General features: G+C 39.3%; 3 protein-coding genes across 3 annotated transcripts; 1 reads left to right on the forward strand and 2 right to left on the reverse strand.

Moving 5' to 3' along the window:
• Positions 1-32,383: 32,383 nt before the first annotated feature.
• LOC148019434 (uncharacterized) lies at positions 32,384-32,848 on the reverse strand. The gene has a single exon (XM_087701346.1). It carries the CDS (start codon positions 32,846-32,848, stop codon positions 32,384-32,386), a length of 465 nt encoding a protein of 154 aa, XP_087557472.1.
• An 85-nt stretch (positions 32,849-32,933) lies between these two features.
• On the reverse strand, positions 32,934-34,211 carry LOC148019435 (uncharacterized). Its single transcript, XM_087701348.1, has one exon. It carries the CDS (start codon positions 34,209-34,211, stop codon positions 32,934-32,936), a length of 1,278 nt encoding a protein of 425 aa, XP_087557474.1.
• A 2,792-nt stretch (positions 34,212-37,003) lies between these two features.
• On the forward strand, positions 37,004-39,571 carry LOC148019436 (uncharacterized). Its single transcript, XM_087661067.1, has one exon. The coding sequence runs from the start codon at positions 37,585-37,587 to the stop codon at positions 38,944-38,946; it is 1,362 nt and encodes a 453-aa protein (XP_087517193.1). The 5' UTR covers positions 37,004-37,584; the 3' UTR covers positions 38,947-39,571.
• Positions 39,572-72,089: the final 32,518 nt, after the last annotated feature.

Consider the following 72,089-nt stretch of genomic DNA (forward strand, 5'->3'; position numbering starts at 1 on the left):
ATGACTGAAAATACACAATGAGTTGTGGGCTGTGGCCCTTAGGTTCATTTGCAGCAAAAAGACAAGTTTAGTTGGTATGTCTTATTATATTTTCCATTGATATCTCAAAAACACCCAATTTTCCCATATTTTGCATATTTACGGGTTTTTCACTACTAATTTCATCCACAACACTTATGATTTTCTGATTTTTTGAGCATAAACAGTTGAGAGACATTGAAAACAACATTATAATGCATAATCATCTCATAGGAACAAGAATTCATGAAGCAAATTGCATAAAAACACCATTTTCCTTTGTAAAAATGAGATTACCGTTCTTTGCGGGTTGCGGGTTTTTATTTGCCATATCTCAGGACTGATTTCCAGCCACCATTACTGCTCACGATAGTCCACAATCAGCAATCTTCAATCTTCTTACACCATGGAGCAATCCGGTCTTCATTGGACAAGCATCCATCATCCATTCTTCTTCTTCCTCTTCACCACATGAATCTGCCTTTAGGGGAGAGAGAGGGAGGAGAGAGAAAGACTAGATTTCTATCTCAGCATTCAGGCCACCATTTGACGAGCGAGAGGTGGCGATATGACCAGCAGGGAGAAGGAAGACAAGGCCAATGATCAGTTGGGTGGGTTGTGTGTAGCAAGCAAGTTGCCTCTCATCCTCCCATGGCGCATTTTTCGAGCGCAGTCTGTCTCTCCCTTCATCATGTTTTTTTGGTCTCCTCTTTCATGCCACGATTTTTTGTGGCATAAAATGCCTCCCAAGACCCCAAGGGTCACTTACCATTTGGCCCAACTCATGTCCACCTTTTCAAATCTTGACCAATTCTTGGCCATTTCCCTGTCCTGACTCGGAATTGAGCTCTGAAAAATCCTGGGCGTCCAGCTCGGCATCCCGTATTGGCCAGTAACTCTTGTCAACCCGCAAGACTGTCTGAAAATTTATGAAAAATCAACAAATGTCGCTCGGGCGCCTTTAAAGCACTTTGGCGCTTAAAATCGTCCTAGATCGAGCTGCCGCCTTCGACGTCGAATATTTTTCCCTTGATATTCATAATTTTTAGCTATTTTTAAGCACTTCTCGGTACCAAAATTCCGCTCTCAAAAAGGGACATATAATGTTGTCCCTTCTGATTCCTGAAAAGCATAAGGTAAAAAACACGGACATTAACTTGGAGCATTTGATTGAAGAGTTAGAAATGTTATGGGAAGGTATTGAGGTGCAAGATACAAGCGCATCTGCATCCTCTAGAGATTTCACATTGAAGGCCAAATTGTTGTGGACCATGCATGACTTTCCAAGATATGAAGAGTGTTCAGGTACATGTATATAACTCTATATTTGAAATTCAAGACTTGAATCAATCGCATGTTATTAATTCACTTGTTTGTTCAGATTTAACCACATCAGGATATCATGCATGTCCTATTTGCGATCCCTCTCTAGTTTCCTCTAAGCCGGCACGTTTAAAGAAGGTTATCTATGACAACCATTATCGATTTCTTCCTATTGAGGGTCCCAAATATGTTCTCCCTACTAATGGAATGACTCCACAATATCTAACCATTCGAGATTGGAAGGAGAGATGGATTAATGCCTACAGCCACCCTCCACTCGGCATGAGTCGGTAAGAAGTATATTTCTCTCAATTGACTTTAAAGTATTTAGCATGAGATGAGCCTGGCCCCATATTGGACCTAGAGGAAAGATTGAGCTACCCCATGCACCTTGGATGCTGTCAAAGAACGAGGAAAAAATAGTGAAGGAACAGATAGGTAGCTTTCGAACACCCACAGGATGTATGAGATGTCTCAAGGGAGTCTTCATAAAGAAAAAGAAAAGAGGTATGGAGCAACTATCTGGTTTGAAGTCCCACGATTGGCACAAAATGATTCAAGTAAGGGTATCTCTAACCATGAATATAGTAATTAGTGAAAGGAACTGCAGCCTTTAGAAATAATCCAATCTTCTGGCTTTCCATACCTTGCTGATCGTTAGGATCTAGTTGAGCAAATTTGCTTTCAAATTTGCGATGAAGAGCAGTGGCAGTTAGACCCTTATTGGGCCTTTCGACCCATTCAGTGAAAACTTTCTTTGTCATAAGGCCAGAATGTTCAAGAAAAAATTCTTCTCGAAGAGCCTTCTTGAACGCAGACCATCCCTCGTCTTTTTGGAAAAGCCCATGAATTGGAGACCATGCACGGCCAAACGGGCAAAATATCGGCTCCAGGCATGATGAGGAACTCCGAAGAAGACCATCTTGTCAATAAGGCGGATAAAAGAGGATACATTTTGCCCATTAAATTGCTTGAGCTCTTGCCCAACTGCTTCCAAAGCTTTAATGGTGGCGGCATCATTCCGCTCTTCTTCTTGTCTCCGTTGTTGTTGCAATTGCAACTGCTGCTGAAATTGCAATTGTTGTTGTTGGCTTTCTTGCATCAGACGAACCAACGATTGTCAAGGCATCTCCTCCCGAACTTGATGATCCTCCCATTGTACTTCCTCTTCCACAGCGGACTTTCACGTCAGGTTCACCACTGTCGTCGTGTTAGGGGTTGAAGGTCTACCACCGGGGCTTAGAGCAGAAGAAGATTATGGGATTCAAGGTTTGGAGAAGGAAAAAAGAATGGAGTTCGACAAAATTCGGGTTTTAGAAATGACTTAGTTGAAGAAGAAGATATCAAGCTTTTTCTGTGTATTTAGCATACATGAATGGAATGAATGTCACTATCTTGATTACAACAAATGCATTTGGAAAAATAAGCCATTACATAAAAGGATATTCTTAGATTTTTAATCCAAATGCAAGCTCAAATGGCTTTTAATTCATGTACATAGATGTATTACAACTCCAAGAAACTAGTATTTTGATGGTAGACTCAAGTACATTCAAGACATGGACCAATAGTACATGAAATGCATTGATGGAGCATAATTTTAACTTCAGCCCTGTTTTAAAATAGAAAATTCCAGCCCATAATCAAGATCAAAAAGTGTACATAAACTCATGAATAAGCTCCTCTAATCATTAATAGGTAAAGCGCTGGTGTTAAGAGGTCAATTTCTTCTATTTCAATTACATGAATCACTTGTTTGATCATCAAAATGGACAAGAACAGTGGGCTGCCCTGTTTATGACTGGTTTTTTCAGCCCACACCTTCAAAATCCTCCCCCTTTGCTTGTCCCAAAGTCACTCAAGTACTTGGGTACAAGTCGGGCTTCATTGGACCATGAATGAGGTAAGTAAAATGAGAGAAGACATACATAAGAGCAGGCTTAATACTTTCTCTCAAATTTTCCCCTTTTATAGACTGTCATACCATGCATTTTCGTCAGACCAAATGGACGGGTAAGAGGAGCTCTCACCTTTCTTGTTTGTATCTTCATCTTCAACTCTAGTTTATCTTCAGTTTGCATGCTCCAAAGCATGCACCATAGCTCCAGTCTTCTCTAGATGTTACAGGTATGCAGGCCCGCATTTTGCGCCAAAAAATGCGGGCTGCATCCTGCTCAGCTCCACTTTATTTTTTGACCTACTTAGGTCATTTACTGGTCACTTTAGTCCATTACTTCAGGTCCCCCATGAACCTAGTGGACTTTTGGCATTTTTCTTGAGTTCTAACCATACTTTCCACTTGAATCAATGTGATTTATCCTACTGACTGTCAATTACTTCTAGCTGACCAAGTTGTAGGTTCCCATAGACTTATTTTTTTTAATCAATATACATGGTACAACTGAAAATTGTATGCTAAATACAAAAGAACTTATATAACTAAGTTGGTTGTTGGGTAACAATGACTGAATTATGTATGCAAATTCCTCATATAGATCCTAATAAAGTTCTTCTACGTTCATAAGAATCCCATGATTTATATTATGAACAATATACTCTTTGACAGGGTGTAAAAGAGCGTGTAAGTAGACGCGAATTTTTTGTCTATATATCCGTGCAGATAGACACGAATATAGATGCGTTTTCAGACGCATAATTATTTAACCACCTGAAATTAGACTTAATATAATAAAAAAACCAGAGTTAATCATTATTTTTTCATTGGTCTCTAATGAATGGCAATTCCTCCAGTTGACAAGCCTAATATAAGTAATTAGCGGCAAGCGACACAAATCTTATTATACAATTAGTAGCAAGCATTGCATGTATCTCGTAATTTCTCTACTTGAAGATGATAAAAAATACTTCCTTTTTATTATGAAAATTTCAATTTAGCTTTAAACTTGACTATTGATTCTCGAGTATGCACATATGCATATGATATTTTCCATAGAATTAAGAATACACATTGAATCATTAAGCGAATTAAGTATGTTACAGTGAATAATCAATCTCATCTTCAATGAGATCAGCCCTTGCTAAACTATCTACTTCTAGGTCTATGTTACCAAGAGGTAACGAAACAAATAAGTCTATCCCACTATCAGATGTGCTGCTATATTGCTCAATAACTTCATCATCATCAACCACATTATTGTCATCTTCTACGTTTCCTTGAACATCCTCGCGAGGTTCATCTTGTACTATATCACGCATATCATCCATTATGGTGTCATCATGTACATCATCATTAATTGTTGGATTGTCATCTGCTATCTCTATGTTGGTAATATTACCATATACTAGTTTTGAACGATTAGATATAGGATGACATACCACTATCGGTTATTGTTTACCATTAGATGATATACAACTTGTATTTGAAAAACAAAAGCAAGAAACTTAAATACTTATTATATTATGTATATATATCACATGTATACATATTAAAAATTAGCTTTTACATATATCATTAGGAGAAATATGGACTCTCTTTTTTGCCCCTTAAGGGGTTTCTCTCACCTCTCTCTCTCTAAAAAGAGATTCCAAAATAATATTATAAAAAGAGATCTTCTACAATCAAGCAAATCTCGTTTTTGTGTTTTCAATAGATTTCACCTATTATTTTATTCCCAAACTGCAGGATAAGGTCACTTTTTCTCAAAATCCTCATAACTAAAAAAATACAATTCTATTTTTTCTAAAAACGCAGCCAATCATTCTTTAATGCCCTCATGACTTTTCAATCATTCTCATTCTCGCTTCTTAAAAGGGCGGAAGTTAAAAAACGATATAAAATAACGTACACATCATATTTTAAGATTATTTTTTACCCAGAGACACCTTTTTGACTCGAGAGTTTCCTTGTAAATTTTCATCTTTTTTGGACAAGTATATACCTATTTCTGGGCATTTTTTCATTCCCTCAGAAAGCTCTAGTTTTGTCCCAAATTTTGTGCATTCTTCTCTTTCCCTCCAGAATATGGTTTCTTGCATACGAGTTCTTCTGAAGCAGCATTAAGGAGTAGTTTTGATACCATTTGTTGAAATCAAATAATCTCTATCTACAACACACTCTACCCTGCTACAAGCCATCTTCCTCTTCAGAAATATGCAGTAAGAAATCTCCGTCTTCAACAGTCTATACTACAAGCAATCCAGTGATAATGGAGGTATCTTTATTTTTTTAATCTTTGTGATGTTATTATTCTTCACAGTTGTTGTTCAGTCCTTAAGCATCAATTCATAGAGAGAGAGAGAGGGGGGAGAGAGAGAGAGAGAGGAGGGGAGAAGGGGGGGACAGAGAGGACTGTGTGAGATGAACAAAGAAAATAAGTGATAGAGTGACAGATAGTAAATTAGGGCAGAAGATAAGATGATGTTATTGTTTTCCACTAGCCAAGCTTCAGTATGAATGTGTTTAGGGTTTCCTTGATGAATTTTTGTTGAGAGAGAGAGAGAGAGAGAGAGAGTATTTTGGATAGAACAGAAGATAAGATTTGATGCTAATTAGAGGTAGATTAAAAGCCAAGATTACAGGCTGATTAGGGGTTGATTAGGGTCTATCAAGAGTGAAAGCAAGAGAAAGAGACAAGAACCAACTGGGTTTTTAAAAAAACACAGATATAGTGAATCAAAGGGGTGTAGTTCTGCGATTTGAATGTTAATCCAAGTTAACATTTACATACTTTTTTTTTTGCAGAATGCAGGTGCAGGATGTACCAAGAGAAAGAGAGATATTCACTTTCAATTGGAGGATGAATATGCACCAATGTTCAAAAGAACTGTGGAAAGAGATGATGCAATAAGATGCAGGATGCAACAAGAAAGAAATGCAGGGAAAAAAAATGTGGACCTTTGGGTTGATGGGTGCATTTATCCACCCGATCCACTCACTCGAAAGCCACCACAATTTGAAGGGCTTACATCATTTGTAAAGTTTGCTTGTGAAGGCAATGAAGGATTGTATGGATACACATGCAGACTTGTCACACAAGGATTAGCAGGGGCTCATCAAACCTTGACAAATATGCAGACAAGATTACAAGGGAATATGCAGTCTTTGATGGAAAATGATAGATTATTGGCTGAGAAGGATAGAGAGAACCAGAACCTACAACAAGCAATGTCTGTCATTGAAGATGCTATTCATGCTACACACGTGCAGAATATGGAGTTACAGTCTAAAGTCAATGACTTGGAGAAGGAGAATCGAAACATAGAGAGGAAGCTCACAAAAACTTTGGAGATTGGGCCCACTTTAAAAACCAAAGAGGCACGTCGGCGCATCCGATCCGTTAAACCAATTGGCCAATTAGCCAAAGGAAGTGGACAATATCATAGACAACAATCTACTACAATGAGAAATATGTTTCCTCATGCAGAGAATGATACTATTGCCAAAGTCCTTAGCAAAGATATGGTCAAAAATGCATTGGAAAATCGTAAATTCAGGGACATTGTGGATGGTGTTGCTAGTGAACGTCTTAGGGATGTGAGCAACTTGTTTACTGCTACAGATGCTCAGGGATTATGTGACAAGGTGGGAATGAGTTCTGAGTCATATAGTATGCTCTATCAACAATTGGATACAGGTTTTAAGCAAGTCTTCAATACTAAGCAAGTAATGCCTCTGCCAAAACCATTTCACGTGAAGAAGGCTCGAAAACAACTAAATGAGAAAGTTTTAGAACTAATTGGTGAGCCTACGCATCTGGAACACACACATATATTGAAGTATGGTTCCAAAGAAGTTGCCTTTGTATTGAATGCATCCAACAACTTTGTATTGGATATATGTAGGGTTCAGATTGCTATGGTCAAGTTCTCCAATATGTCTATGGAAGAATGTAGAGGCAAGCTTAAGTTTGTCCTCAAACTTGATGAGAGTGAGATTATCAAGGGGCAAAAACTTGAGCGTGTGAGTATAACACTTATGAATCGAGCATTGGATCCCAACATCGATGAAAAACATCCTTTATACTTCAGTGTACAATCGGAGAATGAAATATGGTGGCTTGCAGCATTTGAAGTACCAAAGGAGGACCATGAAGTACTTAAAGTTTTTTTTAACCTCACTAATATACCCAGTGTTATTCAACAGCAAAATAATGGAGTAGTTTTACACATTGAGGGGTTTGGGGACTATCAAGTTGAATGGCATCTTGTAGGTGATTTAAAAACATTGAAGTGTATGTTTGGTTTATCAAATGCAGCAAATGCAAAATTTCCGTGCATATACTGCATGCAAACTAGGAAGAAAGGGAAAGATGGAAAGAAAGAATGGCTTGCCAAGGCAGGACAATAGGGTGCTCCGACACGTGATCAGAAAGTCATGAGAAATGGAATGCTAATTCCAGTGGATCCAAACTGGCGCCCTATTTTGGAAATACCACTAACAAGGGTTCACTTTTGCACATTGCATTGTTTGGTTAGAATAATTGAGAAGCTAGTATATGAATATATATGCTTTGCATACAAGATGCAGCCCGTGTCAGAATCTGATGCTACATGCAAGAAGGTAGAACAAGTCCTCTCTGAAGTTGGATTGCACGAAGGCCAAGTAGAAATAAAAAAGGACAAGAAAAAATCGGGGAAGAGTGGAAATGTTCCTTGTAAACCATGCTTTGGCGGACCCAAGGCTAGGAAGTTTTTATCTCCACCTCGAGATGAGGAAGGCAATATACTAGTAAAACAACCAGAGAAGTACGAAGCATGGAAAAAGTTGCACCTTGTTGTTTCAGATTGGAGCAATGGAGGACGAACGAGGATTGCGAAGGCAGAAGTGTGGATACACCTAGATAGATTAGCAGCTCTCTTACAGAAGTTGAGGTTTATGGATGGTGATGCCAATGCATTTAAAGAGACAGCTGCTAAATTTCATAAGTCCATGGTGGAGGCATGGACTACAAATAGCATAACACACTACATGGTCAGTATTATCACCATTGCAAAAAAAAATCATCATTTCGAATTGCTTTGTGTTTCTAATCTATTTTCTTGTGCAGCATATACTTGAAGCACATGGTCCATACTTTGCAGATCAAGGAAGTTTGGCAATATGGTCAACTCAAGGCATGGAAAGATCTCACTGGCAAGCTCGCTGTGCTTTTCAAAAGGCAACTGATCATGGAGGTGGCATCAATGATTCCAATTCTAAGAGGCAATTATTCCAATGGTGGTATAGGAGACTAGAGATACGATACGAGGAAAAAGAAAAGAAGTCCAAAACATCTCAAGCAGAATCTATAAGTAGGGCAATATATGAAGTGAGAAAAGCAAGATATGAAAACAGCACAGCTAGACAACGGCACGCAGAATGGTTGGCAACCCAAGAGAGAGATGGCAAAAAATGGAGACCTAGATAAAGATAATAATTTTGATGCATTTAGAGTCCACAAGAGAGCACAAGTCCCAAGGATATGACACATCAATACTCATATCTCTAACATGAGATGTCTTATAAATTTTCTTTAAAATTTCAAAGGTTTGTCACTATGTTTTTCAAAGTCGATTTCGAACTTTGTTTTTTAATTATGAAAAGTAGATTTTGAAATCCTAAGACAAAGATATGAAAATTCCAAACATTGGAACATTCACTGGCCTAGAGAGAGGGGGGGCATGAGGGGGTGTCAGGAGATAGAGAGAGGTAGGGATGGGGTGGAGAAATGAAATGAAATGATAAATTTAAAATTCATTTACACCACAGTAAGTTTGGCATGTTCCAAGCTTCCTATCAAAAAGGCGCCTGCGAGAGCAAGAGCTCAACACTCTTCCGAATCTAGTGAGCGTACTGTGAGTGACAAAGATCCCCTGGTGACCGATAACGGTGGCCCTACTGCAGCCAATAATGGTGGCGCTACTGTGGCCAACAATGGTGGTCCTAGTGTGGTCGATAATGATGGTTCGCCATTGTCCAAAAATGGTGGTCCACACACTCCAGCTGCTCCACCTCCCACTACTGCTCCAGCTCGTAATACACGCCCTCCAACACATAAAAAGCAAAGATGGAGACCAGGCACAGCTGCGCTACGCGAGATAAGGAAATTCCAGAAGAGTGTCGACCTGATTATTCCTAAGGCACCATTCTCCATGTTGGTGCGAGAAATACTGCAAGATGTAGAGTCAGGGCATCATCACAAGTTCTTTTCGAGGAACCAGGCAAGGAATATGGGGCGATGGTCAAGCCAAGCCTTGCTTGCTCTCCAAGAAGCAGCTGAAAGCTACTTGATTGATCTAATGAGTGATGGTCAACTTTTAGCCATTCATGCCCGACGTATCACTATTAAGCCCATAGATCTGGTTCTTGTTCGCAGGATCCGCAATAACAAGGATGCATTTAATCTTAATGTCAACAATATGCTTTGATAAGCTACCTTGTAATTGGATCTATGTTTTTAGCTCAGGTTTGGTTGTAGATTGTAAGGAGCTTAGTTTTGGGTTATCTTTCTAGTAGACCTTCAAGTATTTGATAGTAGTGGCCTGCAAAATGGAGCTAAATTTTCCCTAGCTCTAGTTGTACTTGGTGCGATGCACTATCTACCGTGTATTTCATAGTTTCGCAATGCTAAATCCAATATGTGATATTCTAATTTGACCATGTTTTGCATTGTGTGAATTTTCAAGTTTCCAATTTTATAAGTAGTTTTGTTGAGGATAAATTCAATGTGCAACCACGTACACGTCGGTGATTGGTTGTACATGGGCCGATGCACTATATCCTTACTATATTTAGTGGTTTGGCAACAGTATATCCGATATGCGATATTCCATTTTACCCATGATTTATTTTTTGTCAAATTTTAAGTTTCCAATGTTTCGCATTGCGAGGTTGACAATACATTTAATCTACAGTTGCGCACACCGCGTCTGGGGCCCTGAATCTGGGGATTCAGGGCCCTAGACATGAGCCTCCGGACAGGTGATCCAGAGGCTTCTGTTGGGGCCAAAAAAATTTTGGGTGGTTGATGTGTCCTTGAGGAGCCTATAGGTAAAATTTCATGTGAATCGGAGCACTGGTGATATTTTTCCAAAGCGTGGATTCATTAATTAAAATTTTAGGATTTTTGAAAAGTTTGGCTATAAGTTTAAAGTTTCACCTCATTTTACACATTTCACTTTTGAGTTCTGAGTTCTCTCTCCTAGAAGACATGGTACGCACCAAGCAAGCGGCCCGGAGATACCCCTGGAAATTCCATACGGCAGCCACTTCCTCCAGCTCCACCACCACCACCACCACGCCAGCATCGCAAGCATCGATAGAAGCCAGGCACAGTGGCTCTTCGCGAGATCCGCCACTACCAGAAGACCACTCACCTCCTGATACCAAAGGCTCCATTCCAGAAGTTGGTGCGGGAGATCATGGAGGGCATACTAATCAAGAACAACATGACCCAGTTTCCAGATACATCACGCGCGAAACAACCGGATCGCTGGACTGCCCAGGCCCTCCTCACACTACAAGAAGCTGCTGAAGCCTACCTCATCGACTTATTTGGAGACTCAGTCTATGCAGCGGTTCATGCAAGGAGGGTCACCGTCACCGACAGGGATCTGCGGATAGTCAGGTTCTTTCGGCGATGGAAAGATAGTCCTCGCGGAGATCAGCAAGGATAGAGGTGTACAACTCAAAAGCACATGGAATGTAGCTTCTGAAGACATTTTGTAAAGCCTTGGTTGTAATGGACCCCATGTAAAATTGTTATTAATACAAATACAAAGTTTTTGGCGCGTCTTATTTTTGTTTAGTCGCTTGATATTTATTTTATTTACGTCGTTGAGTTATCGTTACATGCGTTCGAACAAATACATGTTGTGCATGAATTTGATAAAGCACTGTGTATTAAATTTAGGGTACGAATCGTGTTACGTATAAATTCGACAAATAAACGTAACATTCAAGTAAAAAACAATAGTAAATGACACGTATCACAAACTACATTGCACGTGAATCCAACAAACATCGGTTTTCATTACTTGAAGAGAAGATTACAAAGTGCAGTACATCAGTGATGCAATATCAGTATAGGCAATAAGTACATATATTCTCTCCTAGGCTTCTTCGAGCTAGGCTCCCCATGGTCAGAGCTATTCTTGATCATAGGCAACAATACATTTTGCCCCAATAGTTCCTGTCTAATGACAGTGGGGTCTTCAACACCGGCAACCATGCCACGGGCCACCATGGAGAAAAGTGGGCCAGACCTAGTACTCGTGAATAAGTAGAGTAGCTTCGAACGTCGAAGCAACACTACTTTTTCCAGGCTGGAGTTGGTCGGGATGGTCTTGAAGGGCCCAGCCTTTGTTAGTGCCCTCAACTTCAAGAAGTTCTCGGCAAAAGCAGGGGAGAATGTCTTATGAAATACAATAATGTCGTTGACAAGCTGCCCAACGTACTCCTTCAATGCTGAGTCTTGCACCCTTCCTTGGCTACCAGATCGGCCACCCTGCCTAGATGAAAACTCATCTATATAGACAATCTCCTGCAACACACAAGTTCAGTATCAGACTCACTATGCATGGAGTGTGCTGAAGATATATAAATCATATTCATATGAAACTTAACCAGTAGGGCCTCTAGGGCATCGGGAGCGCACACATGTGTTTTTGTCGGGATCGGGCCCCCAGATGTGCCCTGGCCGGAGGCTCGCGTTTGGGGGCCTGAATCTTTTGTCGGGATCGGGCCCCCAGATGTGCCCTGGCCGGAGGCTCGCGTTTGGGGGCCTGAATCTGCAGATTCAGGCCCCCAAACGCGAGCCTCCGGGCAGGGCACATCTGGGGGCCCGATCCCGACAAAAACACGTGTGCGCTCCCGATGCCCTAGAGGCCCTACTGGTTAAGTTTCATATGAAATCGAGAACATTACCTTCTCTGCATCATCTATCTGCCGCTGTAATGGAGCATCCAGGTCTGCTCCTGCCACTGGGCCGCCCTCGTCTCTCTCCTGGGTAGGCACTGCATAGTCGGGTTGAGGACCAAAAAGGCTTTCCTGCAACTGCTCGAACTCCTCATCAGAGATTTGATACTATGGCGCCGCATCCTCAATCTGCTCCTGGATGCTCACAATGGCAGAGATGTCATCGATGCTTGTGCCATCATAACGAGCCATCTCATCAACATGTGGTGGGGCATCCTGTAAATCAAAATCTATAAAATCACTAGGTGCATCACGCACCATGATACAGTATAGTTCTTCTTCCCGAAGCTCCAACAACTCTAGCACATCCTGCATGAGTAGATATTCCACCCCCTCGATGGTGATAGCATGGAGAGAAGAGAGGGGTGGCTCTTCGCTCGTGGGCATCTCATCAGGGCAGGGAGGTGGGTGCACAATGGCCAAGCTCTGTGTTGCCTCAACACTCAGATCGAGAGTGATCTCCTCAGGCTCCCTCTCAAAGTACTCTAGTAGTGGCCGAGAGGGTGCATCGATGTCCTCGTCACTGTCCTCTTGCACCTCAGTGCACATAACATATATGGCAAAGGCGGCATCCCTCTCAATGAGATCCATCATGACGTGGTCCTGTGACAAGGTGGGCACTGCTCTAGCACGGAGATGTTTCCCCACATGCACCACGGCTCGACTTATCACATTTGCATGGCTAGATCCGACACACAAACTATACAAAAAATCCATGGGAACCCACCTGAGAGTGGAGTCGGGAATAGAGCAAGTGAGAGGGTTCACTGCATCACAAAACGATGCTAGTATACTAGAGTCAGGGTCTATAGTGGAAAGCGAGCTCTCTAGACTCAAGGTCACGCAAAACCTAGGGTATATCTGGTCCCCTATGTGCGGTAGCATGTGGAGCTGATCCATGCGGCGAAGGCGGGAGTGGTAGCCATGGCACACAAAGAGAGAAGGAAGGAGAGCACAAGTGTAGGGAAGTGGAGAATGAAAGTGAAAATGAGTTTGGAGTTATAGCTTTTATGTGTCTAGGGTTTTAAATAAAGATTCTTTATAAAGTTATTAACTCTAAAGTTTCAAATTAAAACTCTTGCCTTAGTTTCTTTATTTCAGTACTTTAAAGTCGCTGTTAAAATTACTCATACAGACAAACGCTTCATGGCCTTTGCAAGGCGATGAGCAACTGCTTATAAATTTTCCTTTCTTTCTTTTTCTATTTTTATGGGGGTCTGAACCCCTTTTTACACACCTTTGTATATATTTATTGTCTTTCAGGATATTCAGGTTTCATTCTTTCTATCATCATTTTCATTTTGCTTCTGGCAAGCTTCTCTAACTGCCTCACGACTAACAAGAACTCCTAGAACGGTTCAAAGGAACCCTAACCTAGGCAGAGGACCCAACAAAGAGCCTGTTAAGCATATCTTTCCTAATCTACTTGAAAACAAGCAGGAATAAAAAGACTGAGAGAATGAAGATGAAGATATATCAAAAGAAGACCCTCCTTAAACCTGTAATCTTGTGGAATGGCACATGCCAGAGGATATGCAGGTTAGGAGGGGATGAATGTCAAAGAGTTTCTTGTTCATAATATAAATCATGGGATTCTTATGAACACAGAAGAACTTTGCTAGGATTTATATGAGGAATTTGCATACATAATTCGGTCATTGTTACCCAACAACCAACTTAGTTACATAAGTTCTTTTGTATTTAGCACACAATTTTCAGTTGTACCATGTATATTGATAAAAAAATTAAGTCTATGGGAACCTACAACTTGGTCAGCTGGAAGTAATTGACACTCTACAGGATAAATCACATTGATTCAAGTGGAAAATATGGTTGGAACTCAAGAAAAATGCCAAAATTTTACTAGGTTCATGGGGGACCTGAAGTAATGGACTAATGGTGCACAGATCGGATGCTATGTGCTCGTGTAGTGAGTGCCGGAAGGTCCCCAAGAACAAAAGAACTCTACTTTTTGCACAAAACTCAAGGTAGAAAGCATGCACGATATGAACAAGAGACTAATTGGGTGCAATCTCCCCCCATGCCTTGTGTAAGCACTCCATAAAGCATGTATTTTATGTATTAATCATCTTCAAGCTCAAATAATAGCCCAAATTACAAAATAGCACGCTTTTGGCTTTTGATTTTGCTTTAGCACAAAATAGAAATAAAGCTAATGAGCGGGCGCCCAAAGAGTTAGGCATACCCAATACAATGTCCAAATACAAATATCATAATCGTACTCCCATACGCATACAAAATAATAAATAAATATCCAACGCCTTAATAAATAGGTACGACAAAATATAGGCGCCATGCCTAAGGTATGCGCCCATCACAATATACGTGATAACTCGAATACGCGCTATCCTCCAATGCTTTCCTTCGCCACTGCTACTATCTCTACACATCAACTGAAGCATTCACAATCGTTAGTAAAATAATACAATTAAACCGACAAAAGTAAATACCTAGCAGTCTTCAGCTACATAAATAAATCAACTAGTTAGAAATCAATCCTAACCTTAATTTATCACGAGTGCGCACTCTAAACTCATAAAAGTTTATTAATTTAATATGTATTTTGTGGAATCACCCGCTATGGAATCACCCATGTACACACTAAATTAATGAAACGCCCGAAAAGGATAGGTATCCCCATCAACTTCTCACACAAAGAATCCACTTTGTGTATGAGCCCCGGTCAACAAAGTTTACAAAATCCACCGTAAAACCTCACGGAATCCACCGTAAAATATGTCTCCTGGCATCATACCCCCGGGGTGGGATAGCAATTGTCCTCAATTGCTATTAGCTCAATGTGGAGCTAACAGAGTGGGGAAAGCATTTAAGTCTCTAGCGTGCATCCATTGGGCCTCTTCAACAGGATAGTTTTTAAACTTGACCAAATATCTAGAATATCTACGTCTAGTTCTAGTAGTCATAAAGTCAGTATCTATGATAGCTTCAGGCTCAAGGATTTCAATCTCTTCATCTAACAAAGGTGGGTTTTCATAAACAGAGAGTACAGGTAATTGGCCTCTAAAGGGTCGTAATAAACTAATGTGAAAGGTGTTGTGAATTTTCCAACGTGGTGGTAGTTCTAACTTAAATGCATTGTCATTGATTTTGTGAATGATCTTAAATTGTCCATAGAATCTAGGTGCTAATTTCACAACTGGGTGTTTATCCACACTTTGTAATCTACGTTTTTCTATTCTTTACCAAACATAGTCATCAACTTTGAAATTCATATCATGTCTTTTCTTATTGGCTTGTTTTGTATATGATTGTTGGGCTTTGGCAATCGTATCTTTAACCTCATCAAGAATAGTAGCATGCATGTTAGCAATATCATCAGCACTCTGAATTCTATTTAATAAAGATGAAATAGGTGTAAACAATCTATAACCATAAATCACTTCAAATGGTGCTTTCTTTGTAGCTGTGTGTGGTGTATTGTTATATGCAAACTAGAGTAAATGTAAATGTGTATCCCATGTCTGTGGTTTAGAAATAGTGTAAGCACGTAAAATATCTAAAATAGTACTATTAGTGGATTCTGTTTGTCCATTAGTTTCAGGATGAAATGCAGATGAAAAATCAATCTTTGTTCCTAGATTAGCAAACAAAGTAATCCAAAAGTTATTACAAAATCTACAATCACGGTCAGAAATAATAACTTTTGGTAATCCATGATTAGTGAAAACAGTTTTTAAAAATAATTGTGCTGCCTGAGATGCTGTTAAAGTTTTCTTGTATTGAATAAAATATTCTTGTTTACTAAATCTGTCTACAACAGTCCAAATCATATCATGGTTAGCTTTAGTATTAGGTAAACCAATAATAAAATCCATAGAAATCTATTCCATGGTATTGATGGAATAGATAAAGGCATTAGTAAACCATACTGTTTATCATGATGTCTCTTAACTCTTTGACAAACCAAACATTCAGAAACAAAGTTAGATACATCAGTGTCCATATGTGGCCAATAAAAATCTTCAGTCAATGTACGTAAAGTAGATATGATACCTCTATGACCTTGATATGGAGGACAATGAATCTCATTCAAAACAAAAGATCTAAATGGGACTCTAACATATAATCTCTTTTCATAAAACATGAATCCATCATTGTAAGACAGTGAATCAATAGGAATCCAATTATTTCCAACTAATTTATTCCGATCAACATGAAAAGTAATGTCCTGATGATAAGTATCTTTCATAGGAGTTAGAGAATCAAATGATATGACAGAGATATTATGAATAGTCGGTCTTCTACTTAAATCATCGGCTATTACATTTTATTTTCCTGGTTGATATTAAATAAGGGGATGAAAACTCTGAATAAAGGCTGCCCATTTGATATGTCGGTCAAATATTTGGGGTTGACTAAGGAGATGTCTAATGCTTTGTTGGTCAGTCTTAATCATAAACTCAGAACCCATTAAGTAATGTTTCCATTGTCTTAAAGCTTGTACAACAGCTAACAATTCTTTATCATATGTGGAATATTTAAGTTCGGATGGTTTCAATTTACAGCTAGAATAAGCTATGGGATGATTATCTTGCATAAGTACAGCTCCTATTCCAGATCCGCTAGCATCAGTAAGTACTAAAAAGAATGGTCTATTGAAATCAGGTAGTTGTAATACAGGAGCATGGGTTAATGCATGCTTCAATAAATCAAAAGATTTCTATTGATTATCAAACCAATGATAAATAATACCTTTTTTAAAAAGTTTAGTCAAAGGCAAAGCAAGTAATGAAAATTTTCGCACAAACTTCCTGTAAAAACTAGCAAGACCTAGAAAAGAACGTAACTCATGCACATTTTTGGATATAGGCTAGTTTAATATTGCTTCTATCTTCTTAGGGTCAACCTTAGTACCTTCTGATGACACAATATGACCTAAATATTCAATTTCTGTTTGAAAGAACTCACTCTTTTCCGGATTAGCATACAATTGATTATCTTTCAACAACTTGAAAACCAAAGACAGATGTTCATAATGCTCTTTCTCATTTTTACTGAATACCAAGATATCATCAAAGAATACTATAACACAATGCTGATATTTTAAAAATATACGATTCGTCATTCTACTAAATGTAGCAGGTGCATTAGTCAATCCAAAAGGCATCACTAAAAATTCATAATGACCAAATTGTGTTCTAAATGCAGTCTTAAATATATCATATTTATCTAATCTCACTTGATAATAACCAAATTTAAGATCTATTTTACTAAATATGACAGAACCTTGTAGTTTATCCATAAGATTATCTACCCTAGGAATTGGATATCTATTCTTTACAGTAATCTTATTTAGGGCACGATAATCTATGCACATGCGATAAGTATTATTCTTCTTCTTTACCAACAAAACAGGTGCGCCAAATGGAGAACTACTAGGTCTAATTAATCCTCTGTTTAATAATTCATTACCTTGATTTTGAATTTCTTTCTGTTCAATCTGGTTTCTATATGGTGCTTTACAAGGTGGTTGTATATCAAGAATTAAATCTATTTTGTGGTCTTCAGAACGTGAAGGAGGTAGTCCAGGTGGTAAATCTTTAGCAAAACAATCTCTAAATTGTGCAAGGAAGTCTTTATGCCTAGGGTGCATATGTTTTTCTTTAGCTTGGAGTTCATTCACCCAAATTAGATAAGATTTACTACTTTTGCGTAATGCACGTTTAGCTTGAGTATGAGTAAGTAGTGGAAAATTATTAGATGCGTGCATACCATACAATGTAATGTGTTTTTCTTGAAAATGAATTTTAATTGAATGCGCGGAATAATCTATGTCAGGATTATGCTGATGACGCCAAGGCATACCTAGGATAATATCACTGGAGTATAATGGTACAACTAGGAAATTCCTTTTTTTAGTGTATTCACCAATTTAAATTTCTAAATCATGTACCTCTTGTGTTCCATTATACCTTGTGCCTAAGAATGCTGCTTTAATGCGATAATGCGTAGGAACAGTTTGTAGTTTCAATTCTTTCACTAACTTTGCAGAAATAAAATCATGTGTACTACCATCATCATGCAAAATAATCTTTTCTTTTTCATACACTAAACATTTCATTGTCAACAAAGAATGTGGAGTTGGCATACCTGGTAAAGTATCCGAAGGAATAGTAATGACATCCTCATCTTCCGTAAAGTCAGGCATTTCCTCATGTTCTTCATCTTCCATTGCTCCAAGATAGTTGATATGGACAGGTGGCTTCTTCGATTGGCAATTGACTGCTAGATGTCCAAGTTGATGGCATTTGTAACACACTATAGGTTTGGCTTTAGATACATTGTTTGCAATGGCAGGAAGTCTAGGAATATTAGGATTTGGCTGTGAAGATGGCTTAGGGTTTTGATTGGTATTTGATGGCAAAGAATGTGGTTTTGTCCAAGACTTACGGAAATATGGTGAAGGGAAACGACTTTGATTGAATCTTCTAAAATTTGAATTGAATTCCTTAGAACCATAGTTACCATTTGCTTGAAATTGTTGTGGACGCTTGTCTCTTCCTCGAATCTTGTCTTCAGTGTCATGAGCTAAAGAAATTGCATCTTCAAGAGTTGCAAACTTGAACATATTGACTTCAACGTAGTAATGCCCAAGTAATCCAGACATAAACTTGCACTTGTGAGTTGCTTCAGGTACGTCTTCAAGCATACGTAGTTGGAGTAAGGCATTCCAAAAGCGTTCGGTGTACTGAGAAATAGGCTCACGATCTCTTTGTTGAAGAAGGTCCCATTGCTTTATGGCTTTTTCATGCAATTGTGGAGGAAGGAAATTCTGCATAAACTTCTTTCTGAAACTCTCCCAGATAGTGGGACAATCTATGCTCTTACGAACCACGGTCCACCAAAGAGATGCTCTATCCACTTCTCGAGTTCCATTGAAAGTAAGGAATTTGAAATTTATTTTACTTATCTTTGTTTCTTTACGGATGGATTGAGCTTCGAGAGTCGCATCAATGGTTCGTCGAATAAGATCTTCTGGTTGTGGCCCATCTTTGTCGGTAGTCGATCTTGTTCCATCGTAGGTTCAGAAAGATCGCCTTCAGCCATTAAATCATCCATATTTTGTTCCGTCATCCTGTAAAAATTCAAAAGACCTCATACTCTCAAAATCCAAAGTGGGATGAGCGTAGCTCAAAGTCGGATGTACAAGGCTTATAGAATTTTGTTTGGCTTTCACAATCTTTGACCTTTGCGGTTGCGGGATTTGAAGTCTTCGTAAAATCTGCATATGACCTTCTACGTGTGCTGAAACTGGTTCAGCAAGTCTGCGTATGTGAACAGAGTCTTCCAGGGAACAACTTTGCAGTTCAGTGCTTCTGCGCAGTAACAGTCCTTATGGGAGTTTTTGGCATAAGTCAGTTTTGACCTCTGCTAACTTGCAGAACTTGCAGAGTTGCAAAACTTAAGGAACTTGTCCAACTTGAAGATTTTTGTGACTTGAGAGTTGGTTGATTAAGCTTAGAGCTTAGTCTGTAAGAAAACGTCGAATTTTAGGGGGAGGGGGCTGTTTTTCCAGCGCCGAAAATCACGGCATGAAGATACTGATGCTGCCAATTTTCAAAATTATGAGGCTAAGCTAATTAAAAGCTTAGTTTTAAGCTTTTAAGCTTTATGAAGAAGATAAATCTTATCTGTTGTGTCTGAGAAAAACGACTTGAGTAGGGAGATATTGACGTGGTCCTTCGCTTCCCAAGGTCGGTCCTTCGCGATCAGAGGCTGTAGACAGAAGTTCTTGACCGCCAGGAATCCACCCGTATCGACCGTTCGCGATGAGACTGACTGTAGAGCTTGATCGTTCTAGGAGCTCCGCCTTCACGCAAGATGGGTAGCAATTGGAAGCTCTCGATCTCAGCTTCGCTCTGATACCACTGGTGCATAGATTGGATATTGTATCGCATATTGAGCGCGGGAAGGTCTCCAAGAACAAAAAAACTCTACTTTTTGCACAAAACTCAAGGTAGAAAGCATGTACGACATGAACAAGAGACCAATTGGGTGCAATCTCCCCCCATGCCTTGTGTGAGCGCTCCACAAAGCATGTATTTTATGTATTAATCATCTTCAAGCTCAAATAATAGCCCAAATTACAAATAGCACGCTTTTGGCTTTTGAGTTTGCTTTAGCACAAAATAGAAATAAAGCTAATGGGCGGGCGTCCAAAGACTCAGGCATGCCCAATACAATGTCCAAATACAAATATCATAATCGTACACCCATGCGCATACAAAATAATAAATAAATATCCAACGCCTTAATAAATAGGCATGACAAAATATAGGTGCAATGCCTAAGGTATGCACCCATCAAAATATAAGTGATAACTCAAATATACACTATCCTCCAATGCTTTCCTCTGCCACTGCTGCTATCTCTACACATCAATTGAAGCATTCACAATCGTTAGTAAAATAATACAATTAAACCGACAAAAGTGAATACCTAGCCGTCTTCAGCTACATAAATAAATCAACTAGTTAAAAATCAATCCCACTACAACAAAAAGGCCTCATAGACGCACTTTTAGACGCGATTTTTGAATATAAAGAAAATCTTACGAGCGCTCTATCCGCCCGCCTATTTGCGCGTCTACCATTTCGCGTCTATAATCACATGTATCAACGAATTTACAAGCAAAAATAGATGGGTAATAGAGTACATATACACGCGCATATAGACACGCTGGTAGACGCGAACGAAAAACAAAAAATCTCATTTTTAAAAAAAGATATTTAATTTTTTTTTAAATTTGAATTATGAAGCGCGTGTAATCTGCACTGTAGACGCGCGTATAAACGCAGATTTTCTACAATTTAGACGCACGGATAGACGTGCAAAACAGAATTGGAAAAAAACCCCTCCCATACATCAGATTGTGCATTTGGAAAAAAGACAATGTATCTTACGGGCAAGAGAATTGAAAATAAAAGTCCATGTATTCATTATAGATCAAAAGCATTTACATGGGAAGTTTAAGTGCTTGCGACTTAAAGCGTGGCCGCAAGCAGTAGGCTCAAAGATGGATCATACATATACAAGAAAACAAGGCCTCATGGGTCCTCAGTGATGAGACCCTCCTCATAGAAGTGAAGCCATGTGGCTGCGCGGTTATGGCCTTGATGGTAACCTACCTCTCTAGGAGTAGGTATCTTACCAACGATAGTAGTCTGCAAAAAAATTATGATATATACAAACAATTATGAATCACAATATATTAGAATAAATTATATAAAGAATTGAAAGAAATATAAATTTTAAAAAACTAAAAATCAAAATATACTTACAAACTCTGCCTCCCACGACTCTCTGCCGCCCAATCCGTAATGCGACGATCCCATGGTTTCCATTTGGATCTGTCACGCCTCTGCGTGCTGGCGACTCTTCACTTTCTCTGCTGCTTTCTTCTTGGCTTTCTTCCACTCTATGCGGTGGCACATAGGTGGTTGCCTATAGGCTCCACGCCTCTCCTCTTGCCTCCGCAGTGAGTCCCTGGCCCGTGTCATGAGATGGGATCTTTTGTTGTGAAGCATATCCCTCACTTTTGTGTATCCCCAATCATCCGAGAATCGCTGACCCTCAGGATTTGGGTACCTCCTATGGACTCCCTCAACACCTCCTGCCACAAGCCGCTTTTCTGATTTTTGAAGGCAATGAAACAATCTTTATACGTCGCATGCACGACGCTCCTCATATACGCCATTACACCCCTTCCTTCATCATCATGAAAGATGCCATCAGCATCTGTAACTCTATAGTATTGGCGTACAACCTCCTCTACGTGATCTACTGGTGAGGGTGATCGCTCGCCACCTCCTAGGCAACCCCCACACAAGCCTCGTCCTCCCCCTCGACTCTCCCTCCCCCCTCTCTGTCGACTACCCTCTGCCTCGTTGAACGTACGTGCTTCTGCAGATGCTTGTGCTTCAGCCGATGCACGTACAGGTGCTGCACGTGGAGTACCTGCATACGGAGTACCTGCATGTGGAGTTTGAGAAGTAAAGCCAGGCAAAGACGTCAGAGGCGTTCCAGACATGACACTGAACACCTCATCCGCTATGGGAGAGCAGCCAAGGTGTCTGGTCATCTCTCCCATAAAGTCTTCCCTACTAGGAAAACCTCCAAAAAATGCATTGACCCTCCTGCCAAACGAGGCCAATGTATCATTCATGCGATCCAAATCCGGGTCATTGCTAGATGAACTAGGATACAACATCTGTAAAAAAAACATAGAAAAAACAAAAATTTATTTACATACAAAAAATCATATATTACCTACATTTTCAAAGAGCTTTCTTTAGACATTGAGCATAAAACTTAAGTGCTAATGCTTCTCATAAACAAGAAAACTGATAAACACAAACATGGGATTGATCACATTCATCATTGCAAAAATATATTGTTTACTATCAGAGCTGGGAGACTTGGTGCGTGTATCCCCGCGTCTAAATTGCAGGTTAGACGCGCCCTCAGACGCGCTTCCAAAGTCAACCTTCTGGCCAGTGCGTCTATATTCACATCTAAGATGCAGCACAGACGCGCTGTCAGACACAAATTCCAGGTCAATCTGTGCGCGCGTGTATCCTCACGTGTAGATTGACCTGCACACGCGCCAGCACATGCGCTCTAAGACGCGCCCTCAGATGCTATCAGAGGAAACATTTTTCGCATCTATATCTGCATCTACACTGAACTGTAGACGTGCTATCAGATGCGCTCGGTCAGCTGATTTTAGACCGACGACTGCCATTGATGATTTACAAAATACAATACATAATGGAATCAGAAATCCTAAATACACAGACAGAGCAGAGAGAGAAAGAGAGAAAAAAAGACAAAAAGAGAGAGAGAGAGAGAGAGAGAGAGAGAGACTCACCTTGGGTGTTTGGTGTGGCAGGTGGTGGCGCTTCTTCCTTCTCCTTCTTCATCTCCTTGGTAAGTTACCCTCCCTTGATGCTTGCTTGCTTGTTGCTTCTTCTTGTTCTCCTCTCTCTTGTTCTCTCTTTCTTCCTCTCCTTAGCTTTCCTTTTTCCCTTCTTGTGTGTTTGAAATGAAAGAAGAGATGAGTCATGAGGAGGTGAGGCATGAAGAGACTAGGTAAGGCATGAAGAGATTGCATGTCGGCTAAACTCAAGCTTCAGAACCGCAAAAAACGCAGGAAAGAAAAGGCATTGTTTGAAAAGAAATGATTTAAGTATGATTTGAATTTTGACGTGTGCGTATATTTTTGCGTGTATATGCGTGTCTATTGTTCAGATAGACGCGAGGATAGACGCGAATATAGATGCGGAAATAGACGCTAATATAGACGCATATGTAAACGCGGATATAGACGCACATTTAGACTTTATCATAATTTTTTGTTTTTAAGTTAAGTTTTAATAGTGAATTCTTATCATAAGTTTTAATGTATTTATGATGATTTTTGTGTATTTAAAATTGAGATCTTATGTAAACGTATGAATGAAAAATATTTTAATTTGATGTTGTCATGAATTAGGTTTAATCATGTCGTCGTCATCACCTAGTGCGGTGCATGCTGATGAATCAATGAGCACATCAAGTGAGGATGAAACATTGCGTCTTCATAATCGAGATACATGGCTATGACGAAAAATTAAATGCATGTGTGATCGTTGTCGAGGGTGTATTTTTCGAGCACATCGAATTGCAATGTCACACCTCAGCTTGTATGGAGAATGGGACCGAGAAAAATCACCGGTATTCATTGTTTTTTTTACCACTAAGATTGCTAGTCTATGTTACGGGAATTATATATCAACGTACATGAAACTCCCTTTTGTGGTTGAGCAAGATGCGGTGCCACATCCTCAGATGCTCCCTTACGAGCGTCGAGAGGTTGTAAAACGTCGACGCGAGGAGGCAGAGTCTTTAAGAAGAGTAGAGACTGACGACCATGATAGTAGCCCTCATGAAATGCCCCATCAAGTCATAGAGGATGAGATTTTGGACAACATGGTACACCATCTATTTTCGCAACTGGTTCAAGGAGAAGGTCACTCTACGAAGCCAGATGATCCACTATATATAGCATCATCTACTCCGTTGTATAAAGGTTGTACGTGCTCCATTCTTCATGCGTCCCTCGAGATACTTAACTTGCAAACAATTTATGGTGATGTCAGTTTGGATGCGTTATTGAAGTAGGTATCAATTCAGTTTGGCTTATGAATCATAATATTAATTGTTCTATTTTGAAATCAAACAGAAATATATGACATTGATGGTATTTTAATTCACTTTTAAAAATATATGTAGGTTATTATCACAAATGCTTCCAAAAGGAAACAAATTGCCAACTAAGAGAGAGCAAGCAAGACATTACTTGACATCTGTGGGAGGCCTCGATTATGTCAAGATCCATGCATGTGTCAATGATTGTGTCTTATTTCGTGGGATTCATGAGTTCGCACGAGAGTGTCATGTTTGTGGCGAATCAAGATACGAAGTGGAGATGAAGTCAATGGATGTGCCTCGTAAGGTTTTGCGATCTTTTTCGATTGTTCTATGTATAAAACTTATGTTCAAGTGTAAGTCTATTAAAAAGCTCATGTCATGGCATGCTAGTCATCATTCAAGTGATAAAAAATGAAGGATCCCTGCAGACACACCGGTATGGCAACATATGGATAATTTGTGGCCTGTTTTCAAAGAAGAGACAAGAAATTTGAGATTTGGTTTAGGTATGGATGGAATCAATCCATTTGGTATCAAAAGCACATCATATAGTGTATGGCCAGTGGTATTGGTGAACTATAATATTCTTCCATCCATGGCAATTAAAAAGGGACATGTAATGTTGTCCCTTCTGATTCTTGAAAAGCACAAGGTAAAAAACATGGACATTTACTTAGAGCCTTTGATTGAAGAGTTAGAAATATTATGGGAAGGTATTGAGGTGCAAGATACAAGTGCATCTGCATCCTCTAGAGATTTCACATTAAAGGCCATGTTGTTGTGGACCATGCATGACTTTCTAGGATACGGAGAGTGTTCAGGTACATGTATATAACTCTATATTTAAAATTCAAGACTTGAATCAATTACATTTTATTAATTCACTTATTTTTTCAGGTTTAACCACGTCAAGATATCATGCATGTCCTATTTGCGGTCCCTCTCTAGTTTCCTCTAGGCCGGCACGTTTAAAGAAGGTTATCTACGACAATCATCATCGATTTCTTCCTATTGACCATCCCAAATATGTTCTCCCTACTAATGGAATGACTCCACAATCTCTAACCATTCGAGATTGGAAGGAGAGATGGATTAATGCCGACAGCCACCCTCCGCTCGGCATGAGTCGGTAAGAAGTGCATTTCTCTCGATTGACTTTAAAGTATTTAGCATGATGAATTGTTTGCATAATACATTGTTTGTTTATTAGGTTCTCTATATTTTTTCGTCTTCCGTATTGGACTGAACTCAAGACCAATCACCTGTTGGACCCCATGCACATATTCAAAAATATTGTATCTACATTATGGGATCACTTGATAAGGGCTCGTGATTCAGTTAATGTAAGGGAAGATTTACGTAACATTGGTCGCATGAGACGAGTCTGGCCACGCATTGGACCCAGAGGAAAGATTGAGCTACCCCATGCACCTTGGATGTTGTCAAATAACGAGGAAAAAATAGTGAAGGAACAAATATATAGCTTTCGAACACCCACAGGATGTATGAGATGTCTCAAGGGAGCCTTCATAAAGAAAAAGAAAAGAGGTGTGGAGCAACTATCTGGTTTGAAGTCCCACAATTGGCACAAAATGATTCAAGTAAGGGTATCTCTAACCATGAATATAGTAATTAGTGGAGTAACTATGTGTAAACTTTGGGGTATGATGACTTTTTCCTCAACTAATTATTTGATCTATGAATATTGTTTACATTCAGTCCGTACTTCGTGCTAGCATATCCCATTCTTTATCCAAAGATGTATGTGATATCATTTACAAGATTGGAGAGCTTGTGAGGTGTGTATACATTGTATTTTTTCATTATATGTCTTTGAATTTCTACACAAAAATAAACAATTCTCAAATCATCTTGACAGATACGCGAGCTCGAAGGAAATTGATCCAAACACATTGCAAGATGCTCGAGTATTATCTGTTGAGGTGATTTGTTTGGTGGAGGAAATTTTTCCTCGATCCATTTTGACTACTCAATTACATTTACTCGTACATTTGATCGATGAGATCGCACTTTGTGGGGAAGTTCATGTAAGGTGGATGTTTTTTCTTGAGCGCTTCATGAAAACCTTGAAAGATTTTGTGAGGCAAAAAGCACGGCCTGAGGGAAGCATGGCTAAGTGTTAGTTAGTGCAATCATCCCTTGTATATATCACTGAATATCTTGCTGAAGTGGATCCCTCTTAACCACGACTATGGAAAGATGATGAAGACTTGAGGATGACCTCTATAGTACCTCAAGGAAAAGGAATGAGTAAAGTGCTAACAAAAGAAGAACTTCGTAAGTTAAATAGTTTTTGTGTGCTCAATAGTGATGTAATGAGCAAATGGGTGACACTATATAATGAAGCAAGGGCAAGAAGAAAAAGCAAAAGACAAGAATTTCGCACTAGATATGGACATAATGTCTCATTTTCAGATCATCTAAATGTGCTCCCACGTCATATTGATATAGATTGGTTACATGAGGAAATGGAGAGAATGGAAAAAGAGGAGGAAATTAATATATCTCAAGAAGAGTGGAAATACACACAAGGTTGCTTATCAAAGGTGAGACATACTATCAATTAATTTGTTTCTATAAGTTTTATCTTATATAAATAATTGGCATGTTTGATCTTTTATCTTTTACTACTAGTGCACATTATTCAATGCACTTTGGTGTGAGGGTAAACATCTTCGAACTCAACGTATAGATGAAAAGAGAAATACCCAAGATTGTGGTGTCCTTGCTCACTTCGAGGATGCCAATGGTACCATGGAAGGTTATTGTGGCTTGATCCAAGATATTCTGAAGCTTGACGATTCTTTATATATGTACTGGATATGAAGTGGTTTAAAGAAGTGGTAACAAATGGTGAGCATTGCACAATCAGATGTCATCCAAGTGGTTTTGTAATCATTGACTCTACAAAATTTCACCAAAACAAGAATGACACATTAGTACTACCTCAACAATGCGAGCAGGTATATATGCAAAGACTAATTTTTTTATATGTATACATATGATACATATACACAATATAATAAGTACTTAAGTTTCTTGCTTTTGTTTTTCAAATACAGGTTGTGTATCATCCAATGGTAAACAATAACCGATGGTGGTATGTCATCCCTATATCTAATCGTTCAAAACCAATATATGGTAATATTACCGACATGGAGATAGCAGATGACAATCCAACAATTAATGATGATATGCATGATGACACCATAATAGATGATATGAGTGATATAGTACAAGATGAACCTCGCGAGGATGTTCAAGGAAACGCAGAAGAAGACAATAATGTGATTGTTGATGATATTAATGAAGTTATTGAGCAATATAGCAACATATCTGATAGTGGGATAGACTTATTTATTTCGTTACCTCTTGGTAACATAGACCTAGAAGTAGATAGTTTAGCAAGGGCTGATCTCATTGAAGATGAGATGGATCATTCACTGTAACATACTTAATTTTCTTAATGATTCAATGTGTATTCCTAACTCTATGGTTTTTATCATGCGCACACGTGCATACTCAAGAATCAATAGTCAAGTTTAAAGCTAAATTGAATTATCCATAATAAAAAGGAAGTATTTTTTATCATCTTCAAGTAGAGAAATTACGAGATACATATTGCAATGCTTGCTACTAATTATAAGGTTTCTGTCGCTTGCCGTTAATTACTTATATCAGGCTTGTCAACTGGAGGAACTACCATTCATTAGAGAGCAATGAAAAAGTAATTATTAATTCTATTTTTTTAATTCAATAATTCAATATGTATTCTTCATTCTATGGTTTTTATCATGCGCACACGTGCATGCTCAAGAATCAATTTCAGATGGTTAAATAATTATTAACTTTGGTTTTTTAATTATGTGAATTGCAATTTTAGGTGGTTAAATAATTGTGTGTCTGCTGGCGCGTCTATATTGGCGTCTATTTGCGCGGATATATAGACGCAAAATTCGTGTCTATTTACATGCACGTTTACACGCACTTATAGACGCAATGATAGATGCGCCCGACTTTGCGCGTCTAACATGCGCGTTTATGCCTCGTTTCTGTTGTAATGTCCTAACCTTACTTTATCACGAGTGTGCACTCTAAACTCATAAACGTTTATTAATTTAATATGTATTTTGCGGAATTACCCGCTATGGAATCACCCATGTACACACTAAATTAATGAAACGCCCGAAAAGGATAGGCGTCCCCATCAACTTCTCGCACAAAGAATCTACTTTGTGTATGAGCCCCGGTCAACAAAGTTTACGGAATCCACCGTAAAACCTCACAGAATCCACCGTGGCACGGAATCCACCGTGAAATATGCCTCCTGGAATCAACTAAAGTGACCAATAAGTGACCTAAGTAGGTCAAAAAGTAAAGTGGAGCTGAGCAGAATGCAGGCCGCATTTTTCGGCGCAAAATGCGAGCCTGCATACCTGCAACATCTGGAGAAGACTAGAGCTATGGTGCATGCTTTGGAGCATGCAAACTGAAGATAAACTAGAGCTGAAGATGAAGATACAAACAAGAAAGGTGAGAGCTCCTCTTACCCGTCCATTTGGTCTGACGAAAATGCATAGTATGACAGTCTATAAAAGGGAGAAATTTGAGAGAAAGTATTCAGCCTTCTCTTATGTACGTCTTCTCTCATTTTACTTACCTCATTCATGGTCCAATGAAGCCCGACTTGTACCCAAGTACTTGAGTGACTTTGGGGCAAGCAAAGGGGGAGGATTTTGAAGGTGTATGGGTTGTTATGGGCTGAAAAAACCAGTCATAAACAAGGCAGCCCACTGTTCTTGTCCATTTTGATGATCAAACAAGTTATTCATGTGATTGAAATAGAAGAAATTGACCTCTTAACACCAGGGCTTTACCCATTAATGATTAGAGGAGCTTATTCATGAGTTTATATACACTTTTTGAGCTTGATTATGGGCTGAAATTTTCTATTTTAAAACAGGGCTGATGTTAAAATTATGCTCCATCAATGCATTTCATGTACTATTGGTCCATGTCTTGAATGTACTTGAGTCTACCATCAAAATACTAGTTTCTTGGAGTTGTAATCTGTCTATGTACATGAATTAAAAGCCATTTGAGCTTGCATTTGGTATATGCATTTGGATTAAAAATCCGAGAATATCCTTTTATGTAATGGCTTATTTTTCCAAATGCATTTGATGTAATCAAGATAGTGACATTCATTCCATTCATGTATACTAAATACACAAAAAAATCTTGATATCTTCTTCTTCAACTAAGTCATTTCTAAAACCCGAATTTTGTTGAACTCCATTCTTTTTCCCTTCTCCAAACCTTGAATCCCATACTCTTCTTCTGCTCTAAGTCCCGGTGGTAGACCTTCAACCCCTAACACGATGACAACGCGCATATAGATGCAATGATAGACGCGCCCGACTTTGCGCGTCTATGCCTCGTTTCTATTGTAGTGACATATACCAATCCTACGTGCTTTAAAAGATGCATCGTTATGTGCATAGTGCACCATTTGTTGCATGTGAAGTGTGCTCTTTATTTCATATGAGCTTTGCAATTCTGTCAACTATGTGAAGGACAATTAGCATTCTCAACTAGGCCAACTAGTTTGCTCATGTAGATAAAACATCAACACATCCTTAAAGAATAAACCAAGCAATGATAATTTACATCCTATTATCTCTAATATTTACGTATATATGACTCTTACACATAATTAATGTCTAAAGTAAATGCTTACGTACAAATGTATTTATAGTTCTTTATTTTCAAAAATATTGATTTGCAACATCCCCTCTTGATTTATACATGTTTTTTCATCTTGACATGTGCTAGCTCAAACCTCATATTAATCTATAATGTAGCTTAGTTACTCTACGCTCCCACAAGTACCTCTATATGTGTGTGTGTGTGTGTGCATGTGTGTGCGTGCGTGCATGCGTGTGTGTGTGTGTGAGCTTGGTAATTTTAATTTTTCCATAATATGATATTTTTTCCATTTTAACTAAAATACTCTTATATGCTATGTAAGGAGGAAAAGCAATCCATGCCATGGAGCATAAGTTTGTGCATACCATGGTTGATCTTGATACTAAGAGACAATGGACATGAAACGCAAAATGCAACCCATACAAATTGTGTTATACTTGGAGTGAAAACTATACAGTTTTGTAATCAAGAAAGGGGAGGGGGAGGGGTGATCTATTACAAGTAGGGGGGATTGCATATTCTCAATAGATAAGCACCTTAAGACCCAAAGCTTAAAATGATATTTTGCCTTTTATCTTCTATTAATGTGTGTGTGTGTGTGTGTGTAGCCATCTTTCAATGTTGCAAAACATGTAAGACAGTTTGGTATTTAGATTGCAAAAATTGAGTCGAAAGGAAAATAAGTTCTTCATGTAATGAATATGGACTTGGCTTATGTTTTCTAGACAGAAATGTATAGAAGTAACATAACCGATAATAGCATTTTGATTCAAGTAAACCTATGTTCTTATATAAGGTAAAGTAAAATATATTCTACATTTGTATCAAGTCATAATACCTAAGCATACCTCACAACTTCTTAGGCCTATACTTGATTCAATATACAACTATGAATCTATATTTTTATACCAACAAACGTGACAAACTTTGATACAATGAACTATATACACAATAAGTGTAAATTATAAACATGCTACAAATTCTACACAAAGATACTTATGTATTTGATTCTCTCAATATTCTCAAAAGTAGAGAGATAAAAATATTCAATAACAATGGATTTATTATTCCCATTAGATTATGGTAGTCCTAAGTTAGCAAGGTGATAAAAGATAGATTTTTTATTTAAATTGAGAAAAGGAAACACAATTCAAACCATTAAAGTTACAAAAATCTCCTCTATAACAAAAGTGTGAAACTATCTACAATTTCTGGGAGATTTAACTTATCAAATGCTTCACACATTCCTTTTCCTATTTTGATGGTATCAACCCCCATAGTTAAATTCCAGAAAGCAATAGCTTCAATGTCCTTTACAAGATGTATATGAATTGAACCAAGCAATGGTACAATAATGTGTACACTTGTTTTATAATAATATGGTTGTTACAGGAAATATACACAATTTGATATATAAAAACGAACCCCTCATACGCACTACATATTACATGCAGTTATGCATGCAAAATGATTGACATGATGCATTTTTTGTGTTACAATTAAAAAACCTCTCTACTATTTTCCTTCATGTTAGACAATTGGAGAACCTACACAACATAACATTTAGCATCATTAGAAGACACATTTCAAAATGTTTGTTTGTTTAATTAATTTACATGTTAGGATTTGAATTGGATTCTTAAAATATTAGAAAATCATTTAGTATTAATGAGTATTCTAGAAATTAAAAAGCAAAAAACCCTCATATGATTGGATAAATACATAATACAATTCAAAAAACATGTGATTTTCATAAAGCACACACATATGTGTATATGATTGATTAAACATCTAATTATAACAAAATACTTAATAGTTCAAAACCCCCTTCCCCACAATTCATAGTTTATAGCTCATAGTTCATTTTTGTGAAAAAGATGTGAACAATTAACAAAATTCGTAATAGTTCAAAACCCCCTTCCCCACAATTCATAGTTTATAGCTCATAGTTCATAGTTCACTTTTGTGAAAAAGATGTGAACAATTAATCTGAAGCCTATGATCCTTCTCTTAAGACTATGATCCTTCTCTTAAGACGAGGACCAATAATTGGAGCTCTTATATGTGTGGAAATAGTGGATATATTAATTACTTACCCGAGCTTCGATCTCTTACATATATATGGAAAATATTGGAGACATAGTTACTTACCCTCGCTCCGAGCTATTCTGCAACGAAAGCAACGTTGGATACCATCTTGGACATGTTTCCAAAGCTCTTACCGGCAGTGACTTGGATTGTAGAACCCCCGAAGCACATGGTCACAACTACCTCCCGTTGTAAGCCTAGATCCAGTCCATCGCTCATGTCAACCTCGAAGCTGCCTTCCAACTTGCATCCATCGTCGGTCGTGTATTTGGGGGACGTTTGGGTGGAGCTGAAGAGCCGAATGCGCATGGCTTTCTGTTTCTTGTACATGGGACAGTAACGCTCCGAAATACTCTCTCCTATGCGGACTCTGTCTCCTATACGCACGAGGGGCGAGAATACGGCATGGCACTCGATCTTACCGTCCTGATTCACCCACTTGTGCTCGATGGGGTCGCCCGACTCGCCCTCCTTCCACGGGCGGCTTATCCCGAACCCATATGTCCGCCTCGCTATTCGCGAATTCAATGGCGAGATCATCAACGTCCCCTCTTGCAGATGCAAAAGGGCCGCGCCGTGGCAGATGGCGCCACCTGGATCGTCGGGCGTTATGACATGATCCACCTTATCCCTGAAGGCCTGCAGAACCCGCTGTCGCAGATAGCGAGAGCCCGAGAAGCCCCCCACCACCATCAGCACCCTTCACGCCATTGATTTCCTGCCCGATCTGCTCTAGAACTTTATCCACCTCACTGTCGAAAACCTCCATGAGGTCGGTGTCCCGCAGCCGCAGCTGCTCGTACTCGTCGTCGTAGCGCGACACCCCCATGCGCTTGTCATGCTCCATCCACGCGATCGACAGGCCCCTGCTGATGTCGAGGTAGGCCGTGTGCCCGCGTCCGTCAAAGCCTGTCTTCACGCTCTGCCACCATTTGGAGATGTTGAGCCGCATCAATGGGTTGGCCTCGGAGTAGCTCTCGAAACAGCCTATCTTCTCCGACAGCATCCTGAAGAAGGCCTTGTCGAGGAACGTCCCGCCACCGAGGCAGCCATAGCCGCTCACCACCTCATCCACCTTCATGCTCTCCGGGTCATCATCCGTCTTGGCGTGCACTACCAGATCTATGGTGCCCCCTCCGATGTCAGCCACCATAAGCTTGTCGCCTTGCCGCAGGTTGATATTCACCTTCTTGGCATGCTGTTGGCAGTACAGGGACGCGGCCTCTGGCTCAAGAATGATCCCGAGCGCATAAGGGCTCGCCGTGTCCCGATCTGACGCCGGGCAATAGGGCCCCGTCACTAATCCTGCCTTCTGCGCATAGTTTTTCATCATCTGCTTGGCCCGCTCATCCCAGATGGCCGGCACAGTCAGGCACCAATCCACGCCCCTCTTACTGAAATGCTTACCGTACTTCACCTGCAAATCTCCGATGATGTAGTCAGACACGCAACGAAGATAGTCGACAATGAGGCGCTCAACTGTGAGGTCCCCCGGCAGGCTGTTATTGAGGGCATTGCAATCCTCATCACGGAACAACGCCAGCTTGAATTGTGTGGCGAAGTAGCCTGCATCAGTAAGTACATTATTATGGTGGCCGGGGGCGGAGTCGACGGGCTGACTGGTGCGTCGCACTGATCGGGCAGCCTGAGTGTATGCCACTAACGCCGGCCATCCCCAATCCTTGAGCACAAAATTATCAGGATTAGCCGGATCCCTAGCATAAAACAGACTTGTAGGTGTCTTGCAATAGGGCGTGCTGCCTCCATTGGCTGTGCTAGGCCAGTCGTATACTTTAAAGACTGTGCCTGGCTGAGCCTTGTGGATGTATGCATAACCAGAGAAGGTGGTGCCGAAATCTATCGCCACAATTACTGATCCGGAGGACGACAGACTCCCTAACATAATTACTGACGAAGAATAGACAGAACAAAGAGCAGGACGCGGGTGTTCCCGTGCACTAGTTCGAAATGTTCGACGCGCTTAAGTGAAAGTAGCTAGTATCGTGCTATCCGTGCGATGAGACTCTGGCAAGTCAAGGTGATGTGTTGTGGGCGTCCGTTGGCATTATTAGTTGCAAGTGGCGTGAAGTTCCGTTGGCAAGTGGGCCAGTTTTTTCTGTTTTCTTTTTTGGAGAGGGTTGAAATTTGAAAGATGCCTTGAGGATGAACCCCACGTTTGAACTCACACACCCATTTCCATGTCAATACACCCAAACCACTTGAGCTTTTTTTTTGGAGAAAGGGTTGAAATTTGAAAGATGCCTTAAGGATGAACCCGAGGTTTGAACTCACACACCCATTTCCATGTCAATACACTCAAACCACTTAAGCCAAAGGTTCCTATTAGGCCAATTACACACAGAGGTGGATGGCAATGGCCATAGGGGTACGTGTAACGTAGATAGGTTGTGGGTTTTGCACTTAATAGTCGAACAATCCGAGGTGGCAGAGATCCCCCATCCAACATTCTGTCTGCACCCATAGCACATAAGGACAACACCATTCACATTAAAAGTAAGATTTGCAACCATCAAGAGTTGAACCGCCACCAATTCCAAAGGGGAGATGTATAGGACTAGTGGGCCAACCAATAGATCAACTCATATTTGTTGGCAAAAAGGGCGTGCCCTATGTGTAATTAAATCTATGAATGGTTTTCAAGGCAAGCATGGACTCTTGCCCAATGTGTAAGCAGCCGTAGGTCACTTTTGTGAACCCTTCCTCGTGCAAGTTGGTTGACTTTGTAGAGAACATATCTCTCGCTTAGGAAAGGTGTAGTCATGCACATTTTACAAGCATTGGACAATTTTTAGTCCATAACAAGTGAAACCAATGGAGAGTAGAGCCCAATTGCACTTGTGGTAGTACATAGAGGGAAACCCCATTACTCGAGTTGTCATACCAAGAAGTACAGGGATAGGGGGTTCCCCTTTACCTTGAGATGCCCTCGTAAACACTCATCAAAATGCTATGTTATCTTCGGGCTACTAGTACCTAGGCAGGTTTCACATCCCTTTGAACGATCTTTGCTTATAGGAGCACATGCTAACATGTGTGAAGAGTTATTGGAAAAGGCTATCACAGAGAGGCACAAGATATCCACCATGTCCATGATACCCAACCTAAAAGACGGCTAGATTTTTTGTTGGTGATGGCTATTCCACTTCCATCAAGCCAACCACTATTCACCAATTCAATCTGAATTTTTGAATTTCAATGTCCATCAAGGTCATGTGAAAGAATAGGCTTGTTTGTGGAAAATGCACCTAGTTCATTCAAACTAGTGTGTGCATGGGGCCTAAGGTCTTCTATTGGAAAACTGTAATGCACTTGAAGGAATGAACCAATGGGCGCTTAGCAATTTTGCAAAAAGCTAACTTGAATAATAATGGTGATGATAAAATTTTCAATGGGACTACTTTACTTCACTCTAGTAGTTCTAACTTGAAATGGCTCTAACAACATGTTCAATAGCATGCTTGTGACAACAAGCATGGAAACAAAGAAATGACAAGCTTTTTACTAAAGATAAATAAGATCAACTGCATGTGATTGCCATGGGAGATGCGGTCCCACACTCAAGACAAGGCTTCAACATTGAACAACCTTTTTGGCTCTAAAAGAATCTCTAGTATAGACAACATTCTATTCAAGAAACTAAAGTAGCCACAAAAACCTTATAAGAGTGTTGGAAGAGTAGCTCTAAATAGCCCATATTTGGTGTTGTACGTATTTTCTTCACCGCTTTAATGTAATCATGCATTATAAAAAAAACATGTTTGTGATGGGGCTCCTTCCAATACCAATTGTATAATTGAACAATGCTTGATGGTTGCTTGTTGATTTTAGGGGACTCTTACATATACTTCAAATGTCTTGTAAGCTAGGTCATTTCAATCATCATATCCATTATATTATAAAAGATGCATTTGAAGGAAAATTATATTCTTGCTCACTTTTGACAAACTCAAGATGAAAGCTTTGAGTGCTCTCAATATGATTTTCTTTCACCTAAAACACAATTAAGGAATAGGTTTCTTTGGTAAGTATTATTAACAACAAGAAGGGTTTTGACCACGTGCAAGACCACATGCAAATGTTTTTCTTTTAAATGCATGAGATTTGAAATGATTGTCATTATGCTTTATCCTTGGCTTTATACCAATCTTCGTGCCCTTAAGAGTATGGCATTGTTGATTCGCTCAATCAAGGATTGGAAGTCTTGATGACCATGGAGTTCTCATGTAATACTCTATTGTTTGAATCACCACTTGTTGGTAATAGAGGAGTGTTTGTGGGTTTTGGGCCTAGTCATGCCTAGGTGAAGTGGGAGTAGGGAAAACTCACTGCCCCTAGTCCTCACATGGTTTGACTTAATGCGAGTAAGGTGAGCATGGTGGGGTTTCCATACCCCTTTGATTCCCCTACTAGCCCTTGCAAAAAGAGCTATCGTAACCCAAGCATTAAGAGGGTTAATGATTCTAATTGGCCAACATAAGAATGTAGGAGCTCACCAGCCAACCAAAGGATGGTTTTGACACCGTTAAAAACCTTTCGTAGAGTGATTGGGTGTGACCAAAGTGGAACAACTAGTTCATTGGTGCCCCCTTAACCATATAGCCCTAGGATAAGATGGGGCTCATAGTGTAAATAGAAATTGTGTATTGCATTTCTAATTGCACCAAAAAGTGAAGTTTGGAAATAAAAGCACACATTGATATGTGAAATTATAGAGAAAGCATTTATTAAAGGTATAGTCTATGTGGGAAGGCCCTCTTAGTCTTCACGACCCACGTGATATCAAGCAACAAGAAATTCCTGCACATATAAGAGGCTAGAGCCAAATCGTGCTACCTTTCACGAAGTAACATATTTCAAAGTCAAAAGTCTTCGCGTGCGGGAAGTGGCCGACGGCCGTGTCTACTACAAAAAGAAAACATGAAAATAGACACAGCGAGACGTGATGATTGTGTTGCTGGCACGACGCGTCTTTTAATCGATTGTCAAGGCAGACAAGTTGGAGGTGTCAGCGTCTGTTAATCGATAGTCAAGACATACAAGTTGGTATCCAGAACTTGAAGGGAGGGTGTGCATGAAAGCGCGGGGGTGAGAGAGAAGATGCGGAGTCAAGATACAAGGTCAAGAGTAGTGGTGCCAGGAGGCAAAGCAGAGACGATAATTACTAGGCAGGGCGGGGGAAATCATCAGCAGCATAGGTTCTAGATCAGCCTGTGCAGGCCCAATCCGTAGTCGGCACCAGGATTAACTCAGCGTCCATGTATAGCCGTGGGGATGCCCCGCAACACCATCAAGAGCTTAACGCTCTCTTTTCACGCCTGGAGCGCATGCCGTACCAGCTGCAACAGGATTTGATGCGTGTTAAGCATCTCATGACGCTCATGGCTGGCGGCAAGCAGAGGCATGGGGATTATCTCAATGCAGCCGATCATCGAGACCACCTGGAGAGCATGAAGGGCCAGATAAAGGAGCAGGCGCAGCAGATCGCAACGCTAGAAGAGGAGAAGGCGCAGTGCATGCAGATGATCGAGAAACTGAATGCGCAGAACACGGTGGCGGACACGGCTTCGTACGAGGACGGGGCGGCCATTCCTCCGCAGCTGCACGAGGCCGCAGCGTCGCTGCACAACGAGTCGCAGGGGTTTATAAACGAGCTTGTGGACCTAGTGAGGGAGGAACACAAGCTCGTGATCCTGGTCGACCATGGCGGGGTCCATGACGACGCGGATAAGGATCAGGTGCTGCAGGAAGCTAAGCTCATGAGCCGGCTTGGGCTGCAGGCAGCAGCGTGCCGGGCCTTCCTTGGTGGCTTCGAGAGCCCGACATTCGGGATCGAGGGCGCGCCGGTCTCTCTCTTCCGCTCGCCCGCAGCTCGCAAGAAGGCCCTGCTCGACGTGTTCACCAAAAGCAGGGACCTCGACCCCGAGGCCATCCTGCGTCAGCTCGATGGGGGCAGTGGTGACGACTTCAGGAGATACGTCGAGGCCAAGGTCTGCGCATTCGAGGCCGTCTTCGCTCAAATCCTCGAAGCAAGAAGTTGTAGCTTACTGTTGCTGTATTCCGTGAGAGCGCAGAAGCTGAGCAGCAGTAATGCGGCCGACGATATTAACCAGAAGAATCGAATCCGCTCCACGCTTGCGTCTGCCTTGCGCAGGCCCGACAGTATGCTGTTCCAGACTCTCCTGAGGATGGCCAAATCCGCCTGGCTGATCCACAAGCTTGCTCTCTCTTTCAACCCCACTGCTGAGATCATGTGGGTGGCTGAGGACTCCGTCTTCGATGCGATGTACATGCAGAAGATGAACAAGGCGCGGGACGAGGAGAAGCTGCAGCAGGGGAGTATATCACCGGCCGAAGGCGCCGTCCTTGAGAAGGTCATGTTCGCTGTTGTCCCTGGCTTTACTGTCCGGAGCATTGTTGTCAAAGCCAAAGTTTATGTCCGACCCAACAGCAGCCGCAATTACGACCGCCTTTCTCCTAGTCGTGATCAGGATGCTCACAGTAGTTATCAATTTATATTGCCACCTGCAATTCAAGATAAGTCTAGAGATCTATACCCTCCCTCGGAAGCTACGACGAGTGTAGGCAAAATACCCGAATCCGATGATGGTATGCGTTAGCTATTCGCCGTGCAAGCTATTGACACCTCAATAACCTCGAAACAGCGAGGCCTGAAAGCAGTTGCAATCTGTTTTACTTCCGAGGTAATAATGTAAAAATGCAAATACAATTGTACTATTAGGAATGCAAGTTTACTATTGCAGGAAAATTTCAGGCCTCAAATTTGGAGGGCTGCCCAGCTTTTCATTTCGAAGGGTCTTAGAGGACCTCTCCTTTTTTATTTTTAAGAAATATAGAGGGTTGCCAAGTTTTTCTCTAGGATGAAGCCTTACTATTTAAATGACTAGAGATTTTTCTCTAGAAAAGGGCCTTTGGAAATTGCTCTCTTGTAAGTGTTGTTCCTAACGTGAGCCATATATTTTTTTGTATCTTTCCAAATTTCAGACATCAAGCTATATTTGGCCTCCCTTAGTTATAGACTTGTGGGATATACCTTAAGGTATATGAGGATTGTTTCCTGCCCAAAAAAAGCTCTATTGTACATTGGTTAGGTTTGTAACCACCTTCACAAAAGCTAAGAGGTGGTCAAAATAAAATAGAAAATCTTGTACGACAACTTGACTAGATAATATGGTCTTGCCAGAATGTTTTTTGTAATCCACAAGGTTTCAAATCTTGGAATTGTGGGAGTTTATCTTGGGATTGTTTCGTGTAACTACCTAAAAGGCTTTGTTCTTCTTTTCCTCTCTCTCTCTCTCTCTCTCTCATATATGTATGGTGGCTTGTCTATATTGGGGGTGATGTACTAATGAGAAAGAGGTGGATACAAGCCAAATTAAAAAGGGAGAGTTGTGCATATTAAAAATAAAGTAGAAAACTAGGGCACAACTAGTGGTTCTACCACTTTAGGAGTGAGAAATTAAAATGAGATGTAGAGACAATGCCAAGTGTGAAAGTGTTGTGGAGATCTTTGATTAAGCTCAGTGCACCTTGGAAGAGAGAGGTGGTATTGTGAAGAGCAAAAACATTTTGTGAAGGCAATGCAAAAGAATTTGCAATTGATTATTTATAGTTATTTCTAATTATTCAAAGTTCATGAATGTCTTGAGTAAAATCCTATCTATATGTGTGCGTATACGTGTTTTGCATGGTAGCCTTTCCTCTTGGAGAGTGATATTTCTCATGCATCAAATATTGTGGCAATAATGAAGGTTTAATTCTCTCACATAATGGAAAGCATATGATTGTCAAAAATTCCACTTTAGGAGCTATCTTCAAGATGAAGCCTCTTCTACACATCAAGAAAGAGGTTACTTTATCTTTAATAAAAACGTCTTAAAGGATCTAAAATAGGGATACAAAGACAACAACACACGTACAATGTATCAAAACTCAATTCCATAAATAGTAGCTTAAAAAGGTAACTAGATTCTCATCTATGAAACACATTTTCAAAGCACAAATACAAGTAATATTATGTAAGTTTAACTTAATCTAGCACAAATCTAAATAACACCTTCAGTATCTAGGGAAAAATAAACCATAACAACTTACAAAATCAAGGTTGGGATATCCCAAAGATATTCTTTGATCTTCTATTATTCTTGCATTCTTCAATTGCTTTAGTGACTTCTATTTCTTATAGAGTACCTTTCTCGATAGAAGTCAACATTAAAGCTTCCACATGCAATGTGTCTAACAGATTTCTATTACATGTATTTCTTACATTTTGATGAGAGAAGTTTTTTCACAAATAGGGGTGCAAGAGCACTAGAGTAATGCAATTTGACTAAGTCTCCACAAGTTTTGATATTTCTCACATAACCCTAGATTGAAACTAATTCAAGTACAAGCATTGCTTAGAGACAAGTTCATTCAATCCAAGGGGCCTTATACTTTAAACATATAAGATTCTCTCCTCAAATGCATGCCATCAAGCACACTTTCATATAGATGACTATCCATAATTGTAGGGGAAGTATAAAATTGAATCAAGGCATTCACTGTTTCAATACTATAGATAAAAAAAGTTGTCCAAAATGAAAGGAACAGGAATATATGTCCAAGTTATTGAATATAGAGTTCTCTTTAAAGATGTCCATCAAAGAAGTAAATGACAAAGAGAAATACTTCATTTGAAAAGTAAAAGTAATTTGCAAGTCACTTTGTGTGGTGGATTTGTAATCACCTTTAATAGATGATCTCAAAGATGCCAAATGATAGGAAAAAGAAAAATAGGATATTCCTTCTTATCACCAGTCTATGCATTAATATCTATAATGCTAAGATGTATGGTGTGATAGATAGTGCTATGATAAAAGTGTTGTATCCCATAAGTAAAGGGATAGGAGTGTATCCTAGCTAGAAAATTACAAAATAATATACTTGGTTTATCTATAAAACCAATCAAGTCTCTTTCATGCCATCATGATTACATTCTTGTTCCTCTTCTTTGAAGTCCTTCAAGAAACTTGCTATTAATGGGCAAAGGTCCCTTTTGGTGAAAATCAAGCTCTCTTCACACAAGGAACTTTTACCATTCCCTACATAAGGAAAAAAAGGGAATTCCCTAATTAAAAATACACATAAGCAAGAAAAGTAAAGTAGAAATTTTCCTACATAGGAAATTTTCTCTATGTAGGAAATTTCTCTAACTAGGAAATGTTCCATTTTTCCTATGATTTAATTTTCCTACTTACGTATATTCTTAATCAGGGCATTGATAGGGAATTCCCTTTTTTTTCCTGTGTAGGGAATGATTAAAAGATCCATGATATATAAGGACCGACATTGGCAAAAGAAGCTAAAGCAATCTATTTATAGTTGTTGTAATAAGACTAATCTGAAGCTTCATTCACTAAAACAAATGATAAGTTGTCACCACTCAAGGTGTGAGAAGCATAACAATACTTAGAAAATATAAACCTAATGAACAACAAAAAGGCCTATGATTTTGAAATGTTGCAATCGCACTAAAGCTTCAAACAGTAGCATACATAAAAAGGTTTACCACTAGCAACATGAGACACCTACTTGTAACAAATAACTTTTAAAATTATAGACTTGCAATCAAATACTAAATGATGTATTGATTCGAGTGAGTTGAGAGAAAGAGCATAATAATTTGATTATTAGTACTAACAAGCAAGACCAATATCACCATCTAAAGCATGATATAATATACATAAGAGGTTCATTAGCTACATGAGACACCTGCTTATATCTTAACTTTTGATATTGTAGACAGAAAGCAAGTACTAAATGATGCATTTATTACAATGAGATCATAGAAAGAGCATAACAATTTGATTATTAGTAATGAGCTTGAGAGGACCAATATCATCATAATCTAAAGCATGATATACATAGTTATGATGGATAGAATCAGAGATGAACTCGACCTATTAGACAAACTACCAACAACTATACTTATTCTCACAACTATAGACTGAGATGCTCATACCTTGAGATGAATATGGAGCATCCCAATCATGTAAGCATGCAACCTCCAACTGATTTGTAATTATTGAAAGTTAGGAAAAATTTAAAATTTTACTCACAATGATATGCATGGTACATCTTCTCCATGATGTCATCAAATATCTAATTATAACCTTCAACTCTTAAGCAACATAGGCCCCACAAGTCTATATACACTTTGGCTTGTATCTATTCTTATCTACTCATGTAGAAATATATTTTCCTAGACTTCTAGACTACTTCTAACTGTTATAGCCAATTTTAAATTCAACATTAACATCACTACAAGATATAAGCCTTATACCGACGTTAAAAGCAACGAAAATGTAAATAAAGAAAATTTTCCCCGTCGTCGCAAAAAGCATCGTTATTGGCGATACCATAGAACAATCGGTATTAGTGTCGTTATCAGCGTCGCTATTTGCGTCGGTATCAGAGTCGCAAATGTGATGTTGATACCAACGTAAATAACAATGCTGATAATGACGCTCTCCAATGCTAATAACGATGCCAATAATGATGCATGTAGGTACTTTTGTGATGCTAATAGTGACGGTAACAAGGAAAAAAAATTGCGGCAGGGGAGCAAGCTGCCCTACCACATATAGCACTGTGTTTTGTATTTGGGCCATACAAAATAGTTTCTGCACTGTGTACAATGCTCGTGCAAATAAAAACAAAGTGTACTTAAATCATAACACTGATACATGAAATAAATACATGATCGCATAATGAAAGTGATTGGTACAATCATGGCACGATATCACTACTATATAGAAAATATCTACACAGATCAGGTGACTAAAAAAGAAGGATGTGTGAGCTCCAGGGATCCAAGGGCGAGCTATACATCCTCACCATCCAAAAGCTCGTTCTGCCGCCGCAAAGGAGCATCGACGAATGGACTCTACAAAAAAAGAAACAACTCCACATCAGTCCACTATACAATAATGCATTCTAATTAAACATGGTAACTACGGATAAGAAAGATGAGTGACTTATAGGGCCGCCGCGTCTATACAATTAGTCAATCAATTTAGTGAGACCTCGCCTCTCTGCATATCGAGTCTCAAGGCCGGTCGGATCACGATTTGTAATGGAGTGCTGCAAAGAAAACAAAATACTAACTGTTAGAAACATGATTGTTAGTACAAAGGATATTACAAAAAAATAAGCAAGCAAAACAAAAGAAAAACTTACAAAGTCCTCCAGATATGTCCTGTGGCCGCCACTCCTAAGATGATGGACCACTCCGGCCTCTAGTCGTGCCCTTGTTATCTCGCACTGCTGACTTCAACATCATGGAGAATCTGTAGCCTCCTCCCTTAATTGACGCCAGTCGTTTGTGTCTAGCCACTCAGGCTTTACAGCCCCACTCTTGAGTACCTTGCGTGCGTTCGATCGTCTGTCTAACATATATGCACGCATACAGTCCATCATCCAGCCCATAGGAAATCTATTTGGTGTTGTTGGAATCGAAAACTCCTCCTACAAGGATGCTACTATGTAGTCCTTGCTCCTCTTCGGTATGTTTTTCCAAAGATCTAAGACGTTGTGCCGAAAAACTTGTTGGTACAACTTTCTCATGCGAGCCATCATCCTCCTCCCCTCATCATTCATGATGATGACTCCTGACCTATCATCGACAAGATAGGCATATCCCTCTGGGGTATGCCTAAGATGGGTCCTCTCCCACTTGTGACCACGCTCTTGGGCATATCTAAGAGACCCATGTACATTTGGTGTACCGATCGGGGTAGTATCTATCGGTGTAGCACCCATAAGGGTGCCACCTGAAGACGGCTGAGCAAAAGCCAAAGTAACTGGAGTAGACGTCCCCATAGGTATGAGAAATCCTGAAGGTGACAACTCCAACAGAACGACGAGATGGAGACACCGCTTCCATACCTCCACAGCAACCACCTGAGCCATGCTCCCTGGAACCGCCACGAGAGCGAGAAGTAGCATCTGTATCCCGTGCCGACTGCAAGCTCACTGCCTTCATATCTTTGTAGCATCCCCCTGACCCTGAAGCACTCCCTCCCTCTGGCCCAACTCTGGAGCATTGACCTCATCTGCTCGAAGCTGAAGCATCTGATCGTGCCAAAGTAGATCTAATAGAGCGTCCTGACGATGTCCGAGACAACTCCTAGTCCGCCATTTCTCTGAATCTTGCTATCTAATTTGAAGACATGAGTGTGAAGATATCCTGCAACTCCTCATTGCTCATCCCTCGACTTATCCTGATGATCTAAGTATCCAAAAATGTCACTTACACAGATAAAAAATGATGTTAGCATAATCAATTTAAATCATACAAAGCATGGTAATATAAATCCTAAAAAAACGATCTCACTTAAAATGCATATCTTATGTATCCTTATAAGCGATTAGTCAACAATTTGAGTAAGTGGATGCTCCAAGTATGAAGTATCCTATGGTATCATATCAATCTTCTGACACAACTCCGCATATATTGGAAGGTCGATAGACATGTCACCACAAAAGGATGAGACCACCTCATTCTCAAAGAATTCTTGGAATCCTGTATTTTCATCATTGTTACCCGATGCTGGCTCCTCTACATGCTCCAAGCTTTCGGTGGCCTCCACCCCTTGCAATATGGACCCCTCTATTTGCTTATTGTCCTCATCTATGCTCAGAACATCGCTTTGATTATGTGTGACATGTACCATGTCGTAATACAATTAACAAACAAATGAGTTCATGCACATGTTCACAATGGGCCAACAACACAAAAATGTCACACAAATCTGTCTATTTTCTTTTGGAATTTATTTCGAGAAATCCAGATGGACCTCGTCGAACTGTTGCTCCAGCTCCTTCAAGTACCACTTTGAACCACTGCACATCGAATAGTATCATGGAGAAGCTACAGTAATCCACCATAATAATACTTTGCAAGTTTCCAAAGTACTCCATCTAATCTATAACCATGTTTGGATCCATGGCTTGTCGTTGGCTCTCTTGCTCGAACCTTGCCATGATACCACAGTCTGTTGTGGAGCGCATTTTGTCAATACACTCCATGCCAAAATACCGTCCGTGCGACCACGTTGCACTATATATTTCGTACTGTACATTGAAACACTCAAATTAGTTGTCGCATATAAAATATAGATACAAAAAATTCTAAACATGTCATCACCTTTGGACTACATCCCCTCGAGAATTCCCACTCCTCGATTGAGACATCCGCCCCTTCGCGAGATGCTGTGGTCAAAGCTCCATGCAATCATCGCGTTGATATAAACCGCGGCATCTCCTCCATGCCTCGGGATATCGAATCGTTTGATGGCGCATACTATGTCGAAATTCAGATTGCGCTTCCTCTCGATCTTGGCTAGCTTGTTGGTACCTAGTGAGCCACGTCTCCATAGAGGCATGGTGCAACATACAAAAGCAATTCACCTTCTCCTCCATTGCAGTATCTATTCTTTTTTCTACCCCATTTCCAACCACTACATCTTCGGTCAGTCTATCATCGTCCTTCAGTGACCATAGCATTTTGTTGTCTAGATCCATCGTTGGTAGCCATTGTGAAATATGCACTAGCACCTCAGACACCAACCAACCTTCAGTCATGCTACCTTCTGGTCGAGCTCATTGTTGCACACAAAGCCTTTCAGGGCTTTCATGAAGCGCTCCAAGAAGAATATCCATCACGTATGGACAGGTCCAGCAATCTCCACTTCATCTAAAGATGCACAAGAATGTAGATTTGTATCGTGAGCATGCTGGTAGGTAGGTATTTCTCAAAGAGACAGACCATCTCCACTATTCCCTGCCTCACAGATTCAATAGAGGACGTCTTAATCTTCTTCTATGAGATCCATTGCACGAAAGTCGACAACCTGTAAATGGCCCCGTGTATTTCTAGAGTAAGGCATCCTGCGATCGCGATCGGTAGTACAAATTGACACAAATGAGAAAGAATTATGAACAATGGCTACACTCCAAATAGCAAAATGTGCGCGCCAATTACAATCCATTCGTGGTACAAATATGACATATCTTATGCCAGTCATGGGATTTTAGCCCTGATAATTGGTCGTCTTTAGAAAATGCAGACTTGAGAGAACGCATCATACCCGTCGGAGTGCAGATAGACTTGACTATTTACTTCACAATGTGTTCTTCTTTAGTGGACAAAACCCAAGGAGCATGATGTAGCTGCACGCGACCATTAGCACTCGACTGCGGCCAAAGTGTCTCCATCTTGCCTACCTCCTTTAAATCCATTCACGCCCCTAGTGTCTCTCTTTCCTGTGATGTGGTCCCATAGTAAGCTGCCCACGTTCTTGAAAATATGCATGGAATCCAACAAGTGGTTGATCTGTAAGTGGGTCCAATATGGCAACTGGTAGAAAACTTAGAACCGTCGCATTCCGTTTGGATGTGACTCCGCGTGGACCATTTTTAGCTCGTACCAGCTTGCGGCATTCATACATGTTGGAGGTTGTCCAAGAAAACCTTCCCTAAGTTCATGACCCTCTAGCAAGAAAGCAGTCTGTCCTTGATATACCATCTTCTTCATGGTTCGTGACCTTCAGGAGTCTAACTCTGGCCTGCATAATGGACATGCATGATAAAAAACTGAGGTAACCAGACCTGTTCCAACACCTCTATCCAATGAATACAAACTTGAACGAGCTATGATAGATATTACCAATGAGAACCCCAAAAAGTCATGCATTCTCCACATGAGCACTCTCTCAATCTCGAAAAGTCATGCATCGTCCACATGAGAATGGCTCAAATATTGGCGGACCATCGACCATCGCGCTTGCTCATATCTTGCATAGTGACCCCCTTCTCCCACAAAATCTTAAGCTCATGGACTAATGGACAAAGATACACATCCATATTTTTAACTTTGTAGTGGCGGGGGATGAGTAAGCTAAGGATGATATGTCCTTTCTTCATAGAAAGCCATGGGGAGGGATATTGTAGTTGACAAGGATTATAGGCCACACACTATAATAAGTTGAGCATAGACTGAATGGGTTCACGCCATCCATTGCAAGACGGAGTTGAAGATTCCTTGGCTTTCGGGAAAAGCTTGGGAAGGTAGAGTCAATGTGGCTCCATGCGCGTGAATCCACTGATATTCGTTGAACTCCATTTGTGGACCTATTCTGCGCATGCCACGTTGTCAAGCTTGCCATGCCAGACGTACAAAACATGTGATTTATGCGAGGGATAAGTGAAAAGTGTTTAAGAAATTTTTGAGAGATGGTTTACTCTTGCAAGTCTTGTCGATACCTGTGAGCACCACACTTTGGATATGTCTCCATAGTCTTGTATTCTCCTTGAAACAGTATGCAATCGTTGACACATGTATGGATGTTGTTGTAGTCCATACCAAGCTTTCATAAAACATGTCATGCATCATCACGAGACTTAGGCATGGTATTTGTAGGTATTTCAGTAACCTGAAAAAAATCATAAAACACCTTGAAAAAGCACAAATGTTTTTAATGATAGTGCCGAAAAGAAATCAACTCAGCGTACATACAAGGTACCTGAACAACTCGGTCACACTCACATCACTCCACCCATATTTTGCTTGCACACTTAGGAGTGCAAGCAATGTCTTCAGGCGAGATACTCGGCACCCATCATATAATGGTATGGATGCTTCCTCTCTAAGTGGATCAGAAGTCTCGACATCCATGGGAATCAATGCATCGATCATTGCCTCCATCTCAAGCTCCAAGATTGTAGGTAGGTCTGAAAGGATGCATATCTCCTCTAGTATTGACAGTATAGATTGGGTAGTACTTTCCAAGTGGTGGATTGGCTCAGGCACTCCATCTATCGCACGCCTACGAACTCTTCTAATTGGCCGCAAAGGGTGCACTCCTCCTTGGGACGAGACGTCACCTCCCTGGATAGAAAATTTGCCAGCCACACCAAATCTTCTTGTATATGGTATTCAATTAGCTTGCGAGTACAATGCATGATTGATATTAACTTTTCTTACCGTTTGCTAAAAATCCAAGATCGCATGATCAATGATCTCAGATTGAAACTCGCCGAAGCCTCGTATGTGTTCTATTGACAATCGACATTTTCATCTAATTGCTAGCTTGCATTGAGAGCAAGGACATGGGACACACTGATTAAGATATGCCTCGTGATCTTGAACAACAAGGCCTTCATCGTTTTCCATTTTGTCTACGTGACGATAAACAATTTGTTTTTTTTATCATACTTTTTTTCGTTTTTAAATTGTTTGAGAAGGGATTTCTTCTCTTGTAACTCAGCAAAAATTAATGTATGTAAAGTCTCCACCTACCCACCCACAAATTAATGTATGTATGTCAGAGTGTTTCCCGTCTCGTGGTGTTGCACCAGACCTCGCCACCACTCTCTCTTTGCTTTTTATCCATTCATTATCTCCTCTCCTTCCATCTTTCTCCTTTTCTCTTTCTTTATTATGCTGTATGTTTATTCTCTTTCTCTCTTTTTCTATCAGATTTAATGTTTTTTCTCTCTTTTTCTCTCTCCTCTCCCTCTCGCATTTTTTCTCTCTCCTCTCCCTCTCTCATTTCCTTTTCTCTCTTTCTCTCACTCTCTCATTTCCTCTCCCTCCCTCACCCTCACCCTCTCCCTCTCTTTCTCTCTTTCCCTATTATGTTTAATGTTTTTTCTCTCTCCTCTCCCTCTCTCATTTCCTTTTCTCTCTTCCTCTCCCTCTCTCATTTCCTCTCCCTCCCTCTCTCTCTTCCCTCTCTTTCTCTCTTTTCCTATTAGGTTTAATGTTTTTTCTCTCTTTCTCTCCCTCTCTCATTTTCTCTCCCTCCCTCCCTCACCCTCACCCTCTCTTTCTCTCTTTCCCTATTAGGTTTAATGTTTTTTCTCTCTTTTTCTCTCTCCTCTCCCTCTCTCATTTCCTTTTCTCTCTTCCTCTCCCTCTCTCATTTCCTCTCCCTCCCTTACCCTCACCCTCTCCCTCTCTTTCTCTCTTTCCCTATTATGTTTAATGTTTTTTCTCGCTCCTCTCTCTCTCTCATTTCTTTTTCTCTCTTCCTCTCCCTCCCTCACGCTCTCCCTCTCTTTCTCTCTTTCCCTATTAGGTTTAATGTTTTTTCTCTCTTTCTCTCTCCTCTCATTCTCTCATTTTTTCTCTCTCCTCTCTGTCTCTCATTTCCTTTTGCTCTCTTCCTCTCCCTCTTTCATTTCTTCTTCCTCCCTCACCCTCACCCTCTCTTTCTCTCTTTCCCTATTATGTTTAATGTTTTCTCTCTCTCCTCTCCCTCTCTCATTTTCTTTTCTCTCTTCCTCTCCCTCTCTCATTTCCTCTCCCTCCCTCTCTCATTTTCTCTCCCTCCCTCTCTTTCTCTTTCCCTATTAGGTTTGATGCTTTTTTTCTCTCCTCTCCCTCTCTCATTTCTTTTTCTCTCTTCTCTCCCTCCCTCACCCTCACCCTTACCCTCTCCCTTTCTTTCTCTCTTTTCCTATTATATTTAATATTTTTTCTCTCTCCTCTCCCTCTCTCATTTCCTTTTCTCTCTTCCTCTCCCTCCCTCACCCTCTCCCTCTCTTTCTCTCTTTCCCTATTAGGTTTAATGTTTTTTCTCTCTCCTCTCCTCTCATTTTTTTCTCTCTCCTCTCCCTCCCTCTCCCTCTCTTTCTCCCTTTCCCTATTATGTTTAATGTTTTTTCTCTCTTCCTCTTTCTCTCTCATTTCCTCTCCCTCCCCCTCTCCCTCTCCCTCTCACTTTCTCATTTCCTCTCCCTCCCTCTCTCTCTCCCTCTCGTTCTCTCTCATTTCCTCTCCCTCTCTCAATACACACGAATTATACCAAAAACAAGTAAAAGAGAGAGAAAAAACACAAAAGCAAAGCAAGAATGGAGAATGCACCCTCCCTCTCCCTCTCTCATTTCCTCTCCCTCCCCCTCTCCCTCTCCCTCTTCCTCTCCTGCTCTCATTTCCTCCCTCTCACTCTCCCTCTCTCATTTCCTCTCCCTCCCTCTCCCTCTCCCTCTCTTTCTCTCTCATTTTCTCTCCCTCTCTCAATACACACGAATTATATCAAAAACAAGTAAAAGAGAGAGAGAGAGAGTACACAAAAGCAAAGCAAGAATGGAGAATGCACTCACCGTAAAGGCTCAAAGAAGGGTTTAGCAGCTTCTCTTGGCGATGGCGGCTCCTCTTCGCCCTCTGTACACCTCCTCCTTTTCTTTGCGAATGGCGGTGGCGGTGGTGAGAGCCTTCTTTCTCTCTCTTTCTCTCTTTCTCTCCCTCTCAAATGCAAGATGTTTGCTCTCCCTCTCGCTCTCCCTTTCACTCTCTCTTTCGTGAATGTGCGCAAAATAACGCGCTCGGGTTTCAGTCCACGTTTTTTTCTTCTGAACCGTCGCTATTTGCGTTACTATTAGCGTTGCATTTGTGACGCTGATAGCGACACAAATAGCGATTCTGCTATTTGTCATCGCAAATCGTCGTCCTTACACCCTCATATCCTTGTAGGGTATCCCTCCTCTTCCAAACTCTTAGGGATGGAAAGTGTTGGGGAAATTAATTTGTCCATACATGAATGTCGACCGTAAGAACCAATGTAACCTATCCTATAGATGCAAATTTTTTTCCAAAAAACAAGCATCAAGATTCTAGGTCAAAGGAAGCAATGACAATAATGGCATTGACTATTATTCAAGTAGGAGGAGTTTGTTTTAATCTCAATCTTCCATCTTGACTTAGAAAGCTAAAGACTACTCATTATTTTTATTTTATGGCTACTCCCCTTCGTGTATTCTATAATAGACTTTTAGATGTACTTTTTGCCCACATTTTAACATTGCCACAGTAGCTACTGTCACCTTCTCTACATGAAGGTATAAATAATGATGATAGATTGCACTTGCTATTTCATGGATGATTGCCTCCTCATGTAAGCTTCACTATAGCTATCTTCTACTTTTGATTTGTATGAACTAACAAATAGCTAAGAAGTGAATAGCCTTCGATGGACCAAGTCTTATGTAAAGGTTGGTATGTGTGTCAACTTAGCCTGTAATGCACTGTCCTCAAAAGACGTAGGGGAAATATTATGTCACTACATGAGCTTCCTAGGTGCATTTAAGAAAATAAGAAAGACCTTCCCTAATGCAAAATTCAGCCCCTGCTTTTTCCTGTCACATGCATGCCCTATCCCCTTTTTCTTATGTACCCCAACACTCTTTGTAGTGAATCACGGTCTCTTGTAGAAGATACAGTATGCCTTTTCATTGTAGTCCCAGCCTCCTCGCAATTGGCTACAAAATAGTCATGCAAGCCCCTTTTCTAGGCTAAAAATGCATCATTTTAGATTGTACATCACTTGCTCCCAATGCAAATACAGTGCTTCCAACTGTATGCCCTATTGCTTATACCATGGAACCCCCATCTTGGAGTTCAATAGAAGTATAATAGTGTTGTGAAGACTTTAGGCTAGCAACTCCTACAATCATTATCTATTACTAACAAAGAATCAAGATATTCATATTCTTCACTTGGAAGGAGAAAAATATGTTCCTCATTAAAAAGACAATGTTGGTGAAACTCAAACATTAGCATTGGCAACCTCTAAAATAGCATGAACCTCTCTTCATATCTTGACATGACTCTAACATTACAACCTCTTGCTAGAACTTTCAGATGCTTTAGTTCTCAATTTTTGGAATCACCTTAGCTACAAAATAACCACAACAAAGCTCCTCCCTAGTATATATAGGAGGCTGATGAGCACAGTCGTGGGTATGTTGAGATCCCATTGTTCATGAAACAACAACTCAAGTAGGTAAATCTAACTAAGACTACCCCCAATATCTATTAGGAAAAGCTACCCTTTAGGAAGGATTTCAAAAGAGGGTTCTTGGCCCCATTTATGTAAGGTGGCTAGTCAATGATGAGCTTAGGATTGGTTTTTTCCTTGTGGAATATTTCTGGTAAATAATATCTTTATTAGCTTCCCTTTCCTTCCACAAAAACCCCATCAAGTAGACAAACCCCTCGTATGATGGTCTTGCTATATAGAAGCATAAGGAGCACATGAATTATCAATAAGTAAATCTCAACAAAGGTGTGGAATATGGCAACAGGTTTATTGCAGTCCTATTACTATGACACATCAATTGTCAGAGAAATCACCTTTAGATGCTTTCACAGTCTTGATCTGCAATATTATTAAGGAATTTGATAGCCTTACCTTCACAAGAGTCTATCGCTCTTGTGGCCTTTCAATGCAGGTATTTTAAGTGTGAAACGTCTACTCTTGATGACCTACCACTTTGCTTATGCTAAAAGTACTCCCAAAAGAGCTAACTCCCCTTGTAATCCCCCAAAAATATAGAAGCTTGTGGAAGTGTCATTGAGAGCTCTATGATGTGCCTTCTGCAAGCCCTTCAAACTAGTGTTTTCTTACTTTCCTTACTAAATTTCCCTAAAATATGTTGCATTATCTTAATGTGATTGTTATGATATTTCATGCCAGCAACTCCTATTTTCTTATATGTTATACATGTCATGTAGAGGACTACCAACATTGACCAAGATTGATGCTAGTTGCTAGAATGGTTGCTACCTACCAAGATGCCATACCTCTATAGCCCCCAAAAGGGGCTTCAATCCGTGCAACAAACAATTGGCTTTATGAGTTTAAATGGAGATGCACTTGCTGTTGTGTATAAAGGCCTATGAACCAAAGCCTTTAGACTGAATATTTCCCTCTCTACTTGAAATATATGGAACACACAAACTCATTGCACCTTGTTCTAACTAGATAGTTGAAGAAAACGTGAAGCACAAATAGGCTAACCTTTTGTTTTAAAACTTCATAGTAGGTATATACCTCCATTGGTACTGAATCGCTATGATAAATGTCAATGAAGCTCCTTTTCTATGCTGGCCCCCATGTAGCTATTCCTTAATCGTCCCTATGTAGCTATTCCTTCATATAGAAATAATAGTCTTCAAGTAGCTCTCTTGCCTATGTTGAACCATCTGTTTTTTGTAAAACAAGATATACATGAAAGTACTAAATTTAGTAGATGCTCTCTAAAACAACTTGTCTTGGAAAGTACTGATTTAGTTTTTTACCATAGTTGGATCAGTCCATCAATGCAAGTGAAGGTGACTACAACCTTGGCTTGGATACCTGCAACTCATAGTTCATAACCATGGATTGGCTGGCATACCAATAATAGAATATGATCAACAAACATTTGCTTTGCCATAAGTGGCTAAGAAAAATTTTGACTTTCCAATAGCCCAAGCATATTGTGGAACTCATCATGTATTTCTTTACCCTTTGAATTTCTCATATGTTGGCATACAATTTTAGTACACGTGTGAATGTGAGAGAGGCCACATCCTCTTCTTGTCTATTTGATTACATAAAATACCGATGGTTTTAATGTATGATTACATGGAGTTCTAGATATTTCAAATCAAAATATTGGAGAAAACTATTTCCATTTTTTTCAATAGATAAGATGCAATACCCACAAGAATGAATCCACTGAAATATCTAATCCAAAATTACTTTGAATTGTTACCTTGAATAATGCATTCAACAATCACCAAAAGCATTGGCACAAATTTACATTGCGGATTACTTAAGCCAAGAAGTTTTGTTTATGAGAATGAAAACCACCAGGATTAAAGGATGAGTATGCAAAAAGTATGGTTTTGGGAAACTAGTATGAGCAACCTAAAGTTGTGTCATGCAGTGAGATCTCCTATACCCAGCTAGCTTCAACATCAAAGTTGTTGAATGAAGAAACCATTGCAAGAAGAAAGGTCATGGTTGAGGATGGTTCTATGTTCGAGCATTCCATCTATTAGGCCTAATCTAGAACCCGGGAGGTCCACTAGGGTTTATCGTATGGTACCACGCGATTGTAAGGGAGGGGGGTTATTTAAGGGAAGGAAGGTACATTTTATAAGGTAAGTCCCCATAAATAGGGGGTAGATAATGGGTATTTTCGTATATTTCTTGCACACAGGTGATGTCTCCTTATTACTACTAGTGAATCCCCGTGATCTAGAAGAAGCATCCAGTCCATTTAAAAGGTTCTCAACCTTCAACGAAAAGTTAAATCACCTTGAATGTGGAGTATGAGAAAAATTTTCTTGAAAGCATACATGCCATGGAGGACTCATCAACTACGTCAAAATCATCATTAAAGAGAGCACTCTTAGATCATTTAGACATGCAATCAGACCCTAGTAGTCCCTTCTTTGATCCTCAGCTTCTTGCACCAATTTACATTGCGGATTACTTAAACCAGATAGTTTTGTTTATGAGAACATAGAACCACCAGGATTAAAGGTTGAGTATGCACAAAGTATGGTTTTGGCAAACCAGTTTGAGCACCCTAGAGTTGTGTCATGGAGTGAGATCTCCTATACCTAGCTGGCTTTAGCATCAAAGTTGCTAAATGAAGAAAGCATTGAAAGAAGAAAGGTCATGGTTGAGGCATGTGTTCAAGCATTCATCTATTAGGCCTGAACTAGAAGCAACATCTAGTCCATTTAAAAGGTTCTCAACCTTCAATGGAATATCTAAAATCACCTTGAATGGGGAGTATGAGAAAAATTTTCTCATAAGCATACTTGCCATGGAGGATTCATCAACTCGGTCACGATCAGCATCAAAGAGAGCACTCTTAGATCATTGAGAGACGCTGTCAGACCCCATGGCAGTCCCTTCTTTGATCCTAAGCTTCTTGCATCAATTTACATTGTGGATTACTTAAGCCAGGCAATTTTGTTAATGAGAAATCAGAACCAGTAGGATTAAAGGATGAGTATGCACAAAGTATGGTTTTGGGAAACGAGTTTGATCACCCTGAAGCTATGTCATGTAGTGAGATCTCCTATACCCAATTGGCTTCAGCATCAAAGTTGCTAAATGAAGAAAGCATAGCAAGAAGAAAGGTCATGGTTGAGGACATGTATGTGTTTGAACATTCATCTATTAGGCCTAATCTAGAAGTAGCATCCTGTCCATTTAAAAGGTTCTCAACTGTCAAATGGAAAAGTTAAAATCACCTTGAATGTGGAGTATGAGAAAATTTTTCTCGCAAGCATACTTGCCATGGAGGACTCATCAACTTTGTCAGGATCATCATAAAAAAGAGCACTCTTAGATCATTTAGACACATTGTCACACCCTGGCAATCCCTTCTTTGATCCTGAGCTTCTTGTATCATATGAAGACTGTAACAGAGTGAGGAAAATTCTTCAAAGCTTTGGTCTCAGGATTGATGAGAGGGATGTGTCCATGCACCTTCATTTTCGAAATGAGTTGGGAAAATTAGTAGGAAGGGGAATGCCTATTCCAAGGCTGTTTAGTAAGGGCAAATACATTGGAGGAGTAGAAGAGATGACCAAGCTAAATGATGATGTTGAATTTTATCAAATTGTTGAAGGGCCCTGTAAGCAGTTGAATGGAGGCAATTGTGATGGTTGTGGAGGTGTCAGACTTGTTCCTCTTGAGTGTTGTGGAAGTTGCAAAATGGTGAATGAAAGTAATGAGATTATGCAGTGTCAAGGCCGTAATGAAAATGGGTTAATAAAATGTCCAATCTGCTCATAATCTCTACTGATATTTTCCCATAGTATGATAGATTTCAAATGGAGTAGATGGGTTGCTTTGAAGATTTGCAATTTTTTTTTGAATGTTGCAACTTTTGCAAAGGCCATACCCCAGTAAACAAGCAGCTAAAATCAATTTAAAGGGAACATATATGGATGATCCCATGTCCACATATCAAGGACTTTTGTGGTGGTATGACTTGCAGACACTCCCTTAGAAGTAAATTTATGGACCTCTTGTCATAGGTTGCAATTTTTTTTTTCAATGTTGCAGCTTTTGCAAAGGCCATACCTGAGTAAGCAAGCATCTCAAATCAGTTTAAAGGGAACATATATGAATGATCCAATGTCCATATATCACAAAATTTTGTGGTGGTGGTGTATAGTGTGACTTGCAGACAGTCCCTTGGAAGCAAGTTTATGGACCACTTGTCATAGGTTTAGCTTATACTTACAAGCATTTTGGTTGGAGGGGTGATTGGAGAAAAGAAAGGATAAGTATTGTTTCCATGTGTAGTGGGTTGATTACACTATATCTGTCAATATCTCTTGTTTACTTGTTGATAGACCATGTTTGCAGGCTATTTCTAATCCTTCAAACCTGGCCTAGTTGTACACAAGGTGTTGGACTTGCCCTATCACATCATGTGGTCTCATTACATGAGTAATAGCCATCAGACCTACAATACAACCATGACACCATGGGCAGACATCTCTAAACACCTAGTTGCACACAAGGTGTTGGACCTACCCTATCACATCATGTGGTCTCATTACATGAGTATTAGCAATCAGACCTACAATACAATCATGACACCATGGGCAGACATCTCTAAACACCTAATTCTTTAGCCTTACAACTAAGACATATAGTGTTTAAAGACACACATCTTCTTCAATAAAAATTGTTTGGTATGGATTATTCCTATGATTCGTTTTTTTGGTAATGCTCACTCCATAGCCACATATGCATGTTTCTTTAGGCACAACCCTCCTTGAAAAGGCCCTACCATGTTTACATGCTGGCTTCTTCAAACACTACCGTGTTTAAAGCATGAGACTAGCCATTGCCCTACAAAGTCTAATAGTCATGGATAAACTAGTGCTGGGTAAGGCAGCCGGTCTTAACAAATCTTGAAACATGTAAACCGAGTTCATGGTTGTAATCTCAGGGAAAAAGGGGGATGTTCATGCCTCATTTTACAGCTCTTACAAGTTTCCATGTTAGAACGTCTATATGTATTATATATCTGCAAATTAAATTTTCTAGTTGAAGTATGCTCATGCACAAATCCCATTGCAATGTTAACAAATATCTATTGACCCTCCTATAGACTCATAAGTCGTTGCTAATATCTACAAACTTGCAAGTTGCAAGTTGCTGCTCTGTTTCTCACCACATGAATATCCCCATGACCATGTCGAGGTCTAGGAAATATTGATTACCGGCCTTATTTTGTAAGCCCTGTATCTTGGTGTATCACTGTTTGAAAAATGACTTTGAATTGCTACCTTGAATAGTGTATTTAACAATATGTATCACTATTTGAAAAATTTTTGCATAAAGAAAAAAGATATTAAGTCCACTTACGTGTTGGAAATCTATCAAAAATGCCCACAAATAGATAACGTGAGTTGTTTTGCTTGAAGATGACTTTTGGTCCTCTTCTATCCTTTTGCTACAAGAGTCTCCTCCCTACCTTCTAAGCATAAGAAATTTTCCCCTTTTACTAGCATGGAACCTGTCATTTGCAACTTGAAAGAAGCAAGGACGGTGCTGATACACCATACATCATTTGATCCAAAAGAAACATCTAAGATCGTGTTCCTCTAGATGTGAGCCCCAATTGTATGGCCACTGGTTAATGCAATAGGCAATGTAGTAGGAGCAACCTTCTAGCATCCTCATACCCTGTCAATATGTTGCATAGTAATGCCAAGCTCAATTGATATTTATAGCAACAATAGATAAATAAAGTTGTGCTAGAACTCACCATATGGATCATTGGGAAGAAATTTCTCCCTTTATGCACATCATGGTGCAGTAATGTCCGTCAACCATATGTCCACCAGATATTTGCGAAATCATTTCTCCACTATGCTTGTCATTCATTCCAATCTATACCTAGTAGAAACAGAGTGGAATTTTTGTTTTTCCCTTTTTGCTTATCCCTTCACTCGTGTTTTATATGCTCTATTGAGAGGTGGAGCCTATATGCTGTGTTTTATATGCAAATGAGTGATAAGTTAAAGCATTGATTATTTTAATTTGTTTGGCTCAAGGTATAGCCTATATGGAAGCTTTCACTTACAAAAAATTTAAAATTTATTTAGACTTTAGGTTTAAAACTTAGCCTTCAATACTAAGTTTTTTAACAAATGGCTTTGTGGATTAAATATAAGGACTACACATACTAGCAATGGAAATATGGAATGAATACCATTGGGTTAGATTTCAAGTGGCTATCACCAAGCATGACATGGAGCAAGGGAGAATAGATCAAAACCTTCAATATACTTCACATCAACAATCCCTTCAACCACATGATGTCGGAAATCGTAGATAGAGAGAAAGAAGACAAACGAGAAACTATAAAGAAAACTTCAATAGATTGACCAGGCTAACCTTGTAGGAAAATGTTATGTCTATGAATGGTAGATCATGAAGTATATGAGTTTGTAGCATGATTCTTGGAATGTGGGAGATTGGAGTTGAGATATTGTGCTTTGGTTCATAAAATTTCCATGTGTTTCTATGTCTTGTGTTTTGGATTTGCATCACTTTCATGTGTGCACATGCTATTTGCTACCCACATTTGCATTTTTAAATCCTTCACACCTCTATTCTTTGCTTGGTGCTTCACTCATACATGAAGATAACTTTTCTATGGTTGCTAATAATAGTCTCACTTTGTAGTTCACATAAAATTGCTAGACATATGAGTACCTTTGCATGTGAGAATGAGAGCTACTAGCATAATGTTGGATAGGTGACCAATTGTTAGACATTATGTACTTTTGGGAAAATCCCCCTCCCCTACACTTATGTGATTCTTTAAGTTGTCCATGTGAGCTCCATAAGACTCTGGCTTGCTTTCACAACTCACCTTTCACTTCTCTCCTTCATGTTCGAGTTAGTCTCCATTCTCACAACCATCCTAACAAACGTGAAAATTTGAATTTCAAGTTGTCAGTACTTGCATTGTCACCCATCATGCCAATCTCATGAGTTAGGTGCCTCATTTCTTAAAGAAGTGTTGAACTTCCACATTATCTACCTCAAAAGAGCATCCCTTTTCTTATATTTCAACATTACAAATTAGCCATCATCATTTATAATGGAGAAATAGACATCTTGGATTTCAATAGCCTAGTAAACTTGTGGCTTGTAGACATGGAAATACAATAGTGCCCTCTAGTTTCCATTATGACTATTTGATCATCTTTATGCTTACACTGTGTTTACTCTCTACTTGTGGATGATGGTTTGCATGTATTTTTAAACAGTCTCCCTTATGGTAAAAATAAATATTGGTATGTTAGGTTGTACAATGCAAGAGGATCCCAACCAGGTTTAGCCTATTGCAACACTCTATTTTTCTTGCTTTCAGATTCTCCACCCTTTTGTTAATGATTTGTTGCAATTACTAGTTTTGTTTGTATCAACCTCTTTTCATAGTTTGGTCACCTTCTTCACCATGGTCTTCTGCTCAATGCAAGTCCATAATATCATTTGCCTCCCTTGAAAGATAATAGGAGTCCCTACTCAAGGTTCTCATGGCCCACCACAATCTATTCCTTCTTTTCTTATCTAGAAATAGATCCCCTTGTTCGTCTTTTTTAGTCACCTCTAGCCTGATGATGCATAATGGAACTATCATACAACTAGCAAGAGGTTGAAAATTTGTTGAAGGTTCAAATACAAAATATATGTCTCAACTATCTACATATCAATGGAAACATGAAAATATTTGATTGTTGAATACATTAGATGCAGATCAAGAGCAACTATACCAATTAAATTGCCCACCTCTCATGTTTTTCTTCCTAGAAAATTAAAGTGGATCCAAGAGCACATAATCTATCTTTAATAACCACAACTACCTTTTTAGCACATGAAACCCCATAGGCCAAAGGGTTCCCTCAATCATGAAACATGACCTGAAGAAAATCTTTCTCTGCTAGGAATGCGGGCTCTAATCTTTAACGAGACAATGCTTGCTAATATGACATGTATTTCCCTTCCAACCTTCTCGATGAAGCCCCATTGTCCTCCACTGGCATTACAAACCCATTGGTAGGCTAGCTCTAATTCTGTCAAAATCCATGTCCCTCCATCCAGAACTACCCTCACATATAGATACCAAACCAGACTGGCGGTCTTCTTGAAGCCTCCACATCTTTGGGCTACTTATAGTGTGCATAATAGTGTTTCTACCAAGAGATCTAGGTATCTCGTCAAGTTGATTGGGACCCCCATAGTAAGGCCAGTTCACAAAAGGTGGATGCCTGGGAGAGCTCCCTTGGAAAATAGAGACTGTGTACTTACACAACCTAGACATCTTTTTTGCGTACCTATATTTTTCATTCTATCAATTGAAGCCCAATTGTGGAGTTGTATTGGGCATCCCTTAGGAAGGGCCATGTCAAGTGTTCAAAGCCCTTGTGCTTGAAAGTAGGAGATGAAAGATTTTGGGTGCACAAATCAAGCTAGTCAATTTTCCCACCCACAGACACATATTTAGAAAAACCTGCATACGACAAGTCAATAACATGACTTGTATGAAAACCATGTAAAACCTTGCTAAGTTTCTCTTTTCAAAAAGTAAATATTTCAAGGCCAATGTGAACCATCTATTGAAATTATTTTTGAGACAGGTCACATGTAGGTAAAGGATGCTTTCATGAATAAACATAGCTATGATTTTCAATATAGAAAATATATCGTATGATATTAACTTTGTGTAAAGCATGATTGATGAGTAGGTTAAAGGAGATAGATTAGTGACTTGTTTAATCTCACTTTCTTGGACAATTTATCCATCGAGCATCCTCTAATGCAAAATAAACATATAAGCATATGCACTCTAAGAGAAGCAATGTATAGCCTACTTATCTATATAAGCACACGATTGGGCCTAACCTCCCCCATGCAAAAGCCATGGTTTGCCATCCTTAATTATATATTATAGTTTTACATGGATATTTACATTCATATCTTACATATAATTACAAATAAAGTACAAATATCAATTGAAATACAGAGTTTTAAGAAACACAAGGTATCTTGTAACATGCTACAGTTACTACAGAAAATTCTGTGCTTTGAATCTTAACATTTTGACATCACCTTTGTGTCCGGAGCATACCAAAATCCTTGAAACGACTCTTGAAGCTCTGAATTTTGATTCTGGATTAGGGACCAACGAAAAAACTCAGTTTTCACCTTGTTCTCCTATTTTGCGTGCGATCCTATTGCTTTTATAAAGAAAGCTAAAAAGCCTTCTAAAACTTCACCACATTAAGAAAATAGCAAGGTATTCTATGAAGAAAGCTTATTTCAATAAAAGCATATATTAAATCTCATATTCTAAAATAGTTTATATTAAAAATAAATAAATTAATAGTACTAAGGATAATGATCTAATTATTACTAAAGAAGTTTAAACTTATAACTTACAAATAGAGTAATAATTTTAATAATACAATATCATATAAATACATAATACTATATATTATACTTAAGATAACTAATCATAATTATGAAATTTACGCTTGGACTTACGCTAACACCCATTGCTACCCAAAGCCACCACTACCTACTCTCCATATCAATTGAAGCGTTCACAATAGTTAGAAAATAATTAGATAAAATCCAACAAAAGTGAATGCCTAGTAGTCTTCAACTACAAAATAATTAAAGAGGTTGAAACTCTGTCCTAACCTTAATTTAATTCGAGTGTGCACTCTAAACTCATAAACGTCCATTAATTTGATATGTATTTTACAGAATCACCCACTATGGAATCACCCACGTGCACATTAAATTAATCTGATGCCCTAAAAAGATAGGTGTCCCTGTCAACTTCTCGCACAAGGAATCCACCTTATGTACGAGTCCTGGCAAATAAATGGTATGAAGCATAACACGTGGCAAATCTAGCAAATTAAATCTCAATCATAAACAACTTTATGACACACATAATAGAACTTAGTGGAAAAATCTAACAAATCAAACATCTCAACTATTAAATACAAACAACATTATAATACATAAGAGGATTTGAATAACTCAATAGATTGAGAAAGACAAGAGAAAAACACACGATTGGGCCCAACTTCCCCCATGAAAAAAGCCATGGTTTGCCATACTTAATTATATATTATAGTTTTACATGGATATTTACATTTATATCTTACATATAATTACAAAGAAAGTACAAATATCAATTGAAATACAGAGTTTTAAGAGTAAAGAGGTATCTTGTAATAGACTTCTTTCTTATTGTGTTGCAACCTATGTATATGAGATTGAACTCTAATAGGTGAAGTTCTATCCTCCTTTTTCTTTTGTAAGAAATTATTGGTGTAGTACAAGTACTAGCTTCCAATGCTCTCATTGTACTCCATATTACTTACAAGGGTTGATTGCACCTTTAATCTTGAATAGAACAATTGCAAATACCAACACACCCTATCATTGAAATAGAAGTGATCAATCCTAGTTTGCCCTCGATGATGACTCATTAGAATGTACATTTTTCCATGTCAGTTCCCAAGGAATACTACTTGTGTCCACATCTCATATGTTAGATCAAAACTTCAAGCAAAGCTACCATATTAGAATCACCTACTAATATGTCTTCCATATCAAATTCAAATTAAACCATCTTAAGCCAATACTATGAAATGGGGCATTCGAAAGAGCAACCCACACATGTAAAAGGAGATTAAGGAAACAGGGCATTCAAAAGAACAAACCACACATGTAAAAGGATGTGGAAAACTCACTATATGGCACTAAAAATAGAGCCCTCGTGAGAGAAAGTAGCCTCCTCTTTAGAGAAAACCCTAATATGACTTGCCTTTAAGTGAGCACAAGTCCAAAACCTAATGGCCCAATATAATCCAATATGGCCAAATGAGAGTTTCTAGAGAGGAAATGTACTTGCTTGGGAGCAGACTCAGTCAAAATAGCAAGACCATGAGCACGTTAGACCACAATGAGTTGCATAATGCAAACACCCTCTCTTAGATCATACGTGGACAGTACATGAATGTATGCAATGAAATGGGAAAATCATTAGAGGTCCACCATCTGCTAGCACCCCTAGAGTAACCTCAAGATAACCACACTGTGCCCTCGCCACCACAATCACCAAAGAAGCTTCATCATCATCATGTAGCCAACATCTCAAAAGAGCCTCTAGAAAGCTTGTTGGAATAGTTACTCCCATGCTAAAAACCATCTCCAAAGAAGCAACAATGTCAATGTTGATCATAGGCATGCCTAGATCATAGAAAAGCAACATAGCACCATCTCTATCTCACATGCAACCTACTCCAATTGAAGCACATCATGCCATGGACCCCCTTCATTTAGCCACCTACCAAGGTGTGCCATCATGTGAGATCAACTAGGAAAAACACCACTCATTATCAAAAGCATCCCATCATGGACCTAGAGGCAACAAGTTCTAGTGTTCCTTTTCACGTTAGAGTGGCATTATGTGGCCTTCCAAATGCTACAACTATTTAATATTCCTCTTGGACCTTTGAGAAAATGTTGGACATTGATGAGCTACCATATGTGGGAAGTTGTTTTGTTATCCCATGCTTCATAAATTTTGAATCTTATTTCCGTTTTCTTTTAGGCACAACTAGTCTATGTGTGAGACTTGAGTATTCATGGTTGTAGCATCAATTTCTTATTACTATAGCATTTATTAAGTATCAAGAGGGGGTGCTAGAAATTTCCATGCCACTCGCCATGCTCAATGAAAAGGACTTGCCAGTTTTTTACTGGGCTGAGGCAGTTGCTACAGCAGTCTACATAATGAACAGGATTCCCACTGCAGCAATACATGGCATGACTCAAGAGGAGAGGTATACTGGTAGGAAACCATATATTTCTCATTTGAAAATTTTTGGTTGCATTGCCTATGTTCATGTGCCAGATGAGTTGAGATCCAAGTTGGATCCAAAAGCTAAGAAGTGCATCTTTATTGGTTACTCTCTGCAGCAAAAAGGGTATAGATGCTATAACCCTCCTACTCGTAAGTTTACAGTGAGCAGAGGTGTTGTTTTTTATGAGATGAGTAGCTAGTATAAACCAGTAAATGTGATTGATAATGTAGATGCACAAAATGGTAATGCTGCATAAAATTCACAGCAGCAGTCAAGATATTAGTGGACCTGGAGCATCCTCTAGTAGTGGTTCACATTCTTCGCCATGGACAGGTAGATTGAGATTAGGAGAATGTTCTCAAAGCAATGCAGATAGTGGTATGCAGGTATCACGAAAAGGAAAAGAGAAGGTAGATTAGCCCATGTTTGATGTGAATGCAGGTCACTCTTATGTGGATGGTGAATCCAGTGGCTCAGAACAGAGCATTAATGATGAGTTGGGTATTCCTTCTATTGTTACACCTCGAGTAAGGAGGACCAGGGATGTTTTGAAAGCACCTGGGAGTGAACCTACTTTGCGCAAGTCTACCAGAGCTAGGTATCCTGTGGATAGGCTAAAATATGATGGATTTACAGCCATTCACTATGCATATATGGTCAAAGTGATACAGGAACCAGAACCCACTTCTTTTGAGCAAGCCATGGGAAAAGAAAAATGGGAGAAAGCCATGGATGAAGAAATGGATGCCTTGGAAGCAAATGCTACATGGGAATTGGTACCTTTGCCTAAAGATAAGAATGCAATTGGTTGTAAGTGGGTTTATAAGGTGAAACACAATGCAGATGGTTCTGTGAATAGATACAAGGCAAGATTAGTAGTCAAGAGGTATGCACAAACATATGGCATTGATTATGAAGAAACATTCAACCCGGTTGCAAGGATGGCAATCGTAAGAGCAGTCATTGCTATGGCTGCATCAAAGGGATGGTCTTTACATCAGATGGATGTAAAGAATACCTTCTTGCATGGTGATTTGCAAGAAGAGGTCTATATGGAGCAGCCACCAGGTTATGTGCATGCTGTTCATCCCGAGTTTGTTTGCAGGTTGAAGAAAGCCTTGTATGGCTTGAAGCAAGCACGTAGAGCATGGTCTGACAAGATAGGACACTATCTTGTCACTATTGGCTTTCAAATTTTCAAGGCAGATTTCTCACTTTATGTGAGAAAAATAGAGAAAGGTATTATGCTACTTGTTATTATGACAGGTGATAGTGATGAAGATATCCTTCATGTGAAAATGCTATTGAAGCAGAAGTTTGAGATGAAGGATTTGGGAGAGCTGCGTTATTTCTTGGGCATTGAGGTGATTAGATCACCAAGTGGGATACAGCTCTTGCAAAGGTAGTATGGATTGGACATGTTATCCAAATATGGGATGACAGGCTGTAAGCCTATTTCAGTTCCTTTGGAGCAGAATGTGAAGCTGAGCGCACATGCAGGTGAGCTTCTAGAAGACCCTACTATGTACAGACGCATAGTAGGAAGTTTGATTTATATGATTATTACCAGGCCAGATTTGAGCTATGTTGTTGGATTGGTAAGTCAGTTTATGCAGGCTCCAAGGAAACCGCATTTGGATGCGGCTAGATGCATACTTAGGTATGTGAAGTCCACACTGCAATATGGACTATTTTGTGAGACTGGGGTTCAGATACAGTTGCATGGATACTGATGCTCATTGGGCTGGAAGTATTTCAGATAGATGATCTACCAGTGGATATGTGTTCTCTTTTGGGAGTGCTGCAGTCACTTGGAGCAGCAAGAAACAGCCTACAGTTGCCTTGTCGAGCACAAAGGCTGAGTACAGGGGTGCAGCAATGGCTGCATGTGAGGTAGTTTGGTTGCATAAGCTACTTTATGATATGCATCAGCCTACAGATGGGCCAGTTGTCATTTATTGTGACAACATGAGCAGTATACACTTGAAAAATAACCCAGTCTATCATGCTAGAACAAAGTACATTGAGGTGCATTATCACTATGTGCGGGAGAGGGTTTTACTAGGTCTTATTGATCTAGTTTATGTCAGCACAGAGGATTAGGTAGCTGACATATTCACGAAGACATTGGGCGCAGAGAAGTTGCGCAAGTTCAGAGATCTGCTTGGTGTGTAGGAATTGGGATTGAGCTCGAGGGGGAGTGTTGAGATATCGAGCTCCACTCGTGATGTGCCAGGGTGACCGTTGTGCATTTATGTCACCGACGTGTTAGTTGTAGATGCGGTTGGTACACCACCCATGAATAATAGCTAGATGATAGCTATCCTTATCTACTCTAGTTCGTGGCTCAGTTAGTATGCCACCTTAGTTAGTTGAGTTTGGTTTGAGACCCACATATAGGGTTCTTCTACTTCTTTTGTACTAGAGTTCTTTTTGGCTTACACAAACTAAGAAGAGGAAAACTATTTTCAGCCTCCACCTTTGTGTGTATTCCCCCATTGTGTAAGCAAGAAAGCTACAAGCGAGACTCCTTCATTCTCTTCCACAATCTTGACATGGATAACCCTTCCCACATTCCTCAAAGGGAGTCCCTACATATATCATTGGGTATCTCACCTTCTGAACCTAGGTCATGTAAGTTCATAAAAATAATTGTTGTGCATCCGGGATGATACCATGTGTTGCGTGCAATGCAATTGTGTATGATGTATAGTGCTCAAATAATTTTATTCATCAACATCCAACATTGTGGAGGTGCAAAAACATGTCTCTACTCCAACTAATATTGATGTGCTGGCACTGAGCATGTTCCTGCTACTAGATCCTCTTAATTTTAAACCACACATGTCTTATATGCCATGGATAAGAAAAATATGTGAATTCAGTGTATTATATAAACCTCATGCTTGAGCCTTAACATACATGACAAAACCCTAAAATTGCATAATTTCACAATGTTGCGTGTTTCTAAATAAATTATTAGATGACTGATTTTTCTTGATTTCTCTAACATTTTTGATAGATCAAAGCATTGACAACCAAATACAAGCATTTTTAAATCAAAATTTATCATAAAATAATAAAATCTACCACTTACTCACATCAAATTGCGCCTTATGACATATGTATCTCGTGATGATTAGAGGCCTATTGACACTTTCCAATAGAGTTGATGATCCTTCCAACCTTAATCTATGCTCCTTTACCCTCCAACATCATCTTCCAATCAATATCTCTCATCTCAACAGCCCACCCCACCCCTTTTCTCATAGAATTAACCATGGAAACATACAACAAGAGGAGAAAGGAGAGAGAAATAATGAAAATCAATCATTTGATTCCTTGCACCATATTTTCCATGTCTAAAGTCAAATTGAAGTGCTCTTTGTCTACATCAAAGGCCATTATCTCTCTCTCATCCCTAACATCCAAGAGGCACAAAATCCAATATTTTTTGGGCACAAAAAAATTTGTGTCCGCTCTTTGCCTTGATTCAAAATTTGTATGTCTTTTAAAGTTTCAATTCATTTGATTTTATTTATAAAATATATGGTTCACACTTTGGGTGTTCACACTGTAAAGGAAGTGAATTATTGCATTTTGGTGGGCAAACGAACTCAAATTCGAGATCAAACTAGAGAGGCAGCTTCATCGTATTGAAATCTATAAATTTGGCCTCTGTTATGCACTTTCTGGCTCCTAGATCACATAGTTGCTTTATAACACGGGGATTAAATGGAAGGCCAAATGAACTCTGATCGATGAACTAAGACTTGTGTTGTGTTCCTGGCATCGAACTCTATTTAGGAAAACTCCAGCTCATTGATATGCAACCGTTTGATTTTCCATGAAAAATTAGTCTTTTATGCCTCTGGGGCACCTTTTCACTTCAAAACAAGTCCCAAAATCTAGCTCTCATTACGACCACGGGATAGGGCAACTCAACCCATCGAAACACGCGAACTGATTTGCACAATCAACAACCATAAAAAGCATCAACTTGGTATAAAAAATAATACTCAATAAGGCACAAGAATACCCATTCTCCCCAAGTATATAAGCACATATAGTAGAAAAGAAAAGTACTCATAAAGGAAGAACATTACTTGGACATGGCCACAAGAAGCTTCTATGCAGCAAGCGGCTCTTGCCAGGTTCTGCTAAATCTATCTAACATAGCACTAAAGCAAAGCCATTAGCCACACCCACACTAAACCAACACATGGCCCTCTTGGTCTAACGAAATGTGGCACATCACTAGAGAATGATTGGCCCTCTTAGCCTAACGAGATAATCCACATAACTATCATTCAGCAGCATACTGCTAAAAGAAGCCCTTGGTCTTAACACTAAATGTATCATGTTATTAGCTACCCCCTACATAAATAGCAAGGGATGTCCGACAAATATAATGATAAAAAATCCTATGTGTCTATGATAGAATAGGAAGGCACTCAATTGCTACCTAACTCATGACCTAAACTAGCCATCGGTGGCCAAAATGGGACGTGTTAGCAAGAAGACCCCAAAGTAGTCTTGGGCTAATGTTAGAAGGTAATTGTAAGAGCTTCCTTGAACCACAATTGAAAAAGACATCCTTAACAAAAACATAATTGGCCAGGCAGTTCCATTATTGATGAATTAGCTGACAAGTCACCATGCCAAAAATATATAGCATATCCAAGGGGCTGCACAATGGTACATTTGTAAGATAGGATCCAGCACACTATAAGTCCCATTCAACTAGTTGATTACTAACTGCGAGTCACCTTTCACTAATAACTGATGGATGTCACCATATTGGGCTACATTCAACCCCATAATCAAGGCCTTATATTCTGCCATACTTGACTCATGACCCAAACTAGCCATCGACGGCCAAAATAGGACGTGCTAGCAAAAAAACCCCAAAGTAGTCTTGGCTAATGTTAGAAGGTAATTGTAAGAGCTCCCCCAAACCACAATTGAAAAAGACATCCTCAACAAAAGCATAATTGGCTAGGGAATCTGCAAAGCGGTTCCACTATTGAGAAACTTGCTAACAAGTTACCATGCCAAAAATATGCAACATATCCTAGCATTAGGAGAAATATGGACTCTCTTTTTTGACCCTTAAGGGGTTTCTCTCACCTCTCTCTCTCTAAAAAGAGATTCCAAAATAATATTAGAATAAGAGATCTTCTACAATCAAGCAAATCTCACATATTATTTTATTCTCAAATTGTAGGATAAGGTCACTTTTTTTCAAAATTCTCATAGCTAAAAAAATACAATTCTATTTTCTCTAAAAATGGAGTCAATCATTAATATACGACTCTTTAATGCCCTCATGACTTTTCAACATGAAAATATATTAGAATCATTCTCATTCTTGCTTCTTAAAAGGGTGGTAGTTAAAAAACGATATAAAATGACGTACACATCATATTTTAATATTAGTATTTACCGAGAGATACCTTTTTAACTCGAGAGTTTCCTTTTAAGTTTTTATCTGGGTAAAAAAGAACACAGATATAGTGAATCAAAGGGGTGTAATTGTGTGATTTGAATGTTAATCCAAGTTAAAATTGACATATATTTTTCTTTATAGGATGCAAGTGCAGGACATACCAAGAGAAAGAGAGATATTCACTTTCAATTGGAGGATGAATATGTACTAATGTTCAAAAGAACTGTAGAAAGGGATGATGCAATAAGATACAGGATGCAACAAGAAAAAAATGCAAGGAAAAAAAACATGGACCTTTGGGTTGATGGGTACATTTATCCACCCGATCCAGTCACTCAAAGACCACCACAATTTGAGGGGCTTACATCATTTGTAAAGTACGTTTGTGAAGGAAATGAAGGATTGTATGGATACAAATGCAGACTTGTCACACAAGAATTAGCAAGGGTTCATCAAGCCTTGACAAATATGCAGACAAGATTACAAGGGAATATGCAGTCTTTGATGGAAAATGATAGATTATTAGTTGAGAAGGATAGGGAGAATCAGAGCCTACAATAAGAAATGTTTGTCATTGAAGATGCTATGCAGGCTACACACGTGCAAAATATGGAGTTACAGTCCAAAGTTATGGACTTGGAGAAGGAGAATCAAAACATAAAGAGGAAGCTCACAAAAACTTTGGAGATTGGTCCCACTTTAAAAACAAAAGAAGCATGTTGGCGCATCGGATTAGTTAAACCAATTCACCAATTAACCAAAGGAAGTGGACAATATCAGAGACATATATATGCTCAATCTACTACAATGAGAAATATGTTCCCTCATGCAGAGAATGATACTATTGCTAAAGTCCTAAACAAGGATATGGTAAAAAATGCTTTGAAAAATTGTAAATTCGGGGACATTGTAGATGGTGTCACAAGTGAACATCTTAGGGATGTGAGGAACTTGTTTACTGCTACAGATGCTCAGGGATTATGTGACAAGGTGGGAATAAATTTTGAGTCATATAGTATGCTCTATCAACAATTGGATATAGGATTTAAGCAAGTCTTCAAAACTAAGCGAGTAATGCCTCTATCAAAACCATTTCATGTGAAGAAGCTCGAAAACAACTAAATGAGAAAGTTTTAGAACTAATTGGTGAGCCAACACATCTAGAAAATACACACATATTGAAGTATGGTTCCAAAAAAGTTGCATTTATATTGAGTGCATCCAACAATTTTGCATTATGCACCTATGATTAAGAAATTATACTTTATTAGATATTATGAAGATAGTGTACCATGTCGTGGATAATGTGTTGATCTATCCATGCACTAACCATTGACTTTTTAAATTCACTAATGTTGTTTCAAAGGCCTAGTAGTCATTTGAGTTCCATGCTTGTATGCCACAAAACTCAAAGATTGTATCTAAAGACTTCCAAATGTTGGCCTTGCGTGATCATGCTTCACCATTCTTAGCATGGTCCATAATTGTATTGTGGATGCATTTCCACCTATTGAATTGAATTCTTTAAATGGAATGTTTTACTTGACTAGGATTATCTAGGGGTGGTAGAGATAAAAATCTCCATGATTTCACATGCCCAATGGAGAGTTTCTTTGGCATGTCTCGACCATCCTTTGACCTTTTCTTGTCCCTTTCAATCTTCACATTTCCTCCATGCAAACCAATGTCTAATAATACCTTCTCAAGTGCTCCAATTGCCTTGATTTGCATAGACCTAGGTCACATTGTCCAAGCAAAATATATATACAAGAAAAGTAATTTCTCAATGGTCCTACACAAACCATGCATTATGCAAATATGGACTCAAGACAAGGGAGTATCTAAAACTGCTCTCAAACTTGGATCTTTGAGATGCCTATTGGGTGCATTTTTTCAATTTATTTTGTCAAGTCCCTTTGCAGCATGTATGCAATATATTCATAAGCTCTTCATATTTTCCCCTTTTGAGACATTGTACATGCACTTTAGGGTCTTCAAATCACCTACTAGATACCATTATACCTTGAATCTTCCAGGTCCAAGATTCTCATTTTCCTTTGCTCACTAATAATTTGGGGTATATTTGTCTTGTGAAAACTCTAATGCAAGGTTTCAAAATTATCAAACATAACCTATAATATACACATATTATAAGCATGTAGCACAACAACAGTATTAGCATAAGTAAACTTCCAATTTAAAATATATTGTTCACCTCCTCAAAGGACTCTAGAGAGAATATATTGTTCTCAAACTAGACACTAAACCATTTTGGAATGTGCTTTCAAATTGTTAGATCAAGTGCCCTATTCATCAAGGTGATGGTGTCCGGTTCTAGCTTTTTATCCTTCACAATTTGGTACTCATCGAGCTTGAGTACAAATTTTAGGAGACCATCACATTCATTTGGACTCACCTCAAATAATTGAACAAAGTACGACTATAGAGTCTCCAAGTTATAACATACATTGTTGTATTTTTTGTAAACCATCACCTCCCTTGGTGCCAAATGATATATATCTTTGATATAAAATGGA

This window comes from Lygodium microphyllum, chromosome 20, assembly GCF_053477565.2.
Source record: "Lygodium microphyllum isolate KBCC chromosome 20, Lygodium_microphyllum_v1.1.10, whole genome shotgun sequence".
NCBI classification, from domain to species: domain Eukaryota; kingdom Viridiplantae; phylum Streptophyta; class Polypodiopsida; order Schizaeales; family Lygodiaceae; genus Lygodium; species Lygodium microphyllum.

Bases quoted from the DNA above. Each gene is read 5' to 3' on its own strand.
- LOC148019434 (XM_087701346.1), bottom strand. From the start codon at position 32,848: ATGATCTCGCCATTGAATTCGCGAATAGCGAGGCGGACATATGGGTTC.
- LOC148019436 (XM_087661067.1), top strand. From the start codon at position 37,585: ATGTATAGCCGTGGGGATGCCCCGCAACACCATCAAGAGCTTAACGCT.
- LOC148019435 (XM_087701348.1), bottom strand. From the start codon at position 34,211: ATGTTAGGGAGTCTGTCGTCCTCCGGATCAGTAATTGTGGCGATAGAT.